At 37.0% G+C, this 72089-nt stretch overlaps 4 protein-coding genes and 2 pseudogenes across 4 annotated transcripts; 4 read left to right on the top strand and 2 right to left on the bottom strand.

Moving 5' to 3' along the window:
* Window positions 1–3730: 3730 nt before the first annotated feature.
* Window positions 3731–5209, top strand: LOC143546569 (cytochrome P450 76C1 pseudogene; annotated as a pseudogene).
* Window positions 5210–5560: 351 nt separating this feature from the next.
* On the bottom strand, window positions 5561–7731 carry LOC143546568 (protein BUNDLE SHEATH DEFECTIVE 2, chloroplastic-like). Its single transcript, XM_077038215.1, has 4 exons — window positions 7386–7731; window positions 6496–6532; window positions 5859–5942; window positions 5561–5721 (listed from the first exon to the last, which is right to left on the bottom strand). The coding sequence occupies exons 1-4, from the start codon at window positions 7683–7685 to the stop codon at window positions 5669–5671; spliced, it is 474 nt and encodes a 157-aa protein (XP_076894330.1). The 5' UTR covers window positions 7686–7731; the 3' UTR covers window positions 5561–5668.
* Window positions 7732–9661: 1930 nt separating this feature from the next.
* On the bottom strand, window positions 9662–14413 carry LOC143546567 (metal tolerance protein 4-like). The gene is made up of 7 exons (XM_077038214.1): window positions 14221–14413; window positions 12497–12666; window positions 11296–11494; window positions 11038–11216; window positions 10179–10329; window positions 9976–10106; window positions 9662–9899 (listed from the first exon to the last, which is right to left on the bottom strand). The coding sequence occupies exons 1-7, from the start codon at window positions 14411–14413 to the stop codon at window positions 9759–9761; spliced, it is 1164 nt and encodes a 387-aa protein (XP_076894329.1). The 3' UTR covers window positions 9662–9758.
* An 18107-nt stretch (window positions 14414–32520) lies between these two features.
* Window positions 32521–37693, top strand: LOC143546601 (protein EMSY-LIKE 3-like). The gene is made up of 9 exons (XM_077038236.1): window positions 32521–32579; window positions 35036–35241; window positions 35499–35608; window positions 35689–36055; window positions 36149–36217; window positions 36283–36528; window positions 36596–36664; window positions 37119–37182; window positions 37432–37693. Exons 1-9 carry the CDS (start codon window positions 32552–32554, stop codon window positions 37551–37553), a joined length of 1281 nt encoding a protein of 426 aa, XP_076894351.1. The 5' UTR covers window positions 32521–32551; the 3' UTR covers window positions 37554–37693.
* Window positions 37694–43827: 6134 nt separating this feature from the next.
* Window positions 43828–47772, top strand: LOC143546566 (protein NRT1/ PTR FAMILY 7.1-like; annotated as a pseudogene).
* A 3857-nt stretch (window positions 47773–51629) lies between these two features.
* Window positions 51630–55602, top strand: LOC143546565 (zinc finger CCCH domain-containing protein 14-like). Its single transcript, XM_077038211.1, has 3 exons — window positions 51630–51745; window positions 53863–53923; window positions 54781–55602. Exons 1-3 carry the CDS (start codon window positions 51667–51669, stop codon window positions 55550–55552), a joined length of 912 nt encoding a protein of 303 aa, XP_076894326.1. The 5' UTR covers window positions 51630–51666; the 3' UTR covers window positions 55553–55602.
* The last annotated feature ends 16487 nt before the right edge of the window (window positions 55603–72089 follow it).

The following is a 72089-nucleotide window of genomic DNA, read 5'->3' as shown; positions in this document are numbered from 1 at the left end:
GTTTCAATGTGTAAGCATACCTAATATTCAACAAGCACACGCATGCGCCACCGCGGTTCGATACACCGCCATCACGCATGCCATCACGCATGCCATCACGCATGCGCCACCGCGGTTCGATACACCGCCATCACGCATGCGCCACGCATGTGCACGCAACCCTCTACCATGCTTGCGCGCTCAACTCTTCGCCATGCATGCGCACTCAACTCTCCGCCATGCATACGCGCTCAACTTTCAGCCGCTATGCATGCGCGCCCGCGAATCACCACTCCGCCGCCATGCATACGCGACCTTGGATCACCACTCCGCCTCCATGCATGCGTGCAGCCACAAATCAACACTCCATCACTTGTGGAAGACTTTGCCACCATCCATGCATGCGTTCACGCGGATGAGCATTCCTCCATCATGCATGCGTGCAGCCGAGGATCATCATTCCACCGCCATGCATGCACACCACCTCCGCCGAGGAACCGCGCCTCCCGCTTGTCAGATCCACAAAGTCCGCTATGACCGAAAAAGTTTATACACATGCGAAGGATAGACCCGCTTGTACACTACTGTCAACCGCGGGTCATAACCGAGATCCGCGTATCAACACCTGTGGGTTGGCAATACCACCCGCGGGTCGTAACCGCGATCCACGTATCAACACCTGCGGGAAGAGATGTCAACACTTCGCCGTCATGTCGCGTGCCACCACGTATCAACAACTGCGGGTTGGCAATGCCACCCGCGGGTCCACACCTACGTGCCATCGTGCATGCGCGCTGGCGGGTCCTCTCTCCGCCGCCATGCATGCGCGTCACCGGAGATCAAGTTTCCGCTTCCATGCATGCACGCTGCCGAGGGTCACTTAACACGGGTCTTTATGAACGCTAAGGGTCACTTACCGCGGGTCACATGTGTGTTCCTTAGAATAAATTCCAAACAGCTGGAGGTCACCCACGCTCTCTTATACCAACCCGCACGCTCCGGCGTATTTGGAACTGTAGCGGGACGACGACAACGACTGGCTTGTCTGAAACGCACCACGGAAGAACAACGCAACACGCATGCCTGCTACCGCGGCACAACACTCCGCCACCACGCATGCGCCACCGCGATTCAATACATCGCCACCATTCATTCGCGCCACCTTGAGGCAACAGCGCGCCGCCATGAAGCAGCAGCGCGTCGCGGGTCAATACTCCGCCACCGTACATGCGCACAGTCGCGGATTAACATTCCGTCAACATTCATGCGCGCCACGACAAGTGAACCTCGCCACCGAGTAATGTCATTGCGCCACCACGCGTACACGCCACCGCGGATAACCATCTGGCCGCCATGGTGCATGCCACCATGCATGAGTTCCACCGCTATGAAGCAGCAGCGCGCCATCACGCATGCGCGCTGGCGCCGAGCACCGCACCACCACGATCCAACACCTCGCCACCGTGCATGCGCATCGCTAAACAACACACCGCCATCATACTTGCGGATCACCACTACGCAATCACGTCACAAAAGAACACTGCGCCACATGCGTGGGCAACATCGCGGAACAACACCGCGTCATTATGGATGGGCGCATCACTGTTCAAGTGGGAAGACATGAAGGCCGCCATCACGAAGACCACCATGCTTGTTATTTGTAATCCGTTCACGGCGTGTCAACCGCTCTCTCATGCGCGTAGGCGGACAAAAACAGGCACGGCGGATTAACACCCGCCACCGCGGATCACATACATGCTAGCATACCAACATCGCCATTGTAACGCAACAGCGCCACTATAGCAGGGTGGAATACAAGCCACGTCGCATGCGCGCCACCACGGATCAACATTCTGCCACCACAGTCGCAGATCAACCTTTCCGCCACTCTACACGCGCACCGCCATGATGTTTGTGCGCAGTCGCGTATCACATTCCACCAACTTGATCCGGTGGGTAAAACTCCGCCGACGCGGAATGCATGCGATCTTCTTGAAGTTCAACGCTAACTCCGGCAATTACGAACTCCATGCAACCATCCCAAATGTTCAAAATGGTGGCAGGAACGTGCAGAGGCAAAAAGATTTAAAAGAGGAAGGAATTATTTCCAATTTTTCATAACAGCCCCTCATCCGCCCATGTGATTAAAACTTTATTAACAAGTTTATTATTACAAGTTCAATGCTCCTAACATTATTTAGCAGCAATGAACTGAGGGACTATCGTGGTATACCACCACTACATTATCGCGATGAAAGACATCCGAATCTTAGGTCGGGAGCCTAATAATATCCCACATGGCCACGCGCCAAACATAAAGGTCGGGAGCCTAATAATATCCCACATGGCCACGCGCCATACTTAAAGATTGGGAATCCTCATAAACCAATACGGCTACGCGCCATACTTAAAGGTTGGGAATCCTCATAAACCCATACGGCTACGCGCCATACTTAAAGGTTGGGAATCCTCATAAACCCATACGGCTACGCGCCATACTTAAAGGTTGAGAATCCTCATAAACCCAAACGGCCACGCGCCAATGTAGGTTGGGCACACCTCATAATTTGCCCAAGGATGGGAACCTTGTAATACATCCACTTTTAGTTTATATGTTTTTGCAGGTTCGGCTACGAGTCGCACAAGCACCTATGACATTATTATTATTATCTGGCCGTTTGTGCTTCCATTATTATTTTGAAGACAAGCCGGGATAGTCATCCTGCGTAGAAGAGGCCCTTGTGGGCCAGTCATTATCATCATATTATATCTCATAAGCCGCAACTCGCGCATGCTTCATTATTTTATAGCTCGTAAGTCGCCTCGCGCGCAAGCTTCATTATTTTTATAGCTCGTAAGCTGCCTCGCGCGCAAGTTGCATTACATTATTATCGAGATGCGCACTCTATCTTTTATCAGGCCCCACGCCACTATTGTTATGATGCGTACTATATCTTATTCATGCCAGTGCACCATCATTATCATAAGGATCACAACATGTCACCATCATAGAAAAAACCTCTCAAACTCAAAGACAATAAAGACAAGACTGAAGAAAGGGGAAAAAAACCGCCTCATATCCTAACACACCTTATGAAGTCCAGCGCTCCACCTAAACGCTTGCACGCCTAGGAGCAACACTGGACTTGGGGGGCTTGTAGGGGTATGGTACTAAACCCGGCTTACGACCTTAATTTATTATGTTTGACTTATTTTATTATATGGACTAATATTATTGGGCTGAGGGGGTTTGTGGAGGTAACCCTAACTGGGCTAGGCCCATTAGGGTACCATGATGGTGGCCATGAGACTCCCTATATAAGGAGGTCTCCACCTCCTTATTAAGGGTTGTTGTTGTTCTCAATAAGAGCCACCACCATAACCATTTTTGTGTCTGTAAACAAGAGATCCTCGAGATTTCTTAGCAGTCACCTCCACACCCCAAAAAAGCCATTGCAGATCTCAAGCTACCGGAGAAGAAGATCGAGTCGTGGTTCGTTCATCTCGAAGACCGGGGGAACATCGTCATGGATCAGGTCAGATTCATTTCATGTTTCTACAATCATTAACTATAAAATCTTAATTGATTTGATGATCATGACAAATTAAGTATATTTTGTAAGTATTTCTTATAAAAAAAACTAGCTAGACATGGTTATATATATAAATCCTTACATCAACTTATTAACTATACTCTTGTCTTCACATTCCAACATCATTTGCAAACATGACACAACCAAACAACATTTATCATAACCTTGCACTTAATATCGCGGTTACATTATTAATTATCGCGTCTATTCTATTGTACAAGTTCATATTTTCAACTCGTTACCAATCGTTGCCACCAGGTCCCTACTCGTTACCAATCGTTGGCTACCTTCCATTTCTCGGTCCTGATCTACACAGACAGTTCACGAACATGGCACACACCTACGGCCCTATATTTAAATTCTATGTTGGAAGCAAGCTTCATGTAGTCGTAAACACACCGGACCTAGCAAAGGTTGTGGTCCGTGACCAAGATGAAATATTTGCTAACCATAACTTAACTGCCGCAGCGTCAATAATAACATATGGGGGCCAGGATATCGCCTGGGCTCAGAATAACGCACATTGGAGAAACCTATGTAAGATATTCGTCCAAGAGGTGTTGAACAACAAGAATCTTGACGCGTGTAGTCCTTTTAGAAGAGATGAAGTCAGGAAAACCATCAAGAATGTGTATGGGAAAATTGGGACGAAAGTTAACATAAGCGGGATTTGTTTCATGACCGAAGCAAATGTTTTAACAAACATGGTTTAGGAGAACTCAAACTCGTCAAACAAGCGTGAGTTGCAAACGGTGGTTTCAAAGATTGTTGAGCTTCTTGGAAAGCCAAATGTGTCGGACTTCTTCCCGAGTCTTGCATGGTTTGATCTACAAGGTGTTGCGCGTGACATGAATGAGCAACTTAAGAAGATAGATCGGATTTTGGAGCGTGTTATTAATCAACGTGTGTTACATATCGAATCTAACACGAAAAGTTTAGATGGGAAGAAAGATTTCTTACAAATATTATTAGAGCTAAAGGACCTTGACTTAATTCAAGTCAAGGCGCTTCTTCAGGACATTATGGTTGCTGGGACAGAAACAACGACGACGATGATAGAGTGGGCAATGACGGAGATTTTAAATAATTATAACGTTATGAGAAAGGTTCGTGAAGAGCTAGAAGAGATCGTGGGAGTAAATAATATTGTCGAAGAATCTCATCTTCCGAAGCTAAAATACCTAGACGCTACGATTAAGGAAACGTCACGCTTGCATCCTGTAGCCCCTTTGCTAATCCCGCGGTCACCAAGCAAGACTTGCAACATAGGGGGGTATACCATCCTAAAGGGGTGTAACGTGTTTGTGAATGTTTGGTCAATCCAACGAGACCCCAGATACTGGGATAACCCGTTGAAGTTCAATCCCAAGAGGTTCTTGACAACCCATTGGGATTATAGTGGAAATAATTTGAAATTTTTTCCGTTTGGGTCCGGGAGAAGATTGTGTCCCGGTTTACCCTTGGGTGAGAAAATGCTAATGTATGTATTGGCTTCGCTTTTGCACTCGTTTGATTGGAGCTTGCCCAAGGGTGAAGAACATGACCTTTTGGAAAAATTCGACATTACTCTAAAGAAAAGAAATCCGCTCGTTGCTATCCCATCTCAAAGGTTGCCCGACGCGAGCCTCTATATGTAATATTGTACAACAAGTGTAATTTTTTTAATAAATAGGTTAAATAAGATTAAGCCCTCTTAAAAACTTTGTAAGATAAAAAGTTTTTCTTTTTATTGTTATTTATTTTGTTTGGGTTCTAGTCAAATATTAAAAGTAAAGTGAAATTTATATCCCTGAAATCCCATTCTCATTTAACCCATCTCAATTAATCCAAGTCCAAGACCCGCTCCTTCCCCGACATTAATCAATTACGCGAAATCACTAAACATAACTTCCTTTATTCATCATTAAAATTTTAGGATGTTACAAAATGCAAAAAATGAAGGATGGTTATATAATTACAAAAATATTACATTTTTCAGATGTCCATAGTTTATATCAAATTCTAACAAGATATATATAATAAGAGAAATATTCAAGACCTTCATAAATGTTTTGACAATGAATTTAGCTGGAAAAATGTGTGAATCCGAAGCTAACTCATAAGCGTTTTGAATATCCGGAACCTGCACACTTCTTGCAGAGTATCAATCCTGCAAAATGTGAATATCGACAAGGTTAAAACGATAAGGTTAAAACACATGGGCCCACTCAATACTCTGCTAACCAGTGGGACCAGGTAAACCACCTCTAAGTAGAACTGTTGGAGAGTGGAAGAGATTTTTATTACCTGCACCCTTGCATACTTTACACTCAACCGAGCCCGTTTCCATTTTCATCTTCCCGTCGTTGCAGAAAACACATTTTGTGCCACCTATCCATCAAATTATATCCTTTAGTTGATGATACATATAAGACTGTTATGTAACCGTTTATCCCATTCTCTTTCTAAATCCCATTTATAACTACCAACCACTAGGTACAAGTGAATTATGTGTTTAGTGCGTCCCATTGATAATATATTTCTTGAAAAAATAAAGAATTTATATCCTTTTAGTTGCTGAAAACTTGAGGTGACAGCTTCTAACACGGTGTGAAACACCACCCGAACACATGTAAATAATCAGATTTTGGAATGACATGTATAACCAGTTTTCTATAAACGTTTCGTGTTCAAGCGGATCATGTAATCAAACAAGCCATGTTTTAGCCGATTTTTTTACAACCTACCAACGCAATTAACATGTTCACCACTTGATTATTATTTGCCAACCCATTTGACCCGTTAAAATAAATGGGTTAGACAGGTCGTGTGTGGGCAGAACACTTCAGCCTACCATCCCGACACAATTGACACCCCCGAATGCTATTTTTAGGCCTCTTAGAACAGAAATAAGATAAACAAATATATAATAATTAAGAGTTACCATTGCCAGCACATTTTTCACAAGGAACTGGATCACCCTACAATAAAACCAATAAATTGTCAATTTTATTTATAAATTACTTAAACTAAAGGTCATATTACTGGTGTTTGGATCAAATACAAATGACTTTTATCGCGAGAATGATACAAACAACTAGTGTAATTATTATTGCTAATAATTTTTGAACTAGAGTAACTGTTATTACACTATATTATTTTTTATAACATAATAATTACTCTAGTTCAAAATAGGACTGTTCACGAACCGAGCCGAACCGAACGCAGCCTTGCTCATACTTGGTTTGGTTTGAAAGCGAGCCGAACCGAGCGGATTGAATTTAAAGAAACTAGTGATATTTTAATGCTTGAACATGGTTTGGTTTGGAACCGAGCAGCCTGGTTCAGCGTGGTTTTGCTTGATTTTGTACAAGGTTTTCAATTTTAAAATGTCTAAAACTTCCGACTCTAAAATGTCTAAAACTCAAAGTTAACATGAAAACATATATAAAACGAGTAACTAGGGTTTAAATTTGAACTTTAATATTTAAAAACTTTGAAAAATAGTATAATCTTTATGCATATACATAAAAAAATATATAATTTAATAAATAAAAAACAATTCGAGCAAAACAAACCGAACCGAACCAAGCGAGGCTTTGCTCGTGCTTGGTTTGCTTTTAAACCGAACCGAGCCGAACGGCTCATTTCCAAACAGAGCCGAAATCGAATGAGCATTTTTCGAGCAAGCGCTAGTTCAAGAATGTAAGAGCAGTTACTCTAGTTATTTGTACCGGGTCCCACCCCATATTAGTGTTGCTTCAAAACACAACATTTTCAAATCCCAGTTTTCTCAAACTACAAAAAAAAAAAGAAAAAAAGAAAAAGACAAACCTTGAGACCAAGAACCAGAGACAAGGAAATAGCAACCAAAACACTAATAGTAGCAAGAAATGTTTGTGTATCCATAGGTGGTTTAAAGCCACTAGTGTAAAGTAAAATGGGATCAAGATTGAGTTTTTGAAGTGGGATTAAGTGGAGTTTGGAGTAAGATGAAACAGCTGAGAAAATGGTCTTGTGAGGGTCCAAAATTGATATGTGTTGTGTTGGATTGAAGCTAATGGAGGTTAAAGATGAGCATAAAGAAGATGAAGAAGAAAATGATGATAATGGAGGGTGAGAAAGTGTAGCCATTGATGATGGAAAGTGAGGATGGGATAATAATAATATTATTATTAATAATATTGGACAAGTGTGTGTTTTGTGGTCATTTGTTTTCCTGTTTTCTGGTTGGTGTAAGTTTGGTTTCTTTTTGTTTGACAAAGTATATTCCAGTGTTTTATTTTTAGCGCAAATTGCGTTTTTTTTTTTGTCGTTTGTCTAAATATGTGGTTTTAGTCTGGTAGTTTTAAATTTACGATTTTCATCTTGATGGTTTCATTTTTCGGCAATTAAAACCGAATTTACTAATCCCGTTAAGTCTGGTCGTTAAATCAATCAGCGTGCCCTTTACGGGAAAGACAGTTTTGTCCCCCCCCCCTAAAGACACCCAAGCCCCTCACGTGAGGGGCTTGAGAATTAGGACTGGGGTTTATTTGGGGAGAAAAAGAGCAAAACTACCCATCACGTGAGGGGCACGCTGATGAGTTTAACAACCAAACTTAACAGGGTTAATGAATTCGGGTTTAATTGCAAGTGAAATGAAACCACAGGGACGAAAATCGCAAATTTAAAACTATTGGACTAAAACCACATATTTGAATAAACCACAGAGACGAAAACCAAAGTTTACCCTTATTTTTGTTTTTATTTTTTTGACATGAGAATCGTTACCGTAAAACTCACCAATCAAGAGACCTTGCCAGTAGTTTGTTAACCTCCAGTGTCGTATAAATAGTAGTATTTACTCTGTATGTGACCTCTAAGATGTTACGATAAGAAACTGTGAGAGCATGATTTGTTTATTATTTTATCGTCCTTAAAGGTTACCGAAAGCTTTTAACCATAAAGTTATTTTTTGATTATATACTTTATTTGAAAATGAAAAAAACTATTCCTATGGATTGCTAATCGAGACAAAAGTTTAAAGATAGAATGGAAGAATTGACGGAGTTTTGAAATTGAAAAATTATTAGCAATATGATATATCGAGGAACTCTTATAATTTCCATGTGATATCTCTGTTTTCCGTTGCTTTTGTACTTTGGGCCCCTAGTATCTAACTTGGGGTTCCTTGTTTTTTTATATAATTTGGCTTTTTTTTTAAAACGAGTCATTACATGTAAACAACTTATAAGCTTAAAGAACTATTCATCAAACAATTTATCAACTTATTGGTGTCAATACACTCACTAACGTATGGATGGTGAGTCATATCCTTTGTCTATAAGCTTATAGAGCTTGGGTTTGAGTCGGTTTTAGGTTCAAGCCAACAATCGGTTTTGAGCTGGATTTAGTTATTTTAGTTCGCTAATTTAAGTACAATTATTTTATTTGCGGGTGGATTATTTCAGTTACCGTAAGATATTTCATATACACCTCAAGACGCTTCAAACAAATAATCGTAGCTTTAGCTCCAGCTACTTTCAATAAACATACGTGTCGATGAATTTTTTGGAGCAACACGTTTCTAATTTAGCTCCATTTTGACCCATTTCAAAAACCCCTTGTTAAAAAATAACTAAAAAATCATAACTCGAAATATAAATAAAAAACTAGAAAAGTAAAAAAAACTAAAGTTTCCTCCGTTTTTCTCGTTCCATAATAAATAAAAAAAATAAAAAAACTTAAGAAATTTCAACCCGTTTCAATAATTTTCTTTTTTTAGCTTGACCCATTCTGACCCATTACATATACTTTATTACAACACATTCAACCCATGGGTCACATTTGCCACCCCTAGCAAATATGCATGTCATTTGTTCTAGCCATTTGAGTAAAGCCGCAGATTCGGTATCAACAATTGATATGAAAATATAAATAATGACACTTATTGGCTCTTTCTGATAAAAATGAGTCCAGCATATGTAGTACAAAAAATAATCATCATCATCATCGTACTCAGTAAATCCCACCGATAGCTAAGCTACGGTAGGGTCTGAGGAGGGTAAGATGTAGACAGCCTTACCTCTACCCCGTAGGAATAGAGAGGCTGCTTCCTAATTAATTACACCAAAACAGATAAATATATGGCTCATGAGCCTAACCATTAACCACAAGATACTCACCTCATGGGTCACTATTCGGAAGCCTGGTTAGAACCGAGTGCTAGGGTTTGTGATCACATTCAAAGTCGAGATGAACAAACGCGCGCTCAACTTCTGGGAGCTTCTCGATCTTTATTTGTAGCGTTTCTCCAATCGCGTGAGCTTCTTTTAACGATAAATCTTCTGGAAGTTCAATATCAACCTAAATAAATAAATAAAAAAAAAACATCAAGATTAAAAATACTCACTTCACAGTTTTACTAACCAAAAACACCAACCTCTACAAAGTACAAAACACCAAATGTGTATGCGCGAACTGTGTCGACTCGCTTAACTTTAGGATGTCGTGTAACGAGATAAGTTAATTTTTGTAGGACTTCAGGTGGTGCTGATTGTCCAACTAATGAAACTGTGTAATCATGTTTTGTTAATATTAATAGTTTACAAGTGAAATAATTATGAAAAGAGAAGTAAAGCATGCCTGCATTTTCCCACACGGTTCCTGACCAGTTTACGATTGTGTAAACGGCAAGAATAATAGCGCCTGCAGGGTCGATCCACCAATAGAATCTATCACCGAGAACAGCAGCGACTAGTCCAACAACATTTGTTACGACATCAAAGTAATGATCCTGCAAATGAACTGAACATTTAGTGAACTGCTTGGCGGGAAGTTCGTTTATGTACGTTCATCAATTAAATGAATGAGCACAAAAACAATTTTTTGTTCATTTAATTAAACAAATGAATTTTTCAGTCATGTATCGTTTATGTTCGTTTGCATATTCAGTCAGCTACTTATTACTAATATTAATTTGAAATCAATTTGATTTTCATATTTTTAAAACCCTTTAAACTTTAACTTGGATTTCACGTTTAGTTTTAACTCGTGTTCGTTTATGTTCATGAACTGTTCGTTTAGAATGTTAACGAACAAACATAATCGAACATAAACAAGAAAATCTGTTCTTTAAGTGTTCCTTTGTATATTCAGTCAAGGTTGACCGAACAAACAAGAAAATCAATTTGTTTTAAGTATTCATGTTCGTTCAGTTAAAGTTAAACACGAACACATTCATGTTCTCAAAGAATGAACGCAAATAAGAAAATCAGTTTGTTTAATTGTTTGATTTCCTTCATTTGTTCGGTTAAAGTTAAACGAACGAACACGAACATGTTCATGCTCTTATCGAACGAGCACGTACAAACAAATAAATCTGTTTTAGTGCCCGCATTCGTTCGCTTATTCGGTTAATGTTAAACAGACAAACACAAAAAAGTCCCACTCATGTTCGCTCGGTTCATTTACATGACTAGATTTGACCTAATTGTAAACGTACCTTAGCATACGCGCGCACAATCTCATTTCCTGAACTTCTACAATACAACCATAGCCCAAGTTTGACCACTGTTGCAGTCAACATGATTATGTATAACCATACCAGCTGGAAATATGACATCTTCTCTGATGGATTATTTTCTATCAACTGTTCTACAGCCTGAACCAGTACCTGAAAGCCTAAATTAACTTATAACATTAACTTTCATTATCACTCAAATCTATACTATTTTATGCAAAATAAAAAACAATAACATACCAAGTGTAGCCATAATTGCAGCAAACACAATGATTCCGACAGGCTGCACCCTCAGTTTACCAATCGAATACTTGTATATGTTGATGTTTTGCATAGAGAGATGAATGAACCACAGGATGCCACCAGCCATTAGATCAAGCAATGAATCCAGTGTAGATGCAGCAATGGCAATGGATCCAGTCTCAATTGTAGCATAGATCTTCATAATGCAATACACATCAACATAAACAGTTAATAATAGATCAGAGATTATTGAACACTCAAGATCAGATTGATAAAAGCTTAAAATGAACCGAGCCTTATCAAGCCCGAGCCGAGTCTCAAATAATGCTCATTTAGTTACCGAGTTCGAGCTCAAGCTTTGTATGGAAAGATCGTTTTGGCTCATTGAGTCTTGCTTATTTTTAAGTTTCAACTCTTTTGGACTGCTATATATTATTTCACATTGCACAATCGAGCTCAATCCGAGCTTTGACTTGTTTTAAGGTACTGCACACGAGCTCAAGCTTAGCTTAGGCTCGTTTTAAGGTTTTTCTCAAGATATTTAACAATCATTAGAAATGCATATAAATTTATAAATAATAAACGAGCCGAGCTTGAGCCTTAGAAAAAGAGCTTGAAACAAGTCGAAACGAGCCAAGCTCGTCTTTCATAAGTGAAAATGAGTCAAGCTTTGAGCTAGAAAAAAGGATTCACAAGCCGAGATCGAGCTTTCATAAGTCAAAACGAGCCGGGCTCGTCTCTATTAAGTTAAAAACGAGCCGAGCTTGTCTCACATATGTCAAAACGAGTGACGCCCGGGCTGAGTTCAGCTCAGCTCGTTTACTAGCACTAAATCCAGATCTTCCAAATATGAGGCAAACAAACTGATTATCAACTTCAGAATTCAAATAGATCCTTCGAGAAAACTATGGTAACTACAATAATTAACTACAATTTGAGTCAACAAAAGTCAAAATCGAGAAAAAAACGACCACGAATAATCTCACTGATCAGTCAATTAGAACATTCAAACAAATAATTTAAAATTATGAGAAACAGACGATAACATAACAGGAATGATTCACTACAATTTGAGTCAACAAAAGTCAAAATGATTCACTACAATTTCAGAAATTATGAGAAACAAATTCTAACAACAATGATTCACTACAATTTCAGTCAGCAAAAGTCAACATGCAAACAAGCAATTAGAACTCACCTTAAATGCCAGTAACAGAATGTTAGCATAATTAGAGATCTTCATAGCTCGTTCCTGCTGTATTTGTTCCTCCAAATTTTCCTCATCGATTCCATCAGACGATACAATCGCATCAACTTCATCAAACGATTTCAATGTTGCAAATTGCTTCTCGTAATACTCCTTCTCACCTTTAACAAACAAAATAGAAGAAATTGAGAATACACTTACGTTCAACCGTGATTCACTACGTTCAACAAAAGTCAAAATCGAAAATGATTAATCTCAAGTTCTCACTGATCAGTAGGTTATAGTATTCAAACAATGATAAATACAACAATTCACTACATTTTGAGTCAACAAAAGTCAAATTTTAGAGGACTACAACGATTCACTACAAGTTGAGTCAACAAAAGTTCAAAATCGAGATCAAACGACAACAACTAATCTCAATTTCTCACTGATCAGCAGGTTTTAACATTCAAACAATGATAACTACAATGATTCACTACAATTTGAGTAAAAAAAAAGTCAAAATCGAAGACGATTCACAACAAAAGTCAAAATCAAGAGAAAACGAACGATGATTCATCTCAATTTCTCACTGATCATTCAATTTCAACATTCAAACAACAATAAATAGTAAACTGAGAACATAATCACGTTCAATACAGTTTGAGTCAACAAAGTCAAAATCCACGACAATTATTCTCAATTATCAGCAGAATTTAACATTCAAACAACAATAAACAATGACTAACAGAGAAATTGAGAACATAATAATACAATTTGAGTCAACAAAAGTCAAAATCAACTATGATTAATCTCAAATTCTCAATAATCAGTACATTTTTAACATTCAAACACCAATAAACAGTGATTTAGAAAGTAATTAAGAACATAATTACGTTCAATATATACCATGAGTTAACAAAGATAACGAATTCGACCAATTCGAGTCAACATAAGTCAAAATCAACGACGATTAATCTCAATTTCTCAATAATCAGTACGTTGAATGAAGTTTAACCTCAAATTCTCAATAATCAGTAGATATAATTACGTTATTCTAGTCAACAAAAGTCAAAATCAACCATAACTAATCTCAAATTATCAATAATCAGTAGATTTTTAACATTCAAACAGCAATAAACAGTGATTAACATATAAATTAATAACATAATGACGTTCAATACCTTGATTTAACGAATTTAATGAATTCAAGTCAACAAAAGTCAAAATCGAGAACGAACGAAGTACGTCGTTTAACCTCAAATTCTCCGTAATCAGTAGATATCGTATAATTACGTTATTTTAGTCAACAAAAGTCAACATCATCGATGATTAAGCTCAAATTCTCAATAATCAGTAGATTTTAGCATTACATTGATTCCGATAGAAACCAAAGAGATAATTACAATGGCTTGAGTCAACAAAAGTCAAAATCAACGATAATTAATCTCAAATCCTCAATAATCATTCAATTTCAACATTCAAACACCAAAAAATGAGAACATAATTACGTTCAGTACCTTGATTTAACACAAATTGAGTCAACAGAAGTCAAAATCGAGAACGAACGACGTCGTTTATCCTCAGATTCTCAATAATCAGCGATTCCGATAGAAGTTAAAAGATATAACTACGTTATTTGAGTCAACAAAAGTCAAAATCAACGATAAACAGTGATTAAGTGAGTAATTAATAACATAATTACGTTGAATATATTATATTATATGATATACCTTGAGTTAACGAGGAAGATGACGGAGTGAAATGAGAAGACTCGATATCAACAGTAGAACGGACTTTATCAGGTAACCGAGTCAGGAACTCGGTACGGAGTGAGTTCACCGAGTACTTACGACTCAGTCGTTGGCGACGGTAACCGCCTAACGGTGACGGCGGCGATATTAACGCCTCTTTTTCTTCCTCCATTTGATATCTATTTCTTCTCTTCTTGACGTTACATGGTTTTAAATAATATAACGAAACGGCTGGCGAGAGGAACACTTTTTAACATGTTTGTTTCTAACGATACACGATTAACGGAAACGGAACTTTGTTAGTCTCTAGCCCAGTGACGGATTTAGACTTGAAACTTAAGGGTAGCGCTCAAAAAATTTTTTTTTTCCCATAGTTCATACAATGCTAACGAAACAAATATAAAAAAACGACAACAAATAAATTTAAATACACTGGCTGTAAATTTCTCCTCTTCGGTTTTTAAATACTTGAAATCGAGCCATTACATCTTTTTCATTTACTTTATCAAACGTTTCTCTTTCGACCGCACAAATTAAAGCATTGTTCAAATACCCATCACCCATTCGATTGCGCAAATCCGTCTTGATAAGCTTCATTTTAGAAAAACATCTTTCAACGGTTGCGGTTGCAACCGGTAAAACCAACGCTAGCATCAATATATATTCGATAAACCAAAGGAAAAGTTATGTGTTTTCCGGTTTCCACCATTACACGAGCAAGATCACCCATTCCACTAAGATTTGGAAATTCTCATTGGGTGGTAGGTGCTGGTAACATCAGCTTGAGCATGGCTAACCGGGGTGCTGGTGCTTTTTCTGTGCAGAATGTGGATCTTAATACTCCTTTTAGAGAAGTTATTCCAGGAGACGACCATCTCAAGGCACATCACGACCTACAGGCAACACCGGCGAGACCTGGGAAGGCAACCCGATTGGGAGTCAGAGGATCCTATTGGAGGAAGCCAACAAATTTCGAAAACTTGCCTCCAATGTAAATTCTACCCATGTCCAGCAGAATGTGCCTTAGAGCATTCTATTATGAAGACCGGAGAAAGCCCTATATTTATTTCTCACCTTCCTTTAAAGTGTAATAAAAGGTCGAAAGATCACCCGAAATACACCCTCTTTCTTCGTTAGTAAAATTGTTCGGATACATCTCTGAAAAAACCACTATCTTAGATATGTCAAACTTAGAAAACGAATCACAAGGATTTAAACCCGACATATTTCTAGAAAACTAGTTGAAACCTCACTAAATCTATTTCCAAATTCTTGAATTTGCATATCCAAAACTGTATTAAAAACTTCAACTTCAAAATGATGTCGATTAGTAATGGCATTCTTTCGGTTTTTTTGATTACCATAACTTTCCGCCATATCTAACATCTCAATCTTGAAGCCGAATGAATATTTGAACTTGGACCGATATCTTCATTTTCTTGCAATTCATTAACCGTATTTGAACTTGAAGTTGGAATATTTAAACTTGGTGGGGAACAGATGTCATCGTTTTCTTTTCTTTGACGTTTAAAAAGGTTGCTAATGAGAGATTGTTTACTCATCTTCAAAGTTCCCTAAACAAAATTTGAACCAAAACCTAATATCAATTCCAGTTTAGACATAAAACTAAAAGCTAAATACCTAATCGATTCCAATTTAAACATAAACCCTAAATCCCAAACTAATTCCAATTGAAACATAACCCTAAATGGCTAAATCCCTAAACACAAATATATAATAAATCTTAATTAGTTTTTACCGGGAAGAATCGAAGATGGAGACAGTGGACTGGTGGGCGGACTGGTGGCGGTGGTGGCTACAGTGGCCAGTGGGTGTATAGACTACAGTGAAACGTTGCTTGTTTCTTTTCTTTTTTTTTAGCTTTTATTATTATTGTATTATTTGGGGTTTTTGTTTTGGGCTTGGGCTTTTGTCAATTTGTTGGGTTTAATTACTCAATTGACTGGGCTTATTTTTTGTTCAGGGGTAACGTTATTTTTTGTTCATGGGTAACAAAACCATGAAATCCGACCGAATTTTTTTTTTTTACACTACCGGTAAGACGTTGAGGGGTAGCGGAGGCAACCCCTGCTAACACTCTATGTCCGCCCCTGCTCTGGCCGTTGGAAAAACGTTGTCTCTTTTGAGGGAAAGAGAAGTTTTTCGGCCGAAAACGTTTTTCTGGCGACCAGAGACTAATAGAGTTACGCATCCGTTAATCGTGGGTCGTTAGAAGCAAACATGTTAAAATGTGGGAGTGTAACCAGCCATTTCGTTAATTGAGACCGACAACGACCAAAAGATGATATTTGGGATTATTTAAAACCAAAGTATTTTTTAGCGTCTAACGAATTATCACCACTATACCACCTCACCTCTAATGGGCTACTGACTTAAATTCGTCAAATCGGGATACCTTTGCTTTTTGATCCGAGGAAAACCCTCACATAGGGTCAACGCCTCAGTTCAAGGATCCAACTAGTGAATGTCACATACTTGCCTAGTCTCCCATCAACACTAGTGTCCTCGAAATTAAATGCTGGGAACAGGAATCTAACCTGGGTTACATGGAACGTCAAGTCACTTTCTTACCACTTCACCACTATATCATTCACATTGATAATACAATTATCACAAAAATAGTCATTGCAAAACAAAAAGAAAAAACCTTATATAATTATGTTTACATACTAGACTCCTTTTCTATAGAGTCAAGTCACATGTTACGTAGACCATCTGACATGTAAAAGTTGTGATACATGATTGATTACCATGGCAAGCTCAGGCATAGGACGAGCCAGACCATCGACGGAAAACACATAAATGCCAGATGTCAAAACTTTTGATATATATATATATATATTTTTTAGAACAACGATTCTCTTGTGTGTTATGCCACCGAGCTTTCTAATTTGGAGAGCCCTGTTGACCCACTATAGTCAGACTATGTTGTCTTAATCGGGCCCATGTTGGCTTTAGAATTTGGCTTGGGTGTTCCCTCATAAACCATATTGTCAACTGAAAATCGTTGTGCTACCACAAGAGTAGAACTTTCTGGCGTAACACATAGCGAGACTAAAACCCGAGTGGGCTCGGGATTAAAACTGCCAACCTCGTAAGGCCTAAGCTTTTTATTTTTTCGAAGCTAATTTTGTAGATTTATTAGTTTGTGAAGAGAGTAGGCCGGTAGGTCAAAACTAAAATAAAACAAAATACAAAAGTAATTGATATTTTTTAACTAAAATATATTATTGAAATACAATGTAATCTTAGATAACAATTTCTAGAAAGTTAATTATGAAATAAATGATATTATTCAAAGGTATTAGGTATTTGTTTAACTAAAAAGTTGTATTTTATTATAATTAAAAGAAAGTGACAACCAAGGAAGCTATCTCCCCCCTCATGATTATTATAGTTACTTTATATAATATGAACTTATTCATCACAATAATGTCACATAATTATGTATTTTTCTAAACTTTATGAATAACTCAGTTTGTTATTGTTTTCTCTTAGTTATATATTATACTAGTTTGAGCTCCGTATATTACACGGGAATTGATGAAAAATTAAAACTTTAAAGATTAAGCAAATACAATTAATAATACAATTATCATATATTATTAATACAAAACAATTTACATTAAAATTACATGAATTTCAAAACAAACATTACACAAATATTTATAAATAAGTAAAAATTTCCTTGTATACTACATTTGTAGTTGTATTGATCAATATACATTGTTTATGAAGAATAAAAATATTTAGTCCAGAATGAAAATATTTAGTCCATGTCTGCTTATAACTCTCAAAATATTTGTTGTTGCGAGAGCACGTGCTCTTTCAAGTACAAATCAACATTAGATAATGATAACCTTGACATTTGTTTATAGTCCATTGCAAAACATACTGCAAGGGGAAACTGCTGTCTTTGAAATATAAATGCTATTTTTGTCATTATCCACATATTTATATTTGGAACTGCAGTCACCAACAAAAACATTCTTTATAATATGACACATATCTTCATATAAAATATATATATATATATATAATTGATATCATTACAGAACTCTTAAATTATTTATGAACTCTTAACAACTAACGTTTTTTTATAAAATTTTTTGTATATTAACATTATTTGAGTTAAGAGTTCATAAATAATTTAAGAGTTTGCAATGATATCCATTGTATATATATAAATTTGGGAGTCGGATCTAAATAGGTAGCGGTATTTGGGATGGGGGTGTTATAAACTGAAAGAAATAGATCTTGGGATGGGGGTGTTATAAACTGAAAGAAATATGATCCATTGGGTCGGGCAATAAGTTAATAACCTATGGGGGTATCCAAGAAATCTAGAAATTTAGAAACAAACTATATATTGAAAATATGTTAAAAAAAGGTAGAAGGGCTAAGAGAGTAACAAGTGGCAAAAATAGGTATTCTTTTATTAGTATGGTAGATACATTTGAAATTTAGTTATTTAACGATTTTTTTATAGTACGCATAAATAAATTATTATGCAACATTGTATATTAACATAATCATGTTATCTAACAATAACCCAAACAAATAACATAACTAAACTTATAAATGTCAACTAGCCAAACCTATGAGTGGTGACAAGAAGACAAGTCGAACCAAAACATAAACGGTCAAAACAGGTCGGATAAAATAACATATAACTTGGAAAGTTCTCTAGTGAATTAGCAACTAGAATGACTTGGAAAATTTTGCAATTATGCATAAGTATGTTGTTGTTCTACTAAACAAAACCTAGAGTAGCTTAATGCTGAATTGATAAGATGAACTTCAAAGAACTCTAACATAATAAGATGAAAATAGAAATGGTGAACTAGTAAAATATTGAGTTTCAAATGGCTTTTTAGCTCTTATGAATATAATTGAGGGCCAAATCCAATTTAAGGGAGAGACTCGGTGTTTTATGTGATTAAGATTCGATTCTTGTCCCTATCATTTAGTTTCGGCAGCACCTGGTGATGATGAGAGACTATGCGAGGATGTGACGTTCACTAGTTGAATCCTTGAACTGAACGAGTTTTACCTCACTGCACTGTCATGCTTTCGGGCAAGTGTTTATGGGCGTGTTGGCATCAAGTGATGGTTTTCCCCGAATCAAAACATAGTCAATTCGAAGGATTCATTGGCCGTTAAAAAAGACAAAAAAACAAACGAACGAAAATGTACATTAGGCTTTGTCACTTGTGTTGTGTGAATGGGAGCAACTCCCCATGGCTACATAACCATCTCTTTCACTACATGTTAGGTTAGGTTATGTGTAATTATTTATACAATAATTGCATTTTTTATTTAAAAATTTATTAGATATTTTTTAAATCTTACACCTAAGTCTATATCAGTCTTTATTTCTTGTCACTATGGTTGAGACTAAGGGTGCAAACGAGCCGAGCCCAAGCTCGGCTCATTTTGAGCTCTAGTTTCAAAACTCGAGCTCGGCTCGTTTATTATTTATCAATTAATTTTTGTATAATTATAATTATTTTTATATATTTTTTCTATTATAAATGTATGTGTAAAATAATATATATTATTTAGTTATGCTTATTTATTTTATCATAACATTATATAAATTAATTAATAATTATTAAACATATGTTTTAAAAAATTATATAAACGGCAGGCTCGTTTAGGCTCGTGAGCCGGCTCGAGCTCGATAAGTGAAGCTTGGGCTCGGGCTCGTTTATTAAATTAACGAGCTTACTTTTAGGCTCGGGGATTAAGCTCTTATTGTTCGAGCTTTTTAACGAACTGATCTTAAATAGTTTGGCTCGTTTACACCCCTAGTTGAGACGTCGTAAAGATAGAACCTTACACCACAAGACCAAAAACTCTATGTTTTTTCTTTATTTTTTCTATTTTTTTATTCTTGAAGGATGATTTAGACACAATAAATAGCATGATGAAGAAACACTAAGTAACCCCGGGCAGATTATAGGTAATCTGGGGGCCAAGTAATGTTTCCCACGAAGGTTAGGTCCAGCAGAGTAAGTTGTACTTCAGGGAACCTGCAAAACAGACACCGTAAGCTCGTCACTGAGAAGGGGGGGTTCCTCCTTGTGACCACCCTCCGGCGTGAGAATCAGTCTATATTGCTCTTTGAATATAAAAGTATATGAATACTATAAGAGCAGTTATCAAGTAAGTTATACGAGATAGTAGATGATCTTACCATTCCAAGATATTGGAGTATTTATAGCCGAAGGTAGGTTTTCTAGAAGGTACAGCCGGCTGAATAGTATTCCTGTTCAACCAACAGTGGATTACGCACAGGCCATACTGGTTGGTGGGTAGGTTACAGCCAACAGTAATAAAGTCGGCTGCACTATTCCACCAACTGTAGACCATGCACGTCCCACTGACTGTGGATTGTACGCAGGCCATGCTGGTTGGTGAATAGGTTACGGCCAACAGTAATACTATTCCACCAACTGTAGGCTGCGCCTGCTCCACAGTGAGGGTTGGTGAGTAGGCAGCGGCTAATAGTGACAAACAGTACTAGAGGGTGCTCCTCCTCGCACTGTTGTCGGTGAGCTCCTCCTCTAGTACTGTTTGTCACTATTAGCCGCTAGTACTCCAATATCTTGGAATTGGAGTGAGCACCCTCTAGTACTGTTTGTCACTATTAGCCGCTGCCTACTCACCAACCCTCACTGTGGAGCAGGCGCAGCCTACAGTTGGTGGAATAGTATTACTGTTGGCCGTAACCTATTCACCAACCAGCATGGCCTGCGTACAATCCACAGTCAGTGGGACGTGCATGGTCTACAGTTGGTGGAATAGTGCAGCCGACTTTATTACTGTTGGCTGTAACCTACCCACCAACCAGTATGGCCTGTGCGTAATCCACTGTTGGTTGAACAGGAATACTATTCAGCCGGCTGTACCTTCTAGAAAACCTACCTTCGGCTATAAATACTCCAATATCTTGGAATGGTAAGATCATCTACTATCTCGTATAACTTACTTGATAACTGCTCTTATAGTATTCATATACTTTTATATTCAAAGAGCAATATAGACTGATTCTCACGCCGGAGGGTGGTCACAAGGAGGAACCCCCCCTTCTCAGTGACGAGCTTACGGTGTCTGTTTTGCAGGTTCCCTGAAGTACAACTTACTCTGCTGGACCTAACCTTCGTGGGAAACATTACTTGGCCCCCAGATTACCTATAATCTGCCCGGGGTTACTTAGTGTTTCTTCACATGACTTTCTCTTTGTTACTGACTTATAAACCATGACATTGACTTATAAGGCCATGTTCAACACTAAATGGATATACAATTTAAACGATGATAAATGCATTGAGCTTTGTGTGAAAAAACTCATAACTATTCGATATACTCACTCGCGGTTTGTAAATGACTATTTCTATGTTCGCAACTGATTAAACCATTAAGGTTTGCCAACTGGTTTAGTTAGTTTGAGGTCCAAACGGTTGGGCTCACGCAACTATTTTCTCGGCCAAATGACCCGAACCATTATGTCTATATACAACTTTTGGTTGTATTGAATTGTATGTAACATACATATTCGGCTGTATTCATTCAATCATAATAAGCCATTATAGACTATAAAGGATGAAATGACACTATTGGGTCTTTATGGGTCATGTTGGGTTTGGATGGGTCACATTGGGTTGTTTTTGTAATATTGTATTCTAATATCGGTTGTTTTGTCACCCTTAGAGCATTCCCATCCCATCCCCCATAACTATGTGAGGGGGATTGGTAAATTATAGGGTGAGGTTTGAATGATTGTGAGTGTAAATAATAGGGTGCAGAGAAAAATGTAGTGATTTTTTGTAAATTTGGGAAAATATTTGGGGAACATTGTTTGTCCCTATTTATTTTTTAATATTTGTTGGATTGGTTGTGAGTAGAGGAGAGAGAAAACTGTAATGATAAAAGTATTATTTAATTAAACAGGAAAGAGAAATGTAGTGTTTTGTAATGTAATTATAAAGATGGGGATGAGGAACTGGATGTGAATGCTCTTATAATATTTCATATACTGGGTTACAGGGATGAGATCGGTATCCGTATCGAAATATTTGGTTCGTATCGGTTCGGTACCGGGACGGTACCGCTATTTAAGGTAAAATTCGGGAAATACCGGTATCGTACCGATATCGATACCGAAACTCAAAACGTTAAATGAAAAATAATAATAAAATGTTATTAGCTCCATATTGTGTGTTATAATATATCATCATAATGAAGTTAATGAGTCTTATTGTATCATAATGAATTTTAACATATTAAGCAATAAATAGTAGTTAAAAATATTGGATATTTCGGATATTTCTAACAATTTTCAGATTGATTTCGGAATAAGATAATTTTTGGATATCCATAATATTCTTTTTAAATAAAATTATTTAAAAAAACTCTTTAATATTCAATTATTAAATAATAAATATTTTTTTACTAAATTCCAAATCCGAAATTTCGATTATGGATTCAGATCATCCAAAAATTTGAGATATATGAAATTCAGATATCCGTTTTTGAACACGTTTGCTTAGACTGGACGATATAGGCGTCGTGGAGGATGGAGAAGGGCGCCTTGGAGGATGGATCACCGCCGGGGGGCGCGGTGGAGGTGGGCGCGGAGGCTTGTGGAGCCTTTCTGACGACAGGCGCTCTTCTAGCGCTCTCTCTCTCCTCTCTCACATACACACACACACACACACACATATATATATATATATATATATATATATATATATATTGGGGCGCCTTATGCCTAAGGGGCATTAAACCGTAGAGGGACAGGCTTCAATGCCCCGTTTGATGACGTGGCGTTGACGTGGCGTTGTTGAGGAGCTTCAAAGCCCTCACCATAACGGATAGCTTGTAGTCAACCTTTGTTCAATGCTGGACTTCTTGCAAAATGGGGCCCACTTCCTGTCAAAGCTTTAAATGTAAGCATGGCAACACCATCACCAAAGGCATACATACAAACAACTTTATCCACTGCATAGTCAACCACTAAGATCAATAGCACCATGCTTGCATTGATCAATGGTGGTTCTTGCAACTTTATCCACTAGGACGTGCCGATTTGTTTCTTTGTCGTTTATATGACGATACCTGTTAAATCGTTCTTTGTAGATATATAGTTTCGATTCATGTTTTGATTGCTTGAAAGTAAAAATGGTCCAAAGTTATAAACATGTTGATGTTCACTAAATGGGCAACAAATCAAGCCACTTTCAGGTTTCATAAAGAGAAAATATCCAGTATTTATAAAAAAAGAAATGTAGTTTTTGTAAATAGGATTGATCATTTGATATCTTGATTCCGGTTAACTTGTTAATATTTAACAGGGTCACAAACAAACGAGTGAACTGCGGTTTTCGTCCCTGGGGTTTGTTCAAATATGCAGTTTTAGTCCAATAGTTACAAATTTGCGATTTTCATCCTTGTGGTTTCATTTCGCTTGCACTTAAACCCGAATTCACTAATCACGTTAAGCCTGGTAGTTAAACCCATCAGCGTGCCCTTCACATGATGGCGTAGTTTTGTCCTTTTTTCCCAAATACATCAGCTTGCGAATTATGACTGGGTTTATTAGGGGAGAAAAATGACAAAACTGCCCTCACGTAGGGGCAAGCTGATGGGTTTAACAACCAGACTTAACGGGGTTAATGAATTCGATTTTAATTGCAAGTGAAATGAAACCACATGGACGAAAATCGCAAATTTGAAACTATTAGACTAAAATCACATATTTGGACAAACCACAGGGACGAAAACTGCATTTTACTCTAGACAAAATGAAGGAATGCAAACAGAGCTATGTTCGTCTTAGTTTGTTTAACTTTGATCCAACAAACAAATGCGAACACAAAACTGGCTATATATTTGTTCGTGTTTGTTTGTTAATAAAATGAACTTGTTTGTGTTCTTTTATCTTAAAAAAATAGTGAAAAATTTAAACTGGAAATTAACTTTTTAAAACCCAAACACCAATATTAAAGTTTAAAGTGTTAACAAAACAGTTATAAGCATTATTAGTGGCTTTATCTTTCTAAAACATGTTTCAAAATTCAAAGGTTGAAACTGAATCCTATACATGTATTTGTAAATTGTAACAATAGCATATTAACATAGCACTAAATTACAAGATTAAGTTCCTCTAAAGTCTTAAAAGCCGTTTGAATCGAATGAGCTCCTCGAGACCACTTTGCTAAAAGTTTGAATCAATCCGGGTTTGAATGAACTCGAGCCCAAACCTGAGTTTCACATATCGAGATGATAGTCTTACGACGTGTGACATTCGTCAATTTTGGGTCTGTTTGTATTCGTTTTTGTATTTGTTTATTATGTAAACCGACCCGATTTGTAAACCGAAGCTTATGTTATAATCAAAATGATGGATTTATGTTACAATATTGTTTCACACTTGTTGGGTCTTGAAAACATCCTATTTTTATTTTTATTTATTTATTTTTGTTGTTTTGTGTTTTTGTCTTGATCCATTTTGCATGAAAACTCTTGTGTCTCACACCCATATTTGACCACTAACATTACCTTATATATACACCACCTTTCCTCTTCATTTTCCCTTGCTACAACTCCAAAAAAAAAAAAACTCTCTCAAACATCAAAGATTCAAAGTTATCTTTTTAAGTGTTCTTGAAGGTTTTTAGCATTTCATCTTAATTAGTTTATGTAGCCTTATTAATACTTGTTTATGGTTGTGCAACATATATATAATATACACCCCTTGTTTACCTTTGGTAGTTACTTCTCTGATTCTGGTCGGTGAGGTTTCGGACCTCATAAGGCAAGGCTTCATGAAGGATTTCGTGTCCTTGATATATATACATCTATATAACTTGTTCATATATATTAATCTTGCTTATTTTAGTTTGTTGGTCATGTTTACAAGTTCCATGGTTATGGGTTTTTAAGAGTCTATGCTTCGGTTTAACCGTAAATAGCTCTAAACCGTAAACCGAACTTTGTTACTAATTTTGTTAAATAATTGTTTAAACATACTTATTGTTAGATCTAAGTTTCTAAAATCATTTTTACAAATTCTATGGTTATGGGTTTGTAGAATCTTACCTCGGTCTTACCCCGAAACACGATCCGAACCGAAAACCGAACTTTTGTTTAAAGACTTTATTGTTAACTTTTGGTTGTAAAACTTAAAGTATTTTTATTTGTACATTATTATACAAGTTCTTTAGTGTTTGGACATGTGGAAACCATCCATGAACTTGTTGTGAGATGGAAACCGAACCAAACCGATTCTTACTCGCTTAAGACACACAAGTATATTTCTTTAAAAATAGTTACAAATTGATTTTTAAATATTTTCTTAAGTACTTGGAAATGTTGGATACAACTTGATCTCATAACAAAGTTTGGACCGACAAAACCGAACACTCGCTTAACGTGCGTTGTTAGTTCTAAAACAATGGAACTACATACTTGGTTAAGTCTTATTAAATTTTATTGAGTTATCTCATAACATTCAATATTTTGGAAAGTTGACTTTGGGTTTGACCAATTATCAAGACCCGAACCGACAACCCGAACACTCGATAAAAAAAACCCGTTTTAGTATCTTTATTCCAAAGGGATTTGCATTCTTGCATTTTATCCACCTTATTACTTAACATAGGTTGAGTAAATATTAAGGTTAGATAATTTAACCCGGTTTCGAGCAAACTTACATTTTTAAAGGGTTATTATTATAAATTCTTAAATAGTTACATTTTAAAACCTTGAACTTTAATTATTTACATTTCTCAACATTTATTTTGTTTAAAGACCTTCAAGACAACCTTTCTAAATTCAAGACTTCTTTTCTTTTTAGGCATTGTGCGTTAAACTCGCCGTTCCGACAAATCTCCAAATTATCATCTTTCAAGTTTACTACTTGAAGATGAGTACTTCATACCCCATTTTCCGTCTTTTATTTTGGGGGTGACATTTCATACTTATTCAACAAAATGCTTTATATTTGAATCTTAAACCACAAACGTAGTTGTATACTATACCTAAATAATTGCTCAATTTGGTGTTCTATGCTTATATGCCTATGTGTTTATCGCTTTTGGTTGGTGGAACTATAAAATTCTAGACTATTTGGCATCCCCTTATAGCAATGTGTCGTTAACGTAATGCAATTAACGATAACTATAAAATCCTAGACTATTTGGCATCCCCTTATAGCTAGGTGTCGCTAATGTGTTTACCGATATCTATCTATCCAAATTACCACTTTTATTTATCGTTTCGTATGCAAGTTTTGTGGCTATCTTTATTATATACTAATATGATTAAACTTATGAATTTCTCACCAACCTTTGTTTTGACAAACTTTTAGTTTATGAAATGTTGCAGGTGTCACACCCCGACCAAAGGCGGCGGAACATGCCGGGGTGCAACGATTGCTCATAAGCGCATGACACTATTTAAAGCGACAATATTTAACAAACTCATTTCATTTCACAACATCGAAAATGTCACATAACCAAATATTCATAACTCAAATACAACAAAATATAACAAAATATAGCAAATCAAATATTGTTCATTTTTGCTAATATCCTAACGGTATTTGTGATGTTTTCTTCACCGAACTCCATAATCAACCTAGATGCAAACCTGTAACATTTCATAAAATAAAGTTTATCAACACAAAGGTTGGTGAGCAATTCATAAGTTTGAACAATAGATATATAGTATGAAAAGCCACAAAACTAGTATACAAAATCATAAATAATAGCTATAAACTTGGATAAATAGTTATTGCTAACAAGTTAGCGACACCCAACTATAAGGGGTTGCCAAATAGTTTAGGATTTTATAGTTATCGTTAATTGCATTACGTTAACGACACCTTGCCATGAGGGGTTGCCAAATGGTCTAGGATTTATAGTTCCACCATCCAAAAGCGATAAACACATAGTCAAATAAGCATAGAACACCAAATCGAGCAATTATTCAAGTAAGGTATACAACAACGTTTGTGGTTTAAGACCCCAAGTATAAAACATTTAGTTTAGATAAGTTGAAATGTCACCCCCAAAATAAAAGATAGAAAACGGGGTATGAAGTTACTCACGTTCAAGTAATAAACTTGAAAGATTGATTATTTGGAGATTTGCCGGAACGACGAGTTTAACGTATGAAGCCTAAATAAAAGAAAGTCTTGGATTTAGAAAGGTTGTCTTGAAGATCTTTAAATAAAATAATTGTTGCAAAAACTAATCAATTAAAGTTCAAGGTTTAAAATGTAACTATTTAAGAATTTATAATAATAACCCTTTTAAAAAATGTAAGTTTGCTCAAAACCGGGTTAAAGTATCTAACCTTAATATTTACTTAACCAATGTTAAGTAATAAGGTGGGGAAAATGTTAAAATGCAAGTTCCATTAGGCTAAAGATACTAAAACGGGTTTTTAACGAGTGTTCGGGTTGTCGGTTCGGGTCTTGAAAAATGGTCGAACCCAAAGTCAACTTTCCAAAATATTAATTGTTATGAGATAACTCATTAAAATATACTAACACTTAGCCAAGTACGTAGATCTATTGTTTAGAACTAACAACGCACGTTAAGCGAGTGTTCGGTTTTGTCGGTCCAAACTATGTTATGAGATCAAGTTGGATCCAACTATTCCAAGTACTTAAGAAAAATAATTAAAATCAGTTTGTAAACTATTTTTTTTAAAGAAATATACAAGTCTTGATAACTAAAAACACACTTGTGTGTCTTAAGCGAGTAAAAGTCGGTATAGTTCGGTCTCCATCTCACAAATAGTTCATAGATGGTTTCTACATGCCCAAATATCATAGAACTTGTATATTGGTTTATAAATGAAGAAAACTTAAATTTTACAACAAAAAAAGTTAACTACAAGTCTTTTAAGCAAAAGTTTCGGTTTAGTTCGGTTTCCATCTCCCAACGAGTTCATAGATGGATTCCATATGCTTAATATCAAAGAACTTGTAAAAATTATTTTTGAAACTCAAATCTAGCAATAAACATGTTTAAACAACTATTTTAACAAAACTAGTAAACAAAAGTTCGGTTTCTGTTTTGGACTAGTTTCGGTTAAACCGATGTTAGTCTTATACAAACCCACACCATGGAACTTGTAAATAAGATGAACAAACTAAAGGGTTAGAAGTTAGTCATAAGTGATATGTATAATAAGTTATGTGTGTGTAAATATATATCAAGAACACGAAGTCCTCCATGAAGCCTTGCCTTATGACATTCGAACTTAACCAACCAAAGTCGGTGAAGTAACAAATAAAGGAAACAAGGGGTGTGTATTATATATATGTTGTACCACCATATTCAAGAGTTAGTAATGTTAGATGAACAAGTTAGAATGAAAGACTATAGTTAGTTTGACTTGAGAAGTCAAAACTTCAAAAAAATACATAAGAAATAACAACCTTGAATCTATGGAGTTTGAGAGGTTTTTTGGAGATGTAGCAAGAGTAAAATGAAGAAGATGGGTGTGTATATATAGGGAAGGAGTGAAGGGTTGGGTATAAAGATTCTTTTATGGTTTGCATAAAAATGGGTATGTTTAAATGGTCAAACAATGCATAATATAAAAATAACAATATTTTATATATTTTAAATGACAAGATCCAATATTTTATATATTTGAAATGTTCGGGTTACAAACGGGTCGGGTTTACATAACAAAAGTGACCCGAAATTGACGAATGTCACAGCAGGTTTGCATCTTGGTTGATTTATGATTGTGAAGAAAACAACATCAAAGACCTTAGGATATTAGTAAAAATGAACAATATCAAATTTGCCATATTTTGTGATATCTTGTTTATGGTTATTTTATGGATAATTGTTATGTGACATTTTCGATGTTGTGAAATGAAATGAGTTTATTAAATACTGTCACTTTAATTAGTGTCTTGTGCTTATGGACAATCGTTACACCTCGGCATGTTCCGCCGCCTTTGGTCGGGGTGTGACACGACGTGTTATCTGTTTACTTATTAAATATATGGTAATGATTGCACCAAGTTAAAAGAGGCAACTTTGCCTTATGGAGATGAATGGACTTCTAAGGGTCGAAGTTCTATTAATAATTTAATAGTTAGAACATGCTTAGTTGTGTAGTAAGAAACGACTCTATTGATACACATTCGGTGTGAGAAGAAACTCAGGTTTTTAAGAGTATAAACAATATAGATGGTAAAACGAGATGAGATACGTAAGGTGCTCGGGCACCTATTTATAATCGTCGCTTCTTGTCCTATGTTCGGTAAGGTCGGCTTTAGGGAGATCTCTAATGTCCATATGAGAGTGTGTTTTTGGGCTTATGTCCCCTTTGTTTGGTCCAAAAGTCTCCTTGGTCGTTTATCCAAACAAAACTTTTTGCATGTGGAAAATAAGTTGAAAATTGGGGTTGACAGAAGAAATTTATTCAATTGAAATCAATCCCTTAATACATCAAAGCTGAGGTTATACAAATCCAATAAGGCAATAAGTCTTAATGTTATACCTAATTATGTCATATATAAAAGTTATATATATAAATATACAAATAATATAAACACACATAGCAGTGTCAATAGGTTGATCCGAGCCCGAGCTTGACTAAGCTCGAGCTCTGCTCATTTTGATTTACAAGTGCTCGAGCTTGACTTAAGCTCAACTCGGGCAATTTTTCTAAACCCCGAGCTCAGCTCGTGAGTTGTTTTTCAAGCTCGCGCTTCACTTAGGTTCAGCTCGTTTACTATTTATCGTTGATAAAGTCGAAGTCCCAATGCGAGTTATGAGGATTTCACAAGCTCTCTTCATATCAATGAATGTCGTTATGCTGTCTTTGATTTTGATTTTACAACTGATGAAAATTGCCAAAAAAAGCAAGATCTTCTTCATTGCTTGGTAATTTATACAAACGATCGAAAAATGAGTAATTAACTTCACTTTTATGTAAATTATTTCGTATTTAAATACATAGTAATGTTTAAAAGTTAAGCAGGGCACCTGATACATCGAAGGTGAGAGCAAAGATGGTGTATGCAAGCTCTAAGGATAGATTCAAAAGAGAACTCGATGGAATCCAAGAGTTGCAAGGCACGAACCCAAGTGAAATGAGCTTCGACATCCTAAAATCACGAGCAATTTGATCGTATTTTAATTCATCTACAAGAAAGATGAACTTTCCGTAACGTTTGTCCAATACATACGTTGATATAAAATAATGTTTCTTTTATGTTTGTTTCTACCGTTGCTTTTTACACATTTATTGTAAGTTGCAGTGTAATATAACATTACCATACATCTATATTGTAATATTGAAGAAATTTGATTTTGTTTAAGCAAAAGGGTTCTTTCTTTAGACCATTTGTTGTGGGCATGAAGAGGGGCTTCAAAAATTGATGCGACATGGCTTTAAATCCCGACACACCGCGTCGGGGCGGTAAGAGAGGGTCTTCAAGACATTACCGGGTGGCAAAGGAAAGCTTCAACACATGGTGGAGCCCAAATGCCACAGGCGTGGGGCTTTAAACAACAACATGATGTTAAAGAGGTAATGGTTTAACGTGACACTGAAACTTAGGCTTTAAAGTCCCTCCATAACAACCAGCCTTGGTGATACCACCTCGTTGAATTTTATGCCAAACGGGTTCGATCTAAAGGTGTAATCAATTATATAATTAACTAGTATTGTACCCGGCGTGTTGCGTCGGGGCAGCTGATAAAACCTCAGCGTTTGAAACCAGATGTTAGTAAAACCCGGACGTTACGTCGGCGAGTCGACATGAATTCAGTTGATATTGTTTATGTTCGTTATGAATAGACACCGTTGGTAAAACCTTAGTGTTAAACCCAAAAAATATATTCGTCAAATTAACATATAAAAAATAAATTATTTAACACGGCGTTTGTTTGGTCGGTAAACCCAGGAGGTGGTATAATCCAAGCATTGTCATTCGCGGGCATTGAGACAGTAACTGTACACGAATTCGGTCGGGTTTGGTTACGTTCGTTATGGTACCGGAGCTACAAAAGTGTAAAATATAAAAACTGAGTGGACCAAAGGGTAACGTTGGTTGGCAAATTCATGTTGGTAAAGCCCGAGCGTTGTCGGTCCTGGGCGTTGAGGCAGTAAGTTTATGCAAATTCGGCCGGTTCCGTCATTTTCGCTACATTTATCAGAATTAAAACAAACAAAAAAATTGTCATTCGGTCAGCTTCCGTTATATTCGTTACGGTACCAAAATGAAAAAAACAAAATAAAACAAAATTCCATGGGCAAGTAAGGTGCCGCCGCCGAGTGGCCCAATGGCCACTTCGCGCCACCAAACTTATCCTTTATATATATATATATATATTAGATAATAGATAATTTATATGCGTTTTTAATGCTTTATACATATATTTTGAGATAACCATAACAAGCTTGTGTAGTAACTTAAATGAGCCAAAGCTTGGCTATAAAATATGAAATTAATACATGGATGTACATAACAGGTAAAACTCATAAATACACAGGACTCGTTAACAATGTTGTTGAGATCGGATCGACCGGCCGTATTCGGTCCACCGACCAGTCCAGTTATATACAGTTCGTTCGGCTTCCAGAATACCGGCCGGTCCGAACCGGAAAATTGGACCAGTTGAATCGGCTTACTATGAAAATACATATCTTTTTTTTGAAATTTTTTTTCTGTTCTAATCATCACTTTTGAGAAAAAAATGCTCGGCCGGTCGGATCAGTTCGACCAGTTGAACCAGTGAACCGTTTGCGAGTCCGGTTTGCTGTCCGATCCGCTTATGAAAACATTGCTCGTTAATGCTCGACCCGTGTTGTAAAAATCCTGACTAGACGCCGATTAATCATAACAAATGCCAACTAATCAACAAGTCTCAGCAAGCTTCCAGAGAGAAATTACGAGCTCGAAAAAGCTTGACTTATTTTAAGCTTTTTATCAATTCAAACTCGAGCAGCTTGACTCGTTATTTTAAACAGTATTATTATTATTATTATTCATTTACTATTAACCATCCAACGACACCGTTACGTCACACACACACCTCTCTCTCTTCATTTCAACCTTCAAACCCCAATCACACACTCTCCGTATCTCCTCCGGCGACTGCCGCCGTCGACCGCCGCACCTCCGTCAACCACCGGCCACGTCACTCCAACTATCCGGCAGCTCAAAGTCTATCAATTTCCTCACCTGCAGTCCAATTTATAAAACCCTAGCTTCTTCAATTGATGAAATTAGCTTCTGACAATGAACTTCCACCTCTCAGACAGCAGTGGTAAGTTATATTCCTTCAAGATCACACATTTGTGTAGTAGCTAGTTCATGTATTATGCTAATTTGGGTTATTGTTAACATACTGAAAAAACCCTAATTGTAGGCTTTTTTTTTTTTAATAATGTGGAAACTGAGGTTAGATGAGGTTATTGAGATTAAGGCTATTTAATTTGAATTCTAGGGTTTGATCTTGATTTTGAAGCTTATGATTCTTGCAAATCAGTTAAAATTTCTTTATGGATTGTGATGAATTGGATAGTAAGGTTATTTAATAAAGGTGCATCTAGTTAAAATTCTTTTGTGTGTGTGTGTGTGTGTGTGTTTTATTTTATTTATTTATTTTTTTAATGTGGGAACTTTGGATTCTGGCTATTGATTTAAGGTTAGATGGGATTGTTGAGCTAAAGGTTATTGATTTTGAAGTCTAGGGTTTAGGTTGTGATCTTGATTCTTACAAGTTATAAAGAAAAAGCAAGAAAACCCATAGTTAAACGATATTGCACAATTTATGTTTTGTTCATCTCACAATAAATACAAAAATGTTTGAACAAGTATCGACGTAAAAGGAAGGTAAGTAACTACGCAAATGTTGGAATGACTATCAGCGTGTAGTTGATGACGTTGCCCTAATTCAATAAAACCTATGATGAAAAGCTAGAAAGGTTTAAGCTTTTTTGCATTTCGTTTATGTATGTTTTTTGAATGGATGCTTGTGTAAAGATCACACAGTTGTGTAGTTATTAGCGCACACACATACGCCCTGTTTTATGTTAATATTAAGACACCGCTTTATTTAGTGAAAAAAACACTAATTTTAGGGTTTTGTATGAATTAGTTTGTTTTTTTAAATGTGGGAACTTGGAATCTAGCTGTTGGTTTGAGGTTAGATGAGATTATTGAGCTTAAGATTGTTGATCTAGCGTTTAGGGGTTGATATAGATTTTGAAGCATTTGATTTGTACAAATCAGTTAAGATTCTTTTTGATAGCCCTATTAATTAAGTGTATTATTTTAATTACCAGATGATCTAGTTGATGTTTCATATAGATATGGTTTCTGTTAGCTTACATAATATAAAGAAAAAGCAAGGATAGCAAACACTTTATCATGAAAACCGACATCCAAACATTATTCGAGCATAATTTTATGGCACGGACAGGGTTGCATTTCATTATACAATAAAGGAAGCTGCTTTATAAGGAAGTTAAATAATTACACAAAGGGTTGAACTTTGTAGGTCTATCGACGTATAGTTGATGACTTTGCCCTAATACAATAAAATCTGTGATGAAAAGCTAGAAAGATTTAAGCTTTTTGCATTTTATCTATAAAGTTATAAGCTTGTTTGGTCTAATTTTACAAAAGATAGTGCATTAACATGTACTGCTTTTGTATTCTTTAATTATTAAGGTGTATTTATATCAACCAATGAAAAAGCAAGGATAGCAAACACTTTCATACAGATCTAGTTTCTGTTAGCATAGATATTATAAAGAAAAAGCAAGAGTAGAAAACACTTTCATACAGATATAGTGTCTGTTAGCATAGATATTATAAAGAAAAAGCAAGGATAGCAAACACTATCTCATGAAAACCATTTGAGCTCAATTTTATAGCATGGATAGGGCTGCATTTCATTCCACAATAAAGGAAACTGCTTTATAAGGAAGTTAAATAAATAAACAAATGTTCGAACTTTGCACGACTATTAAAGTATAGTTGATGACTTTGCCGTAATTCAGTAAAATCTAGATGAAAATCTAAAAAGATTTTAGCTTTTTTTGCATTTGATTTATGTTTTGTTTTGTTTTTACATGTATGTTTTTTTCATGCACACATACATAAAGATATATGCTTATATAGTGATTTAGTCTAGTTTAACGAGGAACAGAAAGGATTTGGGAGGATGCCAGGAAAAATCGTGTTCTGTTTTTTTTATAAGGTGAGAAATGGAAGGAAAATTGATGCATATTTTCTTCTTTTCAGATATTTCCAAATTGGAGAGATTTGGAATGTAAGGATCCTGAACACATAAGATCTTAATTTTCCTTTCATTTCCTTTGAGCTCGGGAACACGGTAGTGAACTATATCTTTCCTTTCCACTCCCTTTCTTTTCTCTTCTTACTTGTCTTTCCTTTTTTCTTCGTTTATTAAACTCGGGAACACAGTGGAAGCTGCTTTATGAATAGGTTAAATAAATACACTATTGTTCGAACGGCCATCAACTAATGGTTTATAACTTTGACATAATTCAATAAAACCTATGTTAAAAAGCTATTCATCTGTTGTGAAAAGTTAAAAAGATTTAAGCTTTTTTGCATATTATCTAGGTTTTATTTTTTTGTGTATGTTTTTTCATGGATGCATATATAAAGATATAAGCTTATTTAGTTTAGTTTTACAGAAGATCATGCATTAATATCTACTGCTTTTGTATTCTTTTTATGGTATTTCAGGAACAGATGACGATCTTCCTCCGCCACATCAGCAAAAATTCCGAAGTGCGGGTCCAGGTACTGGGAACGGAAGAAGCATGGCTGTTGGCAATGCGCCATTCCCAAGAGTTCAAAATGATATGGAGACACAAATCCACCTTATAGAACAAGAAGCTTATAGCTCGGTTTTAAGGGCGTTTAAAGCTCAGTCCGATGCCATCACTTGGGTAAGCTTTGTAATAACATCCAGTTAAAGTTATTGTCAGGTAAATGGTTTATGATATGATATTTACAGGATGTTTTGATTGCGTTTATATAAGTAATTACGTGACTTGAAGATCAGTATCAGATAATCAGCTAAATTAAATATCACGTGTTTAAAGTTGACGATGGTTAATACAATTTATGCTCTTTTCTCCTACCTTTTTTTATCTTTTATTTTAGTTATATTGACTTTAAGGCTGTCCTTTGTAATATGGTACAGGAAATGGAAAGTTTGATAACGGATTTAAGGAAGGAGCTGCGAGTGTCAGATGAAGAACACAGGAAGCTTTTAGCTAGAGTTAACAATGATGACATCATCAAAAGAATAAGGTATTATCGATAAAGTATTTAAACATTATTAATTACATATGATTATATTAATGGCGATTATATATCATTTTATCAAACAGGGAATGGAGGAAAACAAACGGTGTGCAACCTGGCGCACTAAACAGTCCAACCGTTTCTGCATCACATAAGAAACAAAAGACATCTCAATCCGGGCCTTCCTCATCTTTGGGCCCACCACCACCGGCCCACCAGCAGCCATCGTGTTCCGCCTTGAATCGTGGCTCTGTTTCAGGCTTCAGGGGAAAGAAGCCACAATCTTCTTTGCAGTATGGTTCTGCAAGTTTCAATGGCAGAGATCAAGTTTCTAAACCGGGCTTTGGTGAAGACAACAGCTCTGACCCGTTGATTGGAAGGAAGGTTTGGACAAGATGGCCCGAAGATAATAACTTTTATGAAGCTGTTATAACCGACTTCAACCCCGTTGAGGTATGTTTCGATGAGAACTCATTATTATTGGTAATAAATAGTAATCTAAATGAGTCGGATTGTGTTGACCCGATAAACGTTAAATATTTAAAGGGTCGTCATGCTCTCGTCTATGATGGCAGTACACCGAATGAAGCATGGGAATGGGTTAATCTTAGAGAGGTCCGTATTAATATTTCTTATCTTTTTGGTCAATCTTTTGACTTGAGATTGGTTTATATATATAGATATCTCCAAACGACATTTGCTGGAAATGGGAGGATGTTGGGGTGTCAAGTAGAGGCGGGCGAAGCGGGTTGGGTCGTGGGATAAAAACTTCAACGGGTCGTGTTGGACCTAATTCGGGTTCTGGAAGAGGTAGAGTGATCGCAAAGGGTCCGCCCAAGAAAGAAGTATCCGCAAAAGATAATGGCATTGCAAAGAAACCGTCGGACAGTATTGAATTACTCCACACCGATACCCTTGTTAAAGAGGTACACCCCCACTCTCCCACAAACACACAAAAGACATAACAATGATATTTTCTTCTTTTGTTGACAGTTAGATAAAGTGTTCAGTTCAACCAATGCTGACCCGATGGATATTGAGAAAGCCAGAAAAGTGCTTAAGGTATGAACTTATTGATTTTTTAGCAGGTCTGTAAACGAACCGAACGTTTAATGAGTGGTTTGTGAACTGTACGGCGGGAAGTTTATTTATGTTCGTTTATTTAATAAGTGAGCGAACACGAACAGCATTTTTTGTTCATCTAGTTAAACGAACGAACATGTACACATGTCCCGTTTGTTCATTTATGTTGGTGATGTTTGCTTGCGTTCGTGAACCGTTCGTTTATACTGTCTTTAACGAACGAACATAAACGAACACGAACACACCCATTTCCTTAACAAATGAACACAAACAAGAAAACTCGGCTCATTAACTGTTTGTGTTCGATTGCTTGTTCGCTTAAAGTTAAACAAACATGAACATGCCAGGTTCGCGTTTGTTTGCAGGCTTATTTTTTAGCACTCTTCACCTTTCCTGAATTAATTAATTTAACTTTTTTTTTTTGTTAATTTAGGAACATGAACAAGCCCTTATGGATGCTATTGCAAAGCTTGAAGGCGCATCAGACGGTGAAAGTGGTAATAACTGACTAATTACAAACAGTAATAATATGCATAAATATTGTGTAATTAAGTCGCCTTTAAAGATTTCCAGTTCAAATATGTAAATAATCAGCCCTTTCGGCTAAACATCAGTATCGACTATCAAATGGTTATTTTCCATATGTGTATACTTCTTTCCTGTACAGTTTTTTTTTTTCCAAAACATCACTAAATTATTGAGACAAATGCTAATTTATCTTATCTTTTTCATGTTATGGTATGAAGATCTTGATCATTTATCACGAAAACATGAAGTGGGCGAGGGTGGTGGTGGTGGTTCGGATGGCAATAAAGTGTTGGCTGTAGAGGATCAAAAGAATGGTGGTCAAGATTTGCAAGTGCAATAATTTACTTCCAATCCAATCATGTGATGTACAATGTCAATGTCTAATAGTTTGTGATTAACTGTTTTCAGTCTGTACGTTAATGTATCTATGATTCTAACATCTTTAAGATTATTCAGTCTTTTCTGTCATAACTATAACTACATTTCGCTTGTTCTTCGGTTTCTTGTACAATATAACTTGCTTCTTTATGCCATCTTTGTGAACATCGCCTGCACATCAGAAACCATTATGTTAAGAGCCTCATCTAAGCAGTTTGGATTAAAACTATTTTGTAACAACGGTTTTTTCAGAGTCTACCTGTGTCAGGATTTTAGCAGGCCTTAGTTATTTGATGCTTCAGGTCCAAGTCAGTAGGCCGCGTTTTTAGTAGAAGCAACTACGCTACCACTAAGCTAGAAGACTTGTGGTGGATTAAAACTATTAATTACAGATAATCAGTAAAACATTTGTGACAAGCATATATATATAATTAGATGTGCACAAAATACCCGGTTCCGGACCCAACCCGGTCTAGCCGACCCGGAACCGGTTCCTCCAATGGGTACGACCTGGTATTGGATTTCTCCCTGGACCTATACACTGATTCCACCTTTACCTAGTACCCGACCCGAAACTTGTAGAAAAACCCTCAAATACCCAACTATACCAGGAACCGGTTCCTACCCGACCCGGTTTTGACTTTTGTTGACCATACGCCAGAACCAGTTCCTAAAAATACCCGGTTTGTGCACCTTGATATATATAATAAATAATATATAACAATAAACAAACAATTCTAATTTGATGAACTAATAGTCAAACATAAAATCATCCAAACTATTTTTGAGTTAGAAGATCCATCATCTGACTCACAGATCTGAATATGTATAGATCAAATATTTTATACACAAATCTAAAAAGCAACAAACATGGTACAACAAATTATTATTAAAAATAAAACTTTATCAAAATCTCAACAAACTACTCAAATCTTGATAGTCTTGAACAATCTATAAATTGAAATTTATAACAAAAAACAATATAATATTTAAATTCTTGAAACAATAAGGGTCAAAGGTCAAAGCTTTATTACCTTTACATGACATGATAAAAATAATAATATGCACCACATAAATTCTTGTTCTTGATCTCCTTAAAAGTCATCATCTATTTAAGGTTTTGTTCATAGTGAATCATTAGTTTCAGTTACAAACACACATGTCTTACAATTGGCAGACTGGTTTGTTTGTGAGAGAGAGAGAGAGAGAGAGCGAAGAGAGAGAATAAAGAGGTTATGTGATGACTGATGAGTAGACCTAAATTTAAGATAATGTAATGTGTGTGTTATAGTTTGAAGTGGCTAGTGGGCTTTCTTTTTGTTGGTATAAACTGATTGGAGTTTGGACTAATATGTATTATTGCCAAATTGGCTTGTGATGTAATACTTTGGATTCATACTTTAATACTTTATTATAGTTCCTAAGAAAAAATATTAATAATTTAATAAAAATTGTTACTATAATTAAAAAAAAGAGTAACGTGGTTACGTATAAGTAGGGATAAGTAGATTCGGTATTGCTATCGAATCGGTATCAAGTTTTGAGTTTTGATACCGGTATTTCCTGAATTTTGTCTTTAATACTAGTAACGTACCTGTACCGAATCGAATATTTCGGTACAAGTATCGGTACCAAAAATTTACGATTTTCGGTACCAGTACGATATCGATCTCTTCCCTAAGAGTAAGTAAGATATTACCACAAACAAAAAGCAAGGACTTGAATTATAATGTGAGATTGTTTTAGTTTTATATCAAAGGGTTCAATTGTTTTGAAGTTTAAACGACCTGGTGTGAGCTACATGTCTTTAACGAGCGCCGATTCATAACTAGTTCGCAACTTATTAATATTTGACTTTGAACCCAGGCTTTAAAGTTTAGAAGCTAATTGCTATATGAGAATTAACCTTTTATATAAATTGGATGAACAAGAATATTAAACTTAATTGAAACACTATAAACTTTATGATCAAAGTACAAAGATATATAACTTAAAGGGCTAAAAGTGAAGTATACAAAGACATACAAGGGTTCAAAACAAAAGTTTTTAAAAAAGCAAGAATTAAATATGAAAAACACATTAGCATCCTGTAGTAAAAAGTTTTCCTTTTATATGTAGCACAATTACTATTACTAATATATATAATATATATAAAAGAGAAGTTTGGCGACGCTGGATTATGATTGGTCTATTTGGCAACATTCTATTAGACCAAGTTTTGTTTTTGTTTTTTTTGTTTTGTCTTTTGTTTTAAACTTTGATAATTATATTTCTAATTATCTTTGTTATGTTTGTTTTTTATTAGTTTAGTTCCAATACCAATATACCGTAACGGATGTAATAAAAACTGACATAATTGACGTAGATTTAGCGCATTTTGTTTTAGTTATAGTATAGTAACAAAACTGACCGAATGACAATTCTTTTTTTTTAGTCCGGTTTTATAACGAACGTGAAAACCCAACCAAATTTGCATAGACTCACCGCCAGGGACCAACAACGCTCGAGTTTTACCAACGCTCGAGTTTCACCGACCAATGCTATCCCAATGTTCCATCTCAATTTTTATAACTTTTTTTTGTTTTAGTTTCCGTATAATAACACATGTAACAGAAACTGACCGAATTCATGTCAACTTACCGCCTCAACACTTAGGACCGGTAATGTTGTGTCTTACCAACGTTCGGATTTACCAACCTGCCCGGCAACGCGCTGGGTTAAAAACTAGTATAATTATATTAGGAAATCAAATTTTATTTAGAAAAATAGGAAAAGATGTTAATGTTTTTAATATTTCAATTCGTTTTCAAAATCGTATAAATAAATATAGGAAATTAAGATAAAAACATTGCATACGAATGAACACTAACATGGTGTTCATTCCTTATAACTTTAACCACACGCACAAACGAATTTTCTCGATTGGCATCTTATTTTTTTCTATAAAACTAGTAGCTTCCTAATCTAAAATCTCAAGAAGATAGTACATGTTATTTTCTAAGTTTGAACTAAATAACTATATTAAATTAACTTTGAAAGATTTAGATAAAAGTTTTAACTTCATTTCAGTCACACATATTTGAAGTTTTAACACATGACACATTGTTTTTTTCCTTATTATATTTATTTTATTCTTTCAACAAATGCCCAAAATTATTTGATCTTGTTTACTTAAATAGTTTTATTATCCCTTATCATGCATTCAGGGTTTTATTTTTACATCAACCACTATAATTTAGCTTTCATGAGTGTAATTTATGAACTTTATTTTGCACTTTGTTTAATTGTTAGAAGTATTTATTTTATGAGCTTTTTAGCAACCATTTTAAATCTGGAACCATGTGGTTCTTTACATTAGTTCCCTGTTAGATAGGTGAATTGTAAGATATGATAATATGATAACACACATTTTTTATACGATTTTCAAATAAACAAAATCACACAACTTCGAATCTTCGATAGACAATTCAAGATATTAAAAATGATGGAGTTGTTACCAAAGAGGAATAGAATGTGAACACAACATAGTCGAACTCTAAAAACTTTCTTAAAATATGGGTAACAAAGCTTTGTGTTAATTCTTTTTGTACAACTGAGTTATCTCTTAGAGCTGTTTAACTGGCACGACAAGTCAACCAATAGAATGATCGATTAGTGATTTAATTCCAGAACAACATAAACTTTAGTTTTGCAAGTAGTGGTGCAAATGGCCTGGCACGTTTAATTTATGAGAGTTTGAGCTCTAACTTGTTTTAAACTTTATTTTTGAAGCTTGATTGATTCAAATGCGGGTAGTTTTATAAGCTTGAATTTGACTTTTTTGTTTTCTATTAAATAGCTTGACTAGTTTATCTATATGCATTTATAATTATTAGAATATATTTCTATAATCTTATATTTTTAGACAACATATATAATACATATTATTTAGGTGTCATTATTATAATCTTACATGCCATAAAACTTATCATGTAAGACCATCTTCAATGTAGATTTTTTTCCGGCATTTTTGAGTTCTATTTGAACATGTCATAAAAATAGTTTTTTCTACCGACGAACACACACTTTCATTAAGGCTACTCCATTCTTAAAATTAATTTATTGCCTTTAATAATTAATTTTAAAATTTAACTTTTTTTATAACAAATAACATATAAATATTCTTCTTTGTAGTTTATCAAAATAAAAAGATTGATAATTAAAATAAATGTAGATGGCAGTGATGATGTGGCAATGTTTTTGGGTTTCTTAACGGAAAGGTTTTTGAAGATTTTAAAGAATAAGTGTTTTTATAATATGTAGGCTGACATGACATATTTCTGAATATTTTTTGAGATCCTTATTGATGATGCTCTAAATAAAATATATCAAATAGGACTAATTTAGTTAAGTTTGTGAGCTTACTAAGGCTTCATAAATGAAACTCGGTTATTAAACAAGCTTATTTATTTTACACTCGAACCGACTCATACTCCTTTATCCTTCTATTTATAAGTTAGATAGTAAGATACATATCAAAATTGTGTGCATGACAGACTGTCAGATCCAGCTAAGTCATACATAGACAAGTTCAAACAGTAGACTAAGTATTTATTATATAACTTGTAACATGTCCATAACACCACCCACAAAAAATAGATCACAGCCATAAGTCCGAGACAATATTGGAGTCCTTATAGGAGTCTGTTATAATCTTCCTTTATTTAAGACTTATATTCCCCTCATAACCTTCTATCACTTCATAGTTCACACCTATTTTCATCTTCACTCGTTGTTTGTTTAACGTAAATGACAACAAGAGTTTCTGTAACTTGACGTCAAGTGCTAGTCTTGCTGGCTTCGGAGGCCACACTGCTAGTGATTACCGACACAACCTTCTCACCGTCACCAGAATCAACCACTCTCTACGTCGCAAAGCTCCATAAGAGGTTTGTATGACGTGTATACATTAATGTTGTTTTGACGCTTATGATGCATGTTCTATTGGATCATAAGGTTAATTAACGAACTAGATGTTTATGTTTTAACGCATTCATTGCAAGATAATCAAGTTGCAAGAGAGAAGTAACTTCGTCTATTTCTTATATAATGTTTTAAAACGAAATAAATGAAAGGGAGGCGGAGTTACTATCCTGTCACGGTGAGGCTATCATTAATAATTAATGAAAGTGAAAATTAAACAAAATTGAACGAATTACTAAAATTTTTATTGATCAATGATTTAAGATGTTAAAATCCTTTTTTTATTATTATTTTTTTTTGACATAAATCATAAATTATGAAACATTTAATCTTGGAAAATATTGTTTCAATAATAAGATTTTAAAATGTGAATACAAATCACGAGGATAAGAAAATAAGTCAAACACTCCTATACGTCATATGTAACATGTTGCATGTTGATAAGTGTTTTAAGATAATTGAATGCAGTTGGGTATTATTTATTAACTATATCAAGAATATGAATGCTTATATTGGTAGAATCCATTAACTTTTTCATTTTTATTTTTCTATTATTTTCTTTAACAACTAGATATTGTATATTACGTGGATAACTTGTAACCTTCAATTATACACCCAAACCGTCTTACTACCTCAACTTTTTTTAGTAATGTTATCATTATCATCATTCGGATCTTGAATAAGTTAATAAAAATATATATAATGTTATTATTAAAAAAAATAATATATTGTATAAATGTTTATAACTATAAAATCAGCAAATAATAATGAACTTCAACATTAAGCATTCCAACAAATCGCACTTTTTTCAACTACAAAATCAACTTATAACATTGTTAAATTATTACGATATTTTCATAATTGACTATATTTAAAGACGCAAATGCATTACTTATAAAACTTTTTTTTATTACCTAACAATTATTATTAAATATTTTCTAACTTTCATATTTGTTTTATATAAATTCCTTAATTTTATCTTTTATTAAAAAGTTCACATAATGAAGCAATGGCCAAGTTCGAGAGATTTTTATAGTAATTAGAAAAGAATTTGAATGACTTTATTGAAACAATGAAAATATGTAGCACAATTATCTACAACAACCGTTAATAATGTTGTGCCACGTGGTTTTATACGTTTAATTATGTAAATGTTACATGTTACAAGATACTACATTAAAAATGTAGCAAATTACCTTGTCTTAAGATTATCATTATGCTAACAAGTTTATTAACAATTTTATTTTTAGAGATATCCTTGATCAAAAGTCACAATGGCACCAAACAATGTCCCCTTGGAGATCTCCGTAATTGTAAGAATTATATAGTTTTTTAATTTTCGTGTTTCATATGATAAGTTATTGTATATAACTTTGAATTCGAAGTTCGTACTTATTTCAACTGGATGAATCGTACCAATGGAATACTTAAGTAATATAAGACCATAAGTTTCAAAATCAGTAAAATAAATATAAAACCTCGTTTATTATTCAAAAATTTTAGATTTTAACTCAAATTTTTAAGAATGGTTGTTTTAAAATTTATAATAATATTATATAATGAACCCCTCTTAACTATATTGCATGCATAGCAACTAGAAGAGCCAGTTCAACACAAGCCAAAACGAAAGGTTGGAGGATGGGGTCCAGCATTTCTCCTTCTCGGTACATAATCTCTCACAAATCTAAGTAATCACAGATCCACATTTGACCTTTAAATACCTGTGAAATTAATAATCCCATTTTTTGCAGCAAATCAAGCCCTGGCAACATTTGCTTTATTTGGTATCGGGGTCAACTTGGTGTTGTTCTTGACCCGAGTCATGGAACAAGGAAATGCCGATGTAGCAAACACCGTTAGTAAATGGACTGGAACCGTCTATTTGTGCTCACTCCTCGGAGCTTTCCTTAGTGATTCTTACTGGGGTCGTTATCTCACATGCATGATCTTTCAAATTATCCTAGTTCTGGTAATTATTATTTTTTGTTTAACCATGAGAACCCGTTACTAAAAAGTTATGACATGAGTTGTCAATGCTCTCAAACCGAGTTGCACAACTTAAATTTTACTGATAACCCTAACTTCCAACTTATAAACTTACAAAAAAAGTCCGAACCTATTAAAAAAAAGACTTCAGAAATTCATGCCTTACTAAATAAAAGAGTATCATCGACATGCAACCCCTTGGTGATCACCAATAAATATTGAAATATTTTTGTTTTGTCCCGCGATAGCTATTGGCTAGCCAGAACGTTTGTGGTCTCAATAAAGTTGCCTTTCATAAAAAAAAAACCGAAAACCCTAAAAAATCGGAAATGTTAATTAAATAAATTCATCGTAATTACCACCACGATATTTTCGACGACCATACAATAGTTGTCGGTGATCCGTCTGTATACTCCGTCAGTAATCTATCGCAAATGAGATTATCCACAACTGTATATTTAACTATTTGTTACCACGGATATTCATTGGTACAAGCCTTTACCGACGGATTGCTGACATGCAAGGCCGGCCATGAGGCATGACCGGGTGGTCGATCGACCTCGGCCCGACACCCGAATAGGCCCAAATTTTTTTAATTATATATATATGTGTGTGTGTGTTTATATATGTATAAAATATGTATTCTTAATATTTAAACCCAAATACTCAACTAATTTAAGGCCTATTTTTTTTTTGCTTTTTTGTCTTCGGCTCAAAATTTTTTCACGATTCTCGAAGGTGACCTTGCTGATAATTTGTTATTTAGTAGTGAGTATTTACTAACATTGATACTAATGCATTATACTTTGTAGGGGTTGATGTTATTATCAATAACTTCTTGGCTATTTCTAGTAACACCTACTGGATGTGGAGATGGAGTAAAACATTGCATTCCAACATCATCAAAAGGAACAATGATGTTTTATCTATCAATCTACATGGTTGCTTTAGGATACGGCGGCCACCAGCCGACGTTAGCCACTCTTGGCGTCGACCAGTTTGATAAAACCGACGAAAAATATAAAGAAAAAGGCGCTAGAGGCGCTTTCTTTGCATACTTCTATGCTGCACTTAATATCGGATCTTTGTTCTCGAACACCATTCTCGTGTACTATGAATATATTGGTCATTGGACGACGGGGTTTTGGGTGTCTATGGGGTCTGCGGTTGTTGCGTTGCTTTCTTTTTTGTGTGGTTCGTTTCATTAATGATATGTTAAGGCGTCGGGCAACCCTTTGCCACGAGTTGCTCAAGTGTTTGTTGCAGCGTGCCGAAAATGTAAAGTTCGGGTTGATGATGAGAAGCAGTTGTATGAAGTTGAAGGCTTGCATTCGGCTATTAAAGGGAGTCGAAAGATTCTTCATAGCGAGGAGTATAGGTTCGTCAATAACAACTTATTTGGTCTTTTTTTACATATTGCTACGTAAAACATTTTGTGTCCGTGTTTGTCTGTTAAGAAATTGAGCTTGTTCGTGTTCGTTCGTGTCTGTTCGTTAATTTTATAGACGGATGCAAACAGACACTAATGAACATTAACGAACATAAACAGACGTAACTGGTCACTAAAAGACACTAACGGACACAAAAGAACATAAACTAACACAAACGAACACATACTAATTCGAGAATAATAATCTAGAAGCACACCACATACTGTAAAAAAAATAATAAATAAAAAAAACATAACATAGTAATCATAAACATAATGATATCAAAATAGTAATAGTAACAAAAAAAAAATTAAATAAAAATAGTAATAGTTAAATTCCAATAAACGAACGTATATATGTAGACGAACTTAACCGGACGTTCACGAACACAATTGAACGAAGACGGCCTCTAGTCGTGTTTGTTCGTGTCCATTCGTTAATTTTGTAAACCAATGCAAAACAGACACTAATGAACATTAACGGACGTAACCGTTCACTAAATTAAGGACACTAACGACCCAAAAGAACATAAACTAACGCAAACGAACATATAGTAATTTGAGAATAATAAAAAAAATTCTAGAAGTACACCACATACTATTAAAAAAATAAACTTAATTAACATAAAATCATAAACATAATGATATCAAAATTTTAATAGTAAACAAATAAATAAATAAAAATGGTATTAGTAAAATTCTAATAAACAAACATATATATATATCATATATATATGTAAACGAGCTTAACCGGATGAACGAACCTAACGAACACAGTACCGAACGTTTACGAACACAATTGAACGAAGCAGGCCTCTAGTCGTGTTCGTTCGTTAAGCTTACTGAACGAAATTCTTTGTGCATGCTCCTTCATTTATTAAATGGACGTACATAAACGAACTTCTTGCCAGATGGTTCACCTTACGTTCGGTTCGTTTACTGGTTCTAATGTAATCCTTAACGTTTCAGGTGTCTAGATAAGGCGGCAGTAGTAACCGAAAAAGATTTATCCGGTCCACAAAACCACTGGAGACTATGCACTGTGACACAAGTAGAAGAAGCAAAGTGTGTTATAAGAATGCTACCAATCTGGCTTTGCACAATCATATATTCAGTCATATTCACTCAAATGGCTTCGTTATTCGTTGAGCAAGGCGCAGTCATGAACGCGCATACTGGCACCTTTCGGTTGCCTGCAGCCAGCATGTCAGTGTTCGACATAGTTAGCGTCCTAGTATGCACGCTACTCTACCGCAAAGTGTTAGTCCCATTAGCTGGACGGTTAACTAGAAACCCGAAAGGGTTAACCGAGCTTCAAAGAATGGGAGTTGGTCTTATTATTGGACTTCTTGCAATGGTGGCTGCGGGTGTGACAGAAATAGTAAGGCTAAAACAGTTAATACCCGAAAAACATACGAGTTCGTTGAGTATATCTTGGCAAGTCCCACAATATGCGCTTGTCGGGGCGTCTGAGGTTTTTATGTATGTTGGACAACTGGAGTTTTTTAATAGTCAGGCTCCGGATGGGATCAAGAGCTTTGGAAGCTCGTTGTGTATGGCGTCTATGTCGCTAGGGAATTACGTAAGTAGTCTTTTGGTTCATATGGTTATGAGTATTACTGCTCAGGGAGAGGACGAAGGGTGGATTCCGGAGAATTTGAATGATGGTCATATGGATAGGTTTTATTTCTTGATTGCTCTTCTGAGTGTGATGGACTTTGTGGTTTATGTTTATTGTGCTAAGAAGTATAAGTGCATTAGCGTTGACGAGAATGGGAGCGAGCCGAAGAAGGGAGAAGTGTAGTTGTTTGTGTTTTGGAATCGGTCGTTTAGGGTTTAAAGTTTATGGTTTATGGTTCTGGTTGTTGTGTAGTTTGTTTTGAGACATGTTGGTTGTAGAGACATTTAGGATTGTGTTTGGTTATTAACGAATAAATTGAATAGTTTACATACTTGAAATAATTCATAGTAAATGCTATGTTAATGTAATGTAAACACTAGTAATAAAGTAATTATATTTGTTGCAAATTAGTTAATGATACATTTATTTCAACTTTTAAGAACCGGAGTGTTTAGGTATCCATAGTGGAAGGGCTAAAAATGTCATTTTTATGCCACGTTAATGTCGCATTACGTAAACACGTAGGCTTTTTCATGTTTTATACGTAGTGGTTGAGGTCCCTTGTAATATTTAAATATTGTTTAAATCAATTAAACAAAAAATAGAAGAAATGAAAAAGGAAGAACTGTTAGTGGTCAAAGGCAACCTATTTTATGCTTGATGCTGTCGTACAAAAATATGGAGACCATTGTTTTTGGCCAAAAACGCATAAGACATAGTGACGTTGGGGCGCTATCAGTGGTTTTTGGACGTATAAGCATACATAGTCCTACTATGTATGCTTCTACGGGGATCTTGGAGGAAAAGAGTTCCTAGGTAGCCCGCTAGTTGCACTAGTGTACTTCAACCAAAAGTACTGAAGGTGTTGAGGTGGCGATGTTTGAGAGAAAAAAATTAGATTTTTTTGTGATTTGTTACTTTACATGTGCTAAATGAATAAACTATTCGTTGCTTAGTACATGCAATCCAATGCGCAGATCTTTAAATCATTTAAATTTGACATGTTGGTAGACGCTGAGTAAAAACTAAACTCATATTCGACTCGTACCAACTCGAGTAAGCACATGCCTTGACCAGCTGACTCCTTTTTTTAATATATAAAAAAAATAGATACAAAAGTTTACAAATTTAATCATTTTTATATAATCCTCCTCTACAAACACGATTGTAATACGCATAATTAGAGGTGCTAATTCTAATCTATTGACAATAATTAAATAATTTGTGTGGATTAATGTGGAAGAGGCACATCAACAAAAAAATGGTAGCATTTTATTAAGAGAGAGAGAGAGAGAGAGAGTGTGTGTGTATATATATAAAATATAGATAGAGGTGGGTAAGAACCAGGTCCGGGTATAGCTGGGCATTTGACTGGATTTTGAACGGGTTTCCCGGTTTTTCTTTCGAGTTTCAAGTAGGGTCGGGTCGGTTCGGATTTTGACTAGGTATTTCGGTTTTGGTTCCGATTCAGGTACGATTTCAGGGAGACCCACAGGTCGAGTCCGGTTTCGGATAGGAACCGTTTTTTTCCCTCACCTCTGTCTTCTAGATTTAGGCCCTGTTTGTTTCAAGTCTGAATGAATTCATTCAGAGATTCATATCAGAATCGCTCAGATACAGAACGTTTGGTTGTAGATTTATAATTGCTTATATTGTGTCTCGAGAGCCAATGGTAGTTAATGTTGCCATTTTGATTTTTAACTTGTATAATTGCTTTGTTTTTGTGTAGATTGTTTCTGCACTTTAAGGATTGTGGATGAATCAAGCCCGACAACCGGAATCTCAATCAATTTTTTTTATGAAAGTTTTGAAAAGCTGCCTCAAGTTGCATCAGCCGGTGATATCATTCAGATATTTGGTGTTGCGGTACTGCTTTATGATTATATAATGCAATGCTGTTGTATTGAGCTACTGCTTATGCAGCTAACTGATTCATTTTGCTGGCAGATCAGAAGCTATGTGTTAGGTGTCGATGCCGGGACTAATGCAGTTGTTGACAAAAAGTATTCAGCTTTTGGATTATATGATGGAAAAAATGGCTCTAATTCCGTGCCTTATCAAGTTTCGTCTAAGTTTCATACTCGTAAGCAAGATAATATCTTTATAGAGGGCTTGAGAAAGTGGGCAGTTAGTCGCCCACCCCGACCCAGATATTGCTGGTAAGCGTTACAAAAAAAAAATTAATACAACTGAAGTTTAATAATGTAAACAAGCCTAGGCGCCGAGCCGAGCCAAGCCCGAGCTTGACTAGGCTCGAGCTCGGCTTTTTTTGACCTAAGAGAGGTCGAGCTCGGCTCGTTTATTATTTATCATTTAATTTATATACGTTGCTATTTATTTGAGAAAAACCTTAAACGAGCCAAAACTCGGCTCGAGCTCGTGTAGCACCTTAAACAAGCTAAAGCTCAACTCGAGCTCGGTTGTGTAGTGTGAAATTAATACATACAAGTCCAGGAGGTCAAACTTAAAAATTGACAAGGCTGGGTAAGGCTTGACGAGCCTAAACAAGCTTCCTATTCAAGGTTCAAGCTTGGGCTCAACAACTAAACGAGCTTTATTCGAGGCTCGAGCTTGAAAACGCTCAGCTCGTTTCTAGCTGCTTGGGAGCAGCTCGGCTCGTTTGCACCCCTAATGTTAGTAAACCTTGTGTCATTCATCATTTCTTATGAAAATTTATGCAATTTACAGCATCAGGTGATAGCTTTTTGTTGAAAGATATTGACGAAGAACGAATGTTAAATGTTTCTAAAGTGCTCTTGCATGATAAATGATTTTTGCAAAAAATAACGGGTCAAACGGAAGCCAAAAAATAAATATGTTAACAAAAACCATATATATATATGTAAGTATTTGGATATTGAATATAAGTTTGCGTTTATATGCACCATAGTATGTGTCTGTACAGATTTAACGGGTCAAATTGAAGCCAACACTCTTGACAGTTCTGTACAAGAGGTACATTCTGGATTAAAGGTCAAAGGTTAGCATGAATGTGTGTTCTATGCAAGTATGTATCTGTGTATATATAGCTTGATTGAAACTTAAGAAAGAATTTTGTGGGACACATGCTATTTAGTATTGATAGTTTATACCATTGGTTTGAAATTAATGAAGAATAACAAAGATATTAGATGCTCACAGCAGGACATGGCATCATTTTAGACGTCTTCGCTAATGTAGTATTGATTTTAAGATAAGGACGAGCGGTTTTGGAATCAATTGTTTCATTTTGGTATGGAGCTACTGATTTCAAAAGAGCACATTAAAATACAAATTTGAAGCTGCTCCTTTTAAAGGATACAAGTACAATAGTGAAGGATGCAAACGCTTTTGGTGATTGATTAGAAATGATTGGGCGACGACCAGCGAAACCACAACTTTTGGTAAATTACTAAAGGAGTAATTGGCCCTTAGAAGGTGGATAAAGGTTGACACATTCTCTGTTATAGCTATGATAGTTTCTATTATTTTGTATTTGGATAGTATGTTTCCATGGGTACGCAAACCATTAATTTCAAAGTGTACGCAAACCATTAATTTCTATTTGGATTTTAGTGTGTTTCCATGGATTTTAAAGGATTTATGTGTAATTTGGATTCTCTATGATGTTTTATGGTTTCTTTATATAACCATTTATCATTAGATACGTAATCAAATAGATACATTTCATTCAGCAAGAAATAGTTTAAAGGGTTAACATGGTCATTTTGCACAGTTATACAGATATCCAACCAAACAGACTTAAATGGTTCAGCACTTATTGGCTCAGAGTCTCTTAACCATTCAGACCTCTTATTGATTCAGCACTTAATGATTGAGCATTTCACAAACAGCCACTTAGATAGATTCCTTTTAGTTTAAAGGCCCATTTTGGCCCATTACATTCTCCACAGTCCATAGTCCATACTCCATCTCACAACCCAAAGCCCATACACCTAACTAATATTAAACCATTGACTTTGACCAAATCCCACCAATAAAACCCACAAATCACAGATCCACAATAATCACAATTACACCCCTTAGCGTTTTACGAACCCTAAATCGTTCATTTCAATTTTGGGGTTTTCTTATCCCATGGATTTGACCGCCAACAAACGAACCAGACCTGCTGCTGGGTTCAACGGCAACGGCGGGTTCAAGAAACCCAAACAAGGTTAGCGTTTGCCACTCTCTGTTTCGTTTATTCGAGATCTAGGGTTAGGGTTTCGGTTCACTTTGGTTAATTGGAGGGTTTTGGTTTGAGTTTGGGGTTAATTGTTCGTTTTCTGAATTGGGTTTTGTTCGAATTAGTTATAAAGCTATTATTTTTGTGAGTTAGTTATAAAATTATTGTTTTTGAATTGAAGTTTTTTCTTTTTGTATAAAAAACTGTAGTAGTAACATGCTCAAGTTAAAGAAAATTAATTGCTGTTTTTCTGAATTGGGTTTTGTTTGAATTAATTATAAAGTTATTATTTTTGTGAATTAGTTATAAAATTATTATTTTTGAATTAATTTTTTTTGTATAAAAAACTGTAGTAGCAACATGCTCAAGTTAAAGAAAATTAATTGCTGTTTTTCTGAATTGGGTTTTGTTCGAATTAGTTATAAAGTTATTATTTTTGTGAATTAGTTATAAAATTATTATTTTTGAATTATGTTGTCTTTTTTTTTTGTATAAAAAACTGTAGTAGTAAGCTGCTCAAGTTAAAGAGAATTAACTGTTGTTTCTTTGAATTGGGTTTTGTTCGAATTAGTTATAAAGTTATTATTTTTGAATTAAATTGTTTTTTTTGTATAAAAAACTGTAATAGTAACATGCTCAAGTTAAAGAGAATTAATTGTTGTTTTTTTGTATTGGGTTTTGCTAGAATAAGTTTATTTATTTAGTTATAAAGTTATTATTTTGAATAAAATTGTTTTTCTTTATAAAAAAATTGTAGTAGTAGCATGCTCAAGTTAAAGAGACCTAATTGTTGTTTATCTGAATTGGGTTTTGTTCGAATAAGTTGAATGAGTTATAAAGTTATTGTTTTTGAAGAAAATTGTTTTTTTTTGTTTTTAATAAAAATATTGTAGTAGTAACATGCTCAATTTAAAGAGAATTAATTGTTGTTTTTCTGAATTCTGAATTGGGTTTTGTTAGAATAAGTTTATTTAGCTATAAAGTTATTGTTTTTGATGAAAATTGTTTTTTTTATAAAAAAATTGTAGTAGTAACATGCTGAAGTTAAAGAGAATAAATTGTATCGTTTTTGTAATTTTTTTGAATAAAAATATAAACTTATGAATAAGTTATTGCTGTTTAAAAATTGTGTGCGGGTTTCTGTTTGATTTTGATGTAATCGTTATAGTCTCTTTTGGGTTTTGTTCAAATAAGTTGAATTAGTTATAAAGTTGTTTTCGAAGAAAATTGTTTTACGCACTGGTAATCTCGCAACAAGTAATTTTTTTGAATAGACAAAACTGTAGTAGTTACATGCTCAAGTTAAGAGAATAAGCTGCTCATTTTTATAACTTTTTTATTAAAAATATTAACTTATGAATAAGTTATGGTTGTTTAAAAATTGTGGGAAATTGGTTTAAAAGTCATTAATATGCTTAAAAGGATTGTCTATTCAGAATTTGTAATTAGTTAAAATCTTAAATTTATCTTTTTGTTCTTTTCATTAGTGTTTTAATATAGTATAATAGATTAGATTTCGTTTTCCTGTTCTGTTTTAATTAAATTCTGCACACCGGTTAGTGTTCATCGTCAATCTCTGTAACTCTGTATGGAGTTTTCGTCTTAATGAAGTGGAATTAGTTATAAAGTTATTGATTTTGAAGAAAACTTGTTTCACGACTAGACACAGACACTGCTAACCATGTGACATATATTTTAATAATGGTTAAGTTGGCTTAAAAGGTAACAATATGTTATGTTTTAAAAGTTGTAATGACTTAAAACTCTTACAATTATGAAGTGGAATGAGTTATAAAGTTACTGTTTCTGAGAAAGCATTGTTTCACGTCTAGAGAGGTACGGGGAACATAGACACCGGTAATCAGTTTTGAAATAAGCAAAACTTTTGAAATAACATTATCAAATTAAAGAGAATAAAATTCTTGTTTTAGTGGTGTGATTTAAAAAAAAACTATTTACGTGTGAATTAGTTATGGCTCAAGTTAGTTTAAACTCATACAATTATGTAAAATTACCTTTTTGTCACCCTCATATTATAATATAGTATGGATAAGATCTAAATCAGTTAAATTGAGATTTAATAAAATAATTAATTGATGTAACAGACACGGACTCATTTCAATCTGGTATAGGAAGCAAATCGAAGCCATGCACAAAGTTTTTCAGGTTAAAATTCTAACTTGGCTAAAATCAATGTTGTAAATTTAATTATTTATGTTTTTTAATGTTTTCAAAATTATAACTGAAAGCATGCTACATAATCTTTTCAATTAAAAGATGTGTCATTTGGACTAATGGATTGGAAATTAAAGTTTTGGTACAGGTAAATCTTCACATAATCAAGATATAACAACCATGATAACACGGAGTACCGAACAGAACTACAAAATGGTTGTTTCATGAAAGTACTTATGAACAATAAGTACAGGATAAATCATACATATTTATCCCTCTAAATCTTGAGATCTTTTTAAACTTTAATTATTCAGTTTTTATACCATTTATAGCCATGATACAGTAAGTTATATGATATACCGTATAGCAGCACACATAGTACATGATAACTGTGTGTTTCTTTATGTGCACTTAATTTTTATTTGGTTGTGGCTTTTTATGTTTCGTGTTTGCCTTTATGAAGTTTGGTTCAAGCAAAATTGTATCTTTTTTATTACTTATAAACAAGTAAACAATCGTCTTTTATGTTGTTTTCTATGTAGTAGTGAAGAGTGCATTATTTTACTGTGATTAGTTTGTTATTTAGCTGAATTAGTTATTTAGTTATTAGCATATTTTCTGTTATTATTTACTCATTTAGTGATACTGATATGCCCTATAGTGCACAAAATTTGCATAAGGGTAACACATGAACAGAGTATTTAGTTTTGATTTTTCACATGAATAATAATCAATGATTATTATATATTTATATTGAAATATATATCATGACAAGTCATACAAAAATACTTTTTTTATTTGATTTTTGACGCAACATTTTCCGTTTGTTTTGTTGATTTGATATGCAGCACTTCTGGTTGTCAATTTGGCGAGGGATGCCATTTCTCGCATTATGTGCCCGGAGGCATAAAAAGCGTTACTCAAATGACAGGTGGCAACCCTGCTGTACTACCTCCAACCATCAGAAACCCCGTCGTCCCACCTTCCTTTCCAGACGGGTCATCACCGCCAGCTGTCAAAAACCGCCTCTGCAACAAATACAACACTGCAGAAGGATGTCGGTTTGGCGACAAGTGCCATTTTGCCCATGGAGAATGGGAGTTAGGAAAACCAACCGCACCGTCTCACCATGACGATCCATGCGCTATGGCCCACGCACCCGTCAACAGATTTGGCGGCCCGCCTCGAATGGACCTTTACCAGCCTGACAACCACCACGCAGCCGCAGGGTTCGGAGCGTCTGCAACCGCGAAGATCAGCGTATTAGGCTCTCTTGCTGGACCGATCATCGGTAAAAACGGGGTCAACTCCAAACAAATCTGTCGGTTGACCGGAGTCAAGCTTTCGATAAGAGACCACGAGTCGGACCTGACCCAGAAAAACATTGAGCTTGAAGGCACGTTTGAGCAGATCAATCAAGCGAGCCAGATGGTTCGTGAGCTTATAGTCAACATAAGTTCGTCCAATTTGCAGCATCCGCCACAAAAGAGCTTTAACGCTCCGCCGGCTAATAACCTCAAGACGAAGATATGTGAAAACTTTGCTAAAGGGTCTTGTACTTTTGGCGAAAGATGTCATTTTGCACACGGTGCTGAAGAGTTGCGCATAGCGGGCGTGTGATGGGGTTGGTTAATCTTCATTAATTGGTTTAGATCATTTATCATCTTGTCTTACATTGTGCCAGCCAACATGTTTTGATTTTGAGAAGTTGAGGATTGACATTAATTAGACTGTACGACTTTCTAAGATGCTTGCTAGCTATTAAAAGTTGTTTTTTTTTCCCTTCCATTCAAGCATTAGACACTTTTTTTTTTCTTTTTATATATTTTGGCATCTATCACTATTACTAATTACTATATATAATAATAATACATTATTATTATTATTATTATTATTATTGTTATATATAAAAGAGAACTTTGGTGACGATGAAGCATTATTGGTCCACTTTGCAGGATGCCATTGGGCCAAGTTTTTTTATATATTTTTTTGTTTTTTTCGGGTTTTGTTTTTTTGCTTTAAAGTTTGATAATTATACATTTCTAATTATTTTTTTTGTTTTATTTATTTGTATTATTTTAGTTCCAATATTGACATACCGTAACGAATGTGACAAAAATCGACATAATTTGCATAGGCTTACCGCATTTTGTTTTAGTTCTAGTATTGTAACGAACGTAACAAAACCAACCGGATGCCAATTCTATTTTTTTAGTCCGGTTTCTTAATGAACGTGAGAAACCAACCGAATTTGCATAGACTCGCCGCCAGGGACCAATAACGCCCGGGTTTTACCAACGCTCGAGTTGTAACTGTCGCCACCTAATTGGTAATTTTTATAACTTTTCTTTAGTTTCCGTACAATAACACACGTAACAGAAACCGGCAGAATTCACGTCAACTTACTGCCCCAACACTTAGGACCGGTAATGCTTGTGTTTTACCAACGTTTGGATTTACCGGTAATGCTAAAAGCCTAAAACCAATCTTCTGTTTCTTGGCTTTCTACCCCCTTTTTATACATTTCATTATAAGGTTTTTACTTTTTAGCACTATAACGCAACATCTATCGGTTTAGACTTCGAATACGATTAGGGTGGTAAATTAGGTGGATCAGGCGACTTGAGTTACAGGAAGTTATAATCTTTTAATACCGGTCAGTTGGATTGATGACTATTGTGTTAGCTATGGCTAGAAATGCTACATTAAGACCATAATACTATTCCAATAACCTTTCAATAAGATGGTTTTTGTGTTTGAACACTTTAAATGAGTTTTGCACTGTTCACCAATCAATAAAATGTGTTTGAAACTGCTTTGGCTCAGTATCCGAACTGTGCACCTGTAAGTGTTTTCTAATTAACATTTCTTAACTAAAGCATACTTAATTGTTACTCTGATTTTAATTTATCATTTTCAGAATTATATGTATTATATAGGTTGTCTATATCACACCATAACTAATTATCATTCTAATGAATGAATTGGCATCTTTAGACGGCCTTTATCGCATATTTTTAGGACAAACACGTCACAAGGTGGAAAAATCTAGTAAGTACAAATTGGCAAGACTCAAGTCTTTGAATGCGTAACTGACAAAACAAGATGTTTCCGACTGGGTCGAGCTAAATATGTTTACATTGGATTCAAGTTGGGGCCAAATATAGCAAAACGACGACATTGGATAGCCTTCTTGATAAAAAAAATTACCGCCAATCCCCATCTAGTTTGGTTTTATTAAATTACAGATCACATAATTCATATATTAAAAAATGTTATCAGAAAGCAATTATATTAAGTGCGCTGCTCCTCCACTTCAAACTTGAGTTTATATACATCTGGGCATATTATTGATATATTAGATAAAACGTAAACGAGATCACACTTTGATACAACACAATGACAAATAAGATTTGCCATAAGTTTTTGCATCTTATTTTGCTTATTTTCTCACTTCTTTTGCTACGGATAAAAATTACAACTTCCACTTCCCTTAGCTACAGTCTTGTACCAACAACTGCTCGTTATAAGCGTATTGATAAGGAGAGCGATGCCCTTCTTGATATCATAGCTCACATTCAAGAATCAAGACCATGAAAGCCGTCTCAGTATATGGACAATAGAAAAGGAAGAAGACTATGAGTGTTGTAAATGGATTGGAGTTACACGCGACAACCAAACGAGTCATGTCACACAACTTGACCTTTTCTCATGTAGTCTTGGAGGTAAGATTAGTCCTTCTTTGCTCAACTTAAGCTACATATCTTAACCTGCTGAGAATTCTCTTATTGGATACGTTCCCATGCTTATTGGTTCCATGACTTGGTTAACAGCTAACCTACCTTGATCTTCCCTATAATTCCATTGGTTCTTTGACCAAATTAACAACTTGTGACCTCTCTGGCAACTATCTTTTAAACGGAGTGCATTCCACAGAATTTGAAAACCTCACAAACTTGCAAGAACTTTAACTTGGAAGCCTAACAAGTTGTACAATTGAAAACGTAGATTGGTTGTCCCATATGCCTGATTTAACCTACCTGGATGGTACGTATTAGTGGGGAAGTTCCAACTTTGATCCTAATGATATCTCAAAAAGAATTTGAGTTCCAACAAATTTTATGGACACGCATCAAAGATTCCATCTGGTTTAGTGTATTTAGATCTTTCTAGAAACAAATTCCATGGAGGATTATCCGTTTTATGCCAAATGCTATAGAGATCTCGTGTAACTCATTTACAGGAAAACTTCCAAACTGTTTGTGGCGTTTCAATGAACTTTTAGTTCTGAATCTAGGATACAACAACTTATCTAATAGGCTTGCCGCCTCTGTCAAATCTTTGGTTGACTTGAAGTGTTGTACGTGTTTATATAACAACTTCTTCTATGGAAAACTACCTTGGTCATTAAAGAATTGAACAGAGGTTAGCATTTTTAGATTTAGGGTCCAACATGTTTACAAGCAAAATGCCTCTTTGGATAGGAGAAAGCTTATCCAGGTTGTATGTTCTTAGCCTATCATCACACAATCTCCAAGGACCCATCCTTGTACAATTATGGCAACTTGCAAATTTTCAAATCCTAGACTTGCCAATGAACAATCTTTATGGAACCAATCCCTCATGCGTGAATAATCTTATTACCATGGTTCGAGAAGAATTCTTAACTCAACCAAGTGCACACAGAATTTTGGATCCACGATCCCATTGAGAGTCACCCATCAATATTATTATCTACCTATTTATGTTGATCATGCAATGATCTATTGGCAAGGAAATATACATGAATTAGCATAAATCTATGACTTTTCAAGGGCATTGATCTATCAGGAAACAATCTATACATGATAAATCCCTTATGAATTAACCAATCTCCATGGATTGATCACACCGAACTTGTCAAACAATGTTTCTGTTTGGGGAGATTCCATATAAAACTGGTGAGATGAAAAATTCTGAGTTTGGATATATCAAGAAACTATCTTTCAGGAGAGATACCATCTAGCATCTCTAAGATGAATTCATTGGATTATCTAGATGTGTCAAATAATTACCTAGGGAGAATTCTAGGTATCCAGTCCTTAAATCTTTAAGATACATAGGAAATGCAGGACTATGCGGACTTCCCTTGCCCAAACATTGTCCTGACAAAGGTACCACCCTGGTAGGTGAACGTGAGGATGACGGGAAATGGATTGATGACCTTATAATATGGTTTTATATAGGCGGTGCCACCTTATAATATGGTTTTATATGGGCGGTGCCACCTCAAACCAACTTTATATAGGCGATGACCTTATAATGTGGCACTTTACTTCTCAACCATGCGAGTCATGCTTTTTTGTTTTTGCTTTTTTTTCCCACTTTCTAGATAGCTTTCAAAACATGGTTTATGTCGAGATGGTTGTGTTCATTGCAAAATTGAAAAGGTTTGCTTGTAAATAGTTGTATGTAGTATTCAAGCTGTTTTGAACTACTTATTTGTGTCAGTATTTAAGGGTGCTAGTGTAGTATACTATTTAGAGATGTAATGCTTGTCTTTTATTTGGATTGTGTTTTTTGAATAAAGTTTCCACCAACACCATGGGTGGTCATTTCCCTGCATTATGTCAAATAGAATAATCTAAGATATAAATTCTTTAAAGAAAGGTTATTATCAATCCAATATTCATAATAATTGTTCATATATCATATAAAAGCTATTTTTTTTTTGAAAAAAAGGAGTTACCTGAGTTGGATGCAACAGATGATGGCAAATACCCTGACCAGGCTGTTACCATTGGCCCAACAATCACTGATCCTACGCGCACCTTACTCAAACGCTTACTACAGAAAAACGCTGACATCTTCGCGTGGACACCAGCTGACATGACTGGTGTACCTTGAAGTAAGGCAGAGCATAAGCTCAAGTGTGACCCGGCTTTTACGCCAGTCATACAAAAGCGCAGAGTAATGAGGGTGGAACAAGCTAACGCGTGTAGAACCCAAGTTAAGGAACTCCTTGACGCGGGCATCTTACGCGTTAGCAGATATCAAACATGGGTTGCAAATCCCGTTATGGTACCGAAGAATAACAAACACTGGCGCATGTGCATAGATTTCAAAGACTTAAACAAAGCATGCCCCAAAGATTGTTATCCGTTACCCGAAATTGATCTTAAGGTAGATTCGTTAGCACCGTTTCGCCTTAAATGCTTCCTGGATGCGTATAAGGGGTATCATCAAATCCACATGGTCGTTGATGATCAGGACAAAACCGCTTTTCGGACGCCCGATGGCACATTTTGTTATCAAATGATGCCATTCGGACTTAAGAATGCCGGGTCCACGTACCAACGCCTGATGGACAAAGAGTTTCATGCCCAAATTGGGAGGAACTTGGAAGTCTACATGGATGACTTGGTCATCAAAAGCCCTGACGCAGAAGCGATGTTGAAAGACATCGAAGAAACTTTCAACACGCTCAGAAAGATAAACATGAAGCTCAATCCGAGCAAGTGTTCCTTTGGGATGGAAGAAGGGAAGTTCTTAGGAGTCATCGTTACTAAAGATGGCTTCAGAGCGAACCCTGAAAAGGTCGAAGCCATTATCAAAATGGAATCACCTGCTACCATCAAGCAAGCTCAGACACTGAATGGACGACTAGTCGCACTTAACCGCTTTTTGGCAAACCATGCGGATAAGTCGTTTCCATTCGTGTCAACATTGAGAAACTGCTTAAAGAAAACGCACTTCCGCTGGACACCAGAAGCGGAAGCAGCTATTCAGGAGATTCGGTCACGCTTGATCGAACTCCCAACACTCACAGCACCAGAAGCGGGGGAGGAATTAATCCTATACCTTTCCGCCACAGATAGAGCAACCGGAGCAGTCCTGCTAGTAGAGCGAAAAGACATCCAGATGCCAATCTACTATGTTAGCCGTGTCCTAACAGACGTAGAAACCCGGTACTCTACCCTGGAAAAATTAGTCTTAGCACTTGTATAGGCTTCACGCAGGCTAAGACGATATTTCCAAGGTCACCCAATCACCGTTCTCACCAACTTCAAACTTGCAAACGTTCTAGGCAAACCCGAATTGTCGGGACGCCTAGCCGAATGGGCAATAGAATTGGGAGAATACGCGATAAAGTACAAGCCAAGACCAGCCATAAAAGGCCGGGTCTTGGCCGACTTTATTGCAGAAGTCCCCGCTTCGCGGGAGAAAGAGTGCCAGGAGGAGGCTCAACCCTCCCCAGCACAGGGCATCCATGAGGTCTGACGACTCTACACTGATGGAGCAGCCAGCAACGAGGGTTCAGGCGCAGGGTTGAAACTAACCAACCCAGCAGGCCAAGAATATACTTACGCTATTCGACTGGATTTTCCAAGTACGAATAACGAAGCGGAGTATGAAGCATTCTTGGCCGGGCGGAGAATTGCGCGTAAGATGGGAGTGAAAAACTTGGAAGCCCACGTGGATTCCATGTTAGTAGACAACCAAATAAATGGGATGTACACGGCCGTGAACGACACAATGGCCCTGTACCTCGCACAAGCAAAAACCCTTATGCGCGATTTTAACGATTGTAAAGTCATACACGTCAAGCGTAGCGAAAACAAATCTGCGGATGCGTTAAGCAAGCTTGCATCGTTAGCCTTCACCCACTTGGGAAAAGATATCCGCATTGAACTCCTTGGAGCACCATCAGTCCCGCACAAGGAAATCTGTGTCATCCAAACCGGCACAGAAACGTGGATGACACCAATAATAAATTACCTTGCGGCGGGTATACTACCAGAGTAAAAAACACAGGCAAGAAATATACGTTGTAAAGCACTGAACTATCAACTCATCGATGACATCCTTTACAGACGTAACTTTCTTGGCCCACTCCTAAGATGCGTGGACAACCAAGATGCTGACTACCTCCTAAGGGAAGTACACTAGGGCATCTGTGGAGTACACGCAGGTCCACGCGCTGTTGTAGCTAAGCTAAACAACGCGGGATACTTTTGGCCGGGGATGCATACGAATGCGCTGGCATACATCAGAAAATGTAGGTCTTGCCAGCTCTACGCACCCAACACGCATCGCCCGAAGAATGAACTTGTTCCAGTCACCTCTTCATGGCCATTCCAGAAGTAGGCCATCGATGTGACAGGCCCATTTCCCACAGCAGCAGGAAACGTTCAATTCCTAGTGGTAGCCATCGACTACTTCACCAAGTGGATAGAAGCAAAGCCCTTAGCCCAAACAATCGCAAAACATATCAAAAAATTTATTTGGGAATTTATTATTTGTCGTTTTGGACTTCCACAGACTTTGGTGAGCGACAACGGCACCAACTTTGCTGATAAGAAGCTACAAGAGTGGCTGGAAGAACTTCAAATCACCCACACCTTTACCTCAGTGGCGCACCCGCAGGGTAATGGTGAGGTGGAAAGAGCAAATAAAAGCATCGTTGACGGCATAAAGAAAAGACTTTTGGAACACAGATCCGGCTGGGTGGACGAAGTTCCACACGTCCTTTGGGCAAACAGAACGCTGAAAAAGGCCAGTACGGGAGAAACCCCGTTCAGCCTCACTTATGGCACTGAAGCCATGGTCCCGGTCGAAATTGGCTTACCCTCACCAAGGGTCTTGATTCAGCCAGAAGACAATGATACGGAAAGACGGTTAGACCTTATGCTAACCGAAGAACGCAGCGACTTAGCCGCAGTGCGTGAAGAGAACTACAGGCGACAAATGCAAAAGTACTACAACACGCGGGTAAAACTCTGCAACTTCAATGTAGGAGACTACATATTGCGTAACAACGAGGCTTCAAACCAAGAGCGCCCAGGAAAGCTGGCCCCGGTCTGGGAAGGACCATACATTATCAAAGAAGTTTTGGGAAAGGGCGCATACCGGCTCGAAAGGCTCGATGGCACTCCCATCCCAAGAACATGAAATGGAGCTCAATTACGCAAATGTTACATGTAGATCAATTCCAAACTTGTAAAGAAAAGGCCTAGAGCCACTTCTAATGGAAATGATTCTCCTTTATCACATTGTGTTGATAGCCTTACCTTTATACTTATGAACTTCCCACACTGATATGCCGGTATTCACCGCATAAATAAGTATGGGAAGAAGTAAGTCGTTGCGTGTGGAAGGCGGCAAAACCCGCATAAACATAACAAACGGTAAAAATTTCTAAGGGAAAGATAAGGAAAACCTTCACGCAGGTCAGTTACAGGTGAAGTTTGGTCATCCCACTAAATGCAAGTGACGGTCCTACCCGCACAATCATGATAGAGGAAACTGAACATTAACCTATTAACAACCGCGCGTCGAAAGGTTAACTTATTCAAAACACTTAGAAAATTTCTAAGGAAAAGATGAAGAAAACCTCCACGCAGGTCAGATATAGGTAAAGTTTAGCCATCCTACTAAGTGAAAGTGACGGTCTTACCCACACTATAACGAAAGAGGAAGCAGAACTTTAACCTATTATCTGCCACGTGGAAAGGTTAACTTATCCAAAGTACTTAGGAAATTGCCAAGTTAAACTAGAATATGCATGAGCAAAACATATAAGGTTTACAAGGCAAAGCATTAACAAAAGATTTATATTCCATCAAAATTCAAATATTACAAGAATTGCTGGGTACATACCCGCATACAAGAATATAAATCTATACAGAAATAAAAATCTACTCTAACGGTGGAAAGGGATCTAAAGGATCAAGCTTCAGGACCACTCCCACTGGGACCCGCACCATCAGAAGAGTGTGGCGGTTCAAGGAAAGCCTTGAGGATACCTAGCCTATCATCAGCAGCAGTAATCTCGTTCACCTTCTCCACCACCGGATGCGAGAAGGCAGCATACTGGTTCACTGCTTGGTCATAAGCAGCTTCAGTATCCACATCATATAGAGGGAAGTTGGAAGGCGGGATGCCCTTCTCAACAAACCCTAGACCAAGCAGGAAGCCAGCCTTCTCCCCATCCTCATGAGAAGCGTTGAGGGCTGCGCTCATGGCATCGTCATATGATGTGTTCGTAAGAACCCGATGCACAACCTACAAAGCAGAAATATATCAAACTCTTCTAAGTGTAAGGAAAAGCGTAAAGAAATTGTGAAACTGCGCATACCTGAGACAACGCTTCTCGAAGAAGCCATTCCTTGGTAACCAGAGCCTCCTGGAGGGCAGCTTGAGCTTCATCACGGGCGCGTTCGGCTTCGTTCTTGGTAAGGTTGGCAAACAACACATCTTTAGCTGCAGCCTCTTCGACGCCCTTCAGCTTACGCTCAGTGTGGTCAAGCATGCCCCTCTGGTCCAAGATCTCTTGGAGCTTCTTGGCATCTTCCATGGCCAAGGCATCATGAGCCTGTTGGAGCCTCTCTAATTTGGCCTTAAGCTCCTCATTCTCGATGCGTAGAGGCTCAGCAACAGCTTCAGCCTTGGTGGCCCTCTCAGTTGCGTTCCGTGCAGTTTCCTTAGCCAGCCGAAGCTGTTCGCTAACAGCTTGGGCAGCCTTGGAATGGGCCTCGAGCCGGGCCTGAACTTCAACCTCGAGGGCCTTGAAGGCCTTCTCCTTTTCCACAGCAACGGCGACAAGCCTCTTATTCTCCTCCCGGATGGCCCGCGCCTGAGCCACTTCCAGGCTACGCGCCGTCTTTAACTTGTTGTTTTCACGACAAAGTAGCTCGACGCGCGGCTGCATCCGAGCAAGGAGGATTCGGAGCTCGTTGGACAGCCTACCCTCCTGGTAGCTGGCCATCGCTTCCCCCAGCGCACCGCTTGGAGCGGCGTGGCGCGCCCATTCGACGCATTCCTCAGCAGTTCGGAGGGTCGTTCCCCGGCGGATACTCCACCGAGGAGCGTACACCTCGTTGGAGTCACGAACTGCAATAAAGCAAAAAACAGTTAGAAAAAAACAAGGATAAAGATATCAGGCCAAGATAACCCTACGCACCTGTAGGGTCGACAACAGGCCGATAGCCACCAAACCCATCACCTGAACCTAAGGGATATCCATCCAAAAGGTCAGGGAGATGGGAAGGAGGCAAGGATTGGCTAGACGCCCCAACCCCGAGCATACCTGAAGGACCGGCCGTAGTCGCCGACGCCGGAGGAGGCATGGTGGAGGCCGCCGCGGTGGAAACCAACGGAGGTGAACTCACCGGAGGTGAACTCACAACCGTGGCCGTCGCTGCGGAAGAACCCGCAGAAGAAACCACCGCCGGCTCAGTGAAAGATTCCGTGAAGATGGCACTGACAGCCGGCGGGGGTGATGTTACAGTTGGAACAGTTGCCTCAACAGGATGAACAACCGAACCAATACTGCAAACAGGCGTGGCCGCCTGGGTCATCGCCTCGGGTAGGTTGACCAAACCTACCGTCATGGGTCCAGAGCTGCTCCTTCCCGCTCCACTCTGGAATGCGGTTGCATCCACGCCTGCATGAACACAACACATTTAAATATAATGGCGGAAAGATATGCAGTTAAAGTAAAGGAAGTTTATACTTACGAGTTTTCTTGAGCTTGAAGGAGCGGACAGGCGGGGACGAACCCGATGGAGCCGGCCTCTTCACGCCGGTCACCGTCGTTGTACTGGGCTGCCCGGAGGTGACAGCTGTCTCAACCTCCGGAGCAGTGGTCTCAACACCACCAGGGTTCCCCGCCACCTCTTCACTCTCGGTCTCCGACTCTGACCGGTTCCCCTGATCGGCAGTGGAGGTGACCTTCGCCTTGCCCTTCCCGCCAGCAGCCTTCTTCTTCCTCGCGAAGAAATGACCATCTGCGGATTCCTCATCAGAAGATGACAAAATTAGAGGAATTCCAGCAGAGGTTTGAGCATTGAGAGGGCGAGGGTTAAATAATCTTTTACCTGGCCGCGTGGCGCTCAGTATCTCGTGGCCTAGCGGGCAAGCCTCCACAAACCGATCCGCCGTCTGCGTAAGGATGGGCAACTCGTTCTCGTCAAGAGCACGAGTACCCAACCAAGCGGGACCACCGCTCTCCCGCGGCTGCAGAAGAGACTGCAAGTTGTTTCCCTCTGAAAATAAAAAGAAAAATGGTTAGAACAAAAACCCTAAATTAGCAAATAACATGAAGCATACCGTAAGGGATTGAGTTCAAACCGTATTCGAGGACGATGGAAATCTGTGGCGCTTCCGCCCCAGCATCCTTCCACACCCGGCTCATACCGAGCATCACCATCCCGGACTCCGCAAAGCGGTAAACCGGAGTCTAGATCCGGGAAATCTTGGAGAACCATTCCGCCTCCTGGTAGTTGGAGGCGTGAAGGCTCGGGAGTGCTCTCTCGTTCTTGAATGTCATCGCTATGGGGACGACACGGGCAGAGATGTAGAAGAACTCCCGCTTCCAAGACCGAAGACTGCGCTCGGTAGCGCATATCTTCAAACCCTTGATCCGGGTGACCAGGGTATACCAGCCTTGGATGCACCTCCAGGAGTAGAAGGTCATCAGGCGGTCAACATGGGGCTCCACACCAAGAATGAGGCACACCCATTCAAAATGGCGGATCTTGGCGATCGCCATTGGGTGTACCTCCGTCAGGTGCACACCGTGTCTCTCCAAAACACGGTATACAAACTTCGTCAATGGGAACCTGAGGTTCCCATAGACGAAGAACGCAGCATATACCCCTATTTTGCCCTTGGGGGCATCGTACACCGTCTGGTGAGGCTCAGGAAACTCAGGCTCGAACGGCTCGAGCACGAACTTCCTGACGATGTACTGATAAAGCTCGATGGGAAGAGCACACTGGCATTCGCCAGCAGTGCTCTTATCGTCCTTATCAGACGTGGACGTCGGGTTCTCGGCGTACACGTCAGACTCCTCGGCGGTAGCTTCAAGATCATGAGCATAAGACATGTTTTAAATGTAAAGAAGGAACGATTTCAGGAGAATGCTCGACAAAGGTTAGAGTATTCGCCGGAAATCGTTTAGAAGAAGAAGAGAGAAGTGAAGGTGTGAATTAAGATGCACCCTCTCCCCCTTTATATACTCATCGCAATGAATGCGATGAATTTAATGCGGAGGAGAGAGGAAAACGCAGGTGCAATGAAACTATGACACGTGGCAAAAGCAAGCTGGCAACAGCTGTTGACAGGACGCGCGCCGTAAAGTTCGCACCCACGCGCCCGAAAAATCGCGCCCACGCGCCTGAAAAAGCGTATGGAATGACCATATACCGTCACGTCGCCATAACTTCCTGCACATCCTGAAACTGTCAGAAGAAACCGTCGGACTACAAACGTCCCTTCAACAGTTTGGACTGTTCTTATCCTTTCACCAACTCTTCGAATTTCAAAAATATTCAAAAAGATTCAGATTCAAAAATAAGAGGGAATATACCCCCTTACCTTGGTACCCAAGAAACCGTAAGACAAGTGCGGGTATAGTGTCAAGGCGAAACCCTTCACATACCTAGCACTTGCAGGGAATTGAAGCCAAGAATACCTTGGAAGTAAAGAAACTATAAGACGAGTGTGGGTACAGTGTCAAGGCGAAACCCTTCACATACTTAGCACTTGTAGGGAATTGAAACCAAGAAGGATCTTCTAGACCGTGCTTGCGGAAAGGGAAATAGCACCTCCGCATAACGGAAACGTTGAGAATTAGCTTGTTTGAAACTTTAAGGCGGAATTGGTGGTTTAACATAACTGATCACTATGTCCGAAACTACCAAAACCTCGTGAAGAATCTATACAAGTGAAACTCAACGCTCCCGATGTGCGAAGGGGTCAAACACCTACCCGCATCACAACCAAAGATCAGGCAGAAAAGTCGGGAATTTCTGCGAGTGACATTAGGAAAACCGCGGGAAGAATCCCCACGGAAAACCTTAAAGCTAAAAACCCTTTTCAAAACCCCTTGCTTAAGTCCAAAAGTTCACCTCACTTATTAACAATTCATGAGAAGAACATTGGACTGGGGGGACTTGAAGAGGTAGGTCCCAGCAGAGCCCAGTTGGACCCGCAAGACTCACCTCGAAGAGGGACGTCTGCGCAGTTGAACCCGCAAGACTCACCTCGAAGAGGGACGTCTGCGCAGTTGAACCCGCAAGACTCACCTTAAAGAGGGATGCGCAAAGACCAACTGGATCCGCATGACCCACCACGCTCAGAGAGATGACGTCCTTACGCGCAGTACGCAAGCTGTTCCCGCAGGAAAAGCCTCCCAATGGTGACGTACTCCGCCTGTTCCCGCAGCTGCGGATACTAGCCATCAGGGAAGGCTACCCGCACTAACAGCAAGGCTATACGCACAAGGCACTAACTCTTAATAATTCAGTAATGTCACCTGAAGAAGGAATAAGCAAGGCGGGAATACTCCCGCCCAAATGAGCCAGTCCGTACGCTTCTGGAAGATCTTTTGTACTATACCTGCCAAGGTATGGACAAAATAGACAAGATCTGACCAAAGCAGCCCGTGAACCAATCACAGGGTGACAGCTCACCGACAACAGTACGAGGAGGACCACGCTCTAGTACTTAATGTCACTATCAGCCACTGCCTACTCACCAACCCCTGTCGTGGCACGTACATAGCCTGCAGTTGGTGGAAAAGGAATAGTACACAGCCGGCCATGTCACTATCAGCCGCTGCCTACCCACCAACCACCAGCATGGCACGTGCGTAGCCCACAGTTGGTAGAACATGAATATTATACAGCTGGCTGTACCTGCTTGGAAACCTACCTTCGGCTATAAATACTCCAACACCTTGGAACGGTATCATCATCTTATCTTCTCTAGCAATCTCTCTTAATATACACATATATTCAGAGCAATCTAGTCTGATTCTCACGCCGGAGGGTGGTCACAAGGAGGAACCCCCCCTTCTCAGTGACGAGCTCACGGTGTCTGTTTTGCAGGTCACCTGAAGAACAACCTTCTTTGCCGGACCTAATCCTCGTGGGAAACATCTATTTAACCCCCAGATTATCCGTAATCTGCCCGGGGTCACCTAGTGTTTCTTCACCTATTGTGAGTGTACTTAATGGGATAAACAAAGGCAAGTGCTCCAACGGTGACAAAGATGAAAACGATTGCATCTCCGACTTGGTCATCGTTTTCTTGATATGTTTATATTAATATTAGTATAAGTATGTGGAGAGCGTATTATAGTAAGAAGCCCTGATTATATGTTGAGAATGAGTCATCTATTTATAGGAGTTTGGTGGGTTTAACCCTAGTGGGCTTATTTCAACTTGGGCCTTCTAAGATTGGACTTATGTGGATTGCGTCACACATTGGGCTTGGTATATTTGGGAGGGTACATCTACACATGCATTATTAATAAATAGAGTCGCATAAATATTTTAGACAATATCGTCTTTAGTGTTTTTAATTCACTTGTCTAAGTTTTAACACTTTAGTCATTTAGTGGCTATCATGTAACATCGTATTTTCTTGATATTAAAAAAGATGGGTGATCATGTGACCTTAAAGCATGATATGACTAATAACTCCTCCTTTATGGAAAAAATCTTGACTGAATTGTAAAGTTGGTTTGAGGTGTTTATTGGATTGAATTTCAGATTATTCGGTTAATTTGAATTATTTAAAATAATTCGAATAAGATTTGAATTCGAATAAGCTTATCTGAATTCAATTAGACTTCGACTATGTTCGAATAAATTGATTTACATAACACTTCATTTTTTAAATATATATTATTCGACTTTGGGCTATTCGGACTGGGTTGGTTCAAGATTCATAAATCAAATTCGATTCGGATAAGAACTCGATTTAGATGCAACGTGTAGTAGAAGCTGATCACTAGCCATCATAATTTGTACCAAGCCGAACCACCCGGGCTCACTACGCCTGTGCACACGTGTTGTCACAAAAGGGGCAGGACCCATCATGCCCATGCTATGCTCCATTTCTACATATAAAGTGAATGATCTAAACACGTGTTTGGTTCACACTTTTATAATCTTCAACTGCAATTTGTTAGACATAATATTTGCATTTCGGGTCAAAGATAAAAGTCAGACAACAATATTACTGGGTTCATCTGTTAACTCAGGTTCCTATATATACAAACCCATTAGGTGCACCCGTGAAAGCTCGAGACCAGGTTGGAAGCGAGTTTGAGGAGGCGCCCACTGAGCTCTTCAAACCCGATACAAAACTAGTGCTGTAGAGATCATGAAGAAGAGACTTAAAAACAGTTATATGGGCTAACGAGTATATCAAGCAATATCTTATAAACTATTCTATTGAATATATATTGTTTTCTTTGGGTGTGCTAGGTCCTTTTTTAAATTCATATCACACAATATTATAGGAAAAAGAAATTCGTCTATTTTTTTTTGACGACCAAGAAAATATCATTCATAACAAAAACTTTACAAACCACCTCTAACAAGTTGCTAGAGACGAGAAACGTCAAAAAGCACCGGGACAAGTCAAAAAACTAACCACCCTATTGCATATAATTAAGATTAAAATCGCTCCACATTTCCATGATAAGTTAGTCCATCTTGATCTATTTTGAACCCATAAATAGCCCAACGCCTTTATTTCTAATGTTTTAAAAACCGGTACCTACCGGCCGGTTGAACCGGTTATACCAAATTTTCGTAAGGCAACCGGTATTTAGAGCCCGGCATTTTTGAACGGTTTACTAGAACATTGTACCGCCGGTTTTTTTAAAAGTACCGGTTTAAATCGGCAAACATTGTTATCGTGACATAGTGTCACATTCAGGTTGCAAATGGCAAATGGTACTATTTTTCACTAATAATCATAAATTACTCTGTCCAGGTTCTAAACCCGATACCTCCCATCTAAGAGGCACGTGTCTCTAACAAGTGGGCTAGCTCCATACTGGCACCAGTAATATAAAATGAAACACAAACCTCATGAAATGAATTCGGGTGAAATCGAACACGATCAAACATCATGAGTGGGGTCTAGTACAATTATGTGTGTGTGTAAATATTGAATAGCCCATATTTAGATTAAGAACACGCAAAGCTGAATGACCTTGTTTACTTCACTATGCTCGAACATATATAGGACATGAGTGAACGTTTGTTTTAATAGACATAAATGAGGAATTACTCAAAGAATTCCATCAAAGAGGTTATCAAAACCAAGACAAGAACAGATAAATTACAATGGGCATATATAACAAGCGAAGTGGCTATAATAAAAAGAATAATAATGACATAACTTAATATAAAAGAGATCCAAAGCTTGATAACAAATTGAGAAATTCAAGAAAAAACCAGCTGTTATAGAAGCAGAGGAACTAGCTCACACGAAAATCGGGTTATGGAGGTCATTAATGAATACCGGGCTTGGTTTATTAAAAACTCATATGAAGCGGGTAATATTGATAAGAGTCTGCAATAGAGTGCGACATAACTTGGGTTACAAATTTGGCGAAATGTAGGAATTGGGTTCGGATAATTTTGTTGGTTGGATCCAAGAGTTGTTAATCTTGGAAATGACTCATCAAGTGGTTCATTGTTCTGTTCATCCGGCTAAATAGAGTACGAATTAAGAAACGGAGAAGCCATAACACACACCCTTATATATTATACCAAATCCATGTGATCTTGATAATCTAGTAGAAGTATATAACTTGGCTTGATTAAATTTCTATTTATAAATATCGAGTATACGACCGCATCATAGTAGGGTTTGATCCATTTTGGAATGAAACCTTTTGCAATTAACAAAATACATGAACTATACCTACTACATTAAAATTAAAAATAAATAATCATAAACAAACATAATTAGTTAACAGACAAAATAAAAAGATAAACAGCAAAGCAACACATATTCTAGAATTACATAAAAGTTTCAAAATAGGTACACTTTTGACTGACTATGAGATTCTATCAACAATCAACAAGTTACAAACTAATTATCAACTTATGCAAGCTGAGATGTGTGTTACTCCTTCCCCTATTGATATTTTAGTAATTAATCCTTCAACCAAAAAGTAACCAAGCCCCAAGTTCTTAAACCCGATTCATTGTCCAAAATTTCCTAAAGCGATTTATTGTGCGATCGCTAATTAATTAAACTTGTGAATATATTCACGCTTAGCCTTTTCATGTGCATCGACTATCTCTTCCCAAGCATCGATTGTCAACTCATTGTTCTCATTTTCTTTCATGAGCCGTTCATGTTT

This window comes from Bidens hawaiensis, unplaced genomic scaffold (genome assembly GCF_021521415.1).
Source record: "Bidens hawaiensis isolate Kalapana, Puna unplaced genomic scaffold, B.hawaiensis_p1.1 tig00014404_1, whole genome shotgun sequence".
In the NCBI taxonomy this organism is placed as follows: domain Eukaryota; kingdom Viridiplantae; phylum Streptophyta; class Magnoliopsida; order Asterales; family Asteraceae; genus Bidens; species Bidens hawaiensis.
The sequence above is the reverse complement of the archived record's forward strand: the minus strand, read 5'-3'. Positions and strand labels throughout refer to the sequence as shown.

Bases quoted from the DNA above. Each gene is read 5' to 3' on its own strand.
- LOC143546568 (XM_077038215.1), bottom strand. From the start codon at position 7,685: ATGGCTACACTTTCTCACCCTCCATTATCATCATTTTCTTCTTCATCT. The intron at 5,943-6,495 runs GTAACTCTTAAT...TTTGATGGATAG, and splicing joins TGAAAAATGTGCTGGCAATG to GTGGCACAAAATGTGTTTTC. The intron at 5,722-5,858 runs GTAATAAAAATC...CACATTTTGCAG, and splicing joins TAAAGTATGCAAGGGTGCAG to GATTGATACTCTGCAAGAAG.
- LOC143546567 (XM_077038214.1), bottom strand. From the start codon at position 14,413: ATGGAGGAAGAAAAAGAGGCGTTAATATCGCCGCCGTCACCGTTAGGC. The intron at 12,667-14,220 runs GTATATCATATA...TGTTTGTTAAAG, and splicing joins ATCTTCCTCGTTAACTCAAG to GTGAGAAGGAGTATTACGAG. The intron at 10,107-10,178 runs GCATGCTTTACT...ATGATTACACAG, and splicing joins AACCGTGTGGGAAAATGCAG to TTTCATTAGTTGGACAATCA.
- LOC143546601 (XM_077038236.1), top strand. From the start codon at position 32,552: ATGAACTTCCACCTCTCAGACAGCAGTG. The intron at 35,242-35,498 runs GTAAGCTTTGTA...AATATGGTACAG, and splicing joins AGTCCGATGCCATCACTTGG to GAAATGGAAAGTTTGATAAC. The intron at 37,183-37,431 runs GTAATAACTGAC...TATGGTATGAAG, and splicing joins CGCATCAGACGGTGAAAGTG to ATCTTGATCATTTATCACGA.
- LOC143546565 (XM_077038211.1), top strand. From the start codon at position 51,667: ATGGATTTGACCGCCAACAAACGAACCAGACCTGCTGCTGGGTTCAAC. The intron at 51,746-53,862 runs GTTAGCGTTTGC...TTGATGTAACAG, and splicing joins GTTCAAGAAACCCAAACAAG to ACACGGACTCATTTCAATCT. The intron at 53,924-54,780 runs GTTAAAATTCTA...TTTGATATGCAG, and splicing joins CCATGCACAAAGTTTTTCAG to CACTTCTGGTTGTCAATTTG.